At 34.5% G+C, this 72,089-nt stretch overlaps 2 protein-coding genes across 2 annotated transcripts; one reads left to right on the top strand and one right to left on the bottom strand.

Annotated features, from left to right (window-relative positions):
- The first annotated feature begins 25,595 nt into the window (after positions 1 to 25,595).
- LOC136206257 (uncharacterized) lies at positions 25,596 to 30,489 on the top strand. Its single transcript, XM_065997238.1, has 3 exons — positions 25,596 to 26,109; positions 27,025 to 27,378; positions 29,927 to 30,489. The coding sequence occupies exons 1-3, from the start codon at positions 25,726 to 25,728 to the stop codon at positions 30,413 to 30,415; spliced, it is 1,227 nt and encodes a 408-aa protein (XP_065853310.1). The 5' UTR covers positions 25,596 to 25,725; the 3' UTR covers positions 30,416 to 30,489.
- Positions 30,490 to 52,728: 22,239 nt separating this feature from the next.
- LOC136206060 (myb family transcription factor IPN2) lies at positions 52,729 to 55,481 on the bottom strand. Its single transcript, XM_065996972.1, has 6 exons — positions 55,153 to 55,481; positions 54,988 to 55,064; positions 54,829 to 54,886; positions 54,663 to 54,729; positions 54,389 to 54,431; positions 52,729 to 53,629 (listed from the first exon to the last, which is right to left on the bottom strand). Exons 1-6 carry the CDS (start codon positions 55,319 to 55,321, stop codon positions 52,958 to 52,960), a joined length of 1,086 nt encoding a protein of 361 aa, XP_065853044.1. The 5' UTR covers positions 55,322 to 55,481; the 3' UTR covers positions 52,729 to 52,957.
- Between the last annotated feature and the right edge of the window lie 16,608 nt (positions 55,482 to 72,089).

The following is a 72,089-nucleotide window of genomic DNA, read 5'->3' on the forward strand; positions in this document are numbered from 1 at the left end:
CATAATTAAAAACATGCATATTTATATATTCCACGTATTTATATTAGTTGATACGAGAGATTTTATGTGGTAATATTCTGATAACTGAAGGAATTTTCTGGTGGTTCCGACAAGACAAAAAGATGGTTAGGGCAGACCATTAACAGATGACTCCACTCTAATACCTTAGTTAGTATTGTACTGAATGGAGTATTAAGCATTCAGAGTAATTGCAGAGAATATATATATTTACTTTAATCATGTGATTTCTAGGTGCATTTATAAGGAATTGTTGTCCTTAGATCATTCGGAAGGCAACTGGACGAAATTTAGATAAGTCACATCCTACTGATTTTGGAATTTCTTGATTTTAGGTGAATCTGGTGGAATATAGTCCCAGTCGGACTTAGAGACTCTCCTACTGGTCAACGTATCAAAGGAAAGACGGTATTTCTGTTTAGTTGAATTTGACGGCTCCCGGTGATTCAGGTGATGGGACATGTGTCTTGATATTTTTTAATACAACGGAGGGCTAAGAAGCCACAAAACAGAATCACGACAACCGAAAAAAAAACTAGACACAGTTGACAACTCTAGGCCACAATATATCCATGGCATCCTGCCAAAACTCGAGGCTCGCCCAAGAAAGATAGTTAGGAAGCAAGTGAAGGCCTTTGGGCTCCAAAAGGGTCTTATTAGTAAACTTGTCAGTAGTCATGTTCGCTTCTCTATAGACGTGGGTAAACCGAACTTCCCACTCTTTGTTGATGAGTGCAAGCCCCAAAAAAATTAGAGCACAAACCATTATTAGTAGTCACTCTCAACAATTAAATGTTTAATCCCCATACTCGACACCTTTAAGGATAGCCCCTATCTCAAACTGGATAGCCCACATGTGTCTTGATATTGATTTGCATGTTAGTTATATATGTATATTGAATTTATTTAAATTATATATTTTGAAATATATGCATCCATATTATATTTAACTCCAATCACAAATGATATCTTGATTGATCTAAGCCCATTATCATAAAGACCATTTGGAACAATCACAAAATCCATAAGGATCCAAGACAGAAATAGTGACCTAGGCCCAATGACCAATAAGCCCATTACACTCGCGCAAATGTGGGCCATTATTTGAGCTCGGAGGAAGATCCAAGACTTTTTGGCCCAAGACTTTTTGGCCACAAGACCTCAATGAAAATGTAAAGTGAAATTTACACATTACTTACTAATAAGGATAAAATTTTAACGGAACTAATAAGGACTAAGTTTTAACGGAACGGGCAATAGAAACTCAAACCTTACAATAACACTAATTTTGTTGCAACTAACATTAACATTAACTATATAAATAGATATATTTAATTAAAAATAAAAATTAATTTTTTTTCTTTCATGTTGCAATAATATTTTAGTAAAAGAATGGGGAAAAAATGCTGAAATTAAAATGACATCAAATGAAAATTACTTGTCAACAATTTACCAGAAACAGAAATAGAAAAAATAGAAAAATAGAAGTAGATTGGAAGTAGTCCATCTGCCACGTCAGAATGATGCCGACTCATCACCATTTAGAAACCTGCCATCTGTTTCAAATTAGGGTTCAAAAACCGGCCCACCTCTCTCATAAATATAATATAAAGTAGTAAAAGTAATTTATTTATGTGCTTTAACATTAAATTATTAAAGCACAAACACAAACTTTGTCCTTGGAAATATACTACACATACATTCATATGCATATGTTATGTGGACCACTTACCAATTTGTTTTTGTTTTTGTATTTTAGTTTAGTTTATACACAAATAAATGTTACTCCACTTTACCAATCTATCCATAAATGAATTGGAAAAAGATTTTTTTTCTTTAAAAAATAAAAACTTTATATTTTTAAGATTAAGGGGGAAAGTGAAAAAAATATGATTTATATGTTAAATCTGTGTATAGATTAGCGTCATGCCATAGGGTCTGTGGTTGATTTTGATTTTAGCATGGTTTGGACACGAATTTGCTACTTCATTTGGCTAGTTGTGCAAGATAAGATGATGTTTAATGCGAATCGAGTTAAATGACATATTGGTGTCTCGGATTCTTGCCCTTGATGCTCCCTACTAAAACTACTGTTCATGTTTTGCGCGACTGTGTCATGGCTTGAAGAATCTAGACTCTGTTCGTCGGACTATGGTGGTAGGAGCAGTTGTTTCATGATGACTTTGTGTGTTTGGATGAATTAGAATCTGTCAAGGTGACACATTAAGGGTCATGTCGGCTGGCTAATGCTTTTCTTGATGTTCTGCTTATGGGTTTGGCGTTGGCGGAATGACAAAATCTTCGGCAGCGAGGAGTTGACCGGGGTTCAGAAATTCAATTTCCTAATCTCCCAAACTTCCGAATATGCTAAAATTTCCTCTGTTCATGGTCGGAAGGAGCAAAATTCAACTGCGAAAGTTTTAATTGGATGGAAACCTCTTGATGTGGGGTGGGTGAAAGTGAATTAAGATGATGCTAGTAAAGGGAATCCTGGTTACACTACAATATGGGACCTGGTGTGGGATCATACGGTAAAATGGCTTGCTGGATTTGCTTGTAACCTTAGGATTTGTAGCGCGCAGCTTGCTGAATGGTGGGGTTTATATCATGGTTTGTGTTTAGCTTGGAAAACTGAATATTGCAAAGTGCTTATTGAGTTTGATTCTCTTAAGGTTGTGTGTCTAGTCAGGATCCCTTATGTTTGCTGCATCATTACTAGTGGACTATTGAGAGATGTCAAAATCTTATTAGGCCAAATTGGGATGTCAAAATGTTTCCTTCATTCCATGAATGTCGAATTTCGTAGGAACATGTTCCTTTGGTCATGGATGGTTAATCCACGATAGCATGGATGGTTAATCCATAAAAATATCTCAAATGTAAGTAACTTAAAAAGTTGTCAAAACTTAACACATCATTCAAGAAATTAATATTTTATTTTCTCTCTCATTCACATCAGTTTTTTAAGCAACTTTTTTTTTTTAAATGTTCCAAGCAATTGTAAAAGTTGCCACCATGGTCTTACAAAGTTTATAATTTATTTCAATCATAAATATTATCATAAAATTGCATCATTTTTTTATATTAAAAGAAAAAAAAAGTAAGGGTACCAAATAAGTGCCAAAAATTGACAATATTACCATAAAAAGTTAAGCAGATTTTGTTATCTAATGCAAGTCCTCTTTTAACCACCCTCTACCCCATGAAACACCCTTCTAATTAGGTCTATTTGAAAATGCTCTAAGTATTTAGAAATCTATAAGTGGCACACCACATTATAACACATTTTTTTTTGGTAGGAACATTATAACGCATTTATAATTACTCAAGAAAAGTGTTAAATTATCAATTACACTTAACAATCTAATTGGTGAGAATAATAAAATTAATCAATTATTGTTATCTAAAGACTTTACTCTTTTTGAATTCAAATCTTAATATGTATATATATATTGTAAATTTTAATTTAATGAGGACCATCAAGATTAACAGTGTCCAGCCACAACCTCGAATCCACTAATTGGACTTAATTAACAAAAACGAATAAACAATAACAATAAAATTAGCAGATGATGTAAGAAATATAGAGTTAAAAAATGATATTTCAAATTCATAGGCATGTAGCGCAAATCTAATTTCAGATATTTGGATTAATTTATGAAATAGTATCAAATGTATCACATTCAATTAAATTGATTCCACGTGTTAACTTTATGCGTTAATTATAAAACTAATCCAATTAAGAGACATGTTTATATATTTAGACCATTACAAACCACATATCAAACTAAACACTTTCATGCTTAACTTTTCTATATATTATTAGCATATATATTAGCATATAACACCAACTCAATGTATAATGTGGAATGAGTTTTCATGCGAAGCAACCGCAAAGCGATATTCATACAATTTTTGCTACGATTTTTTAATAATAAATTTGCGTGATTGAATGTTAAGTGATCATATATACGGTTGTCTCAGAAAAGTTAATTTTGAAAATGTCTAGCTTGCAGGGACGGCTCCAGTATTTTAGAGGTTCTAGGCAGCTTATATATTCTATTTGTTTTGTAAATTTAAATTTAATATATATAAAATATAATTTATTCTTGACTCAACAAGAAGAACCAATTGAAGATCTTTTTTTTTGTTGCAATTTGCAGAGAACGGAACAATTAATTGTTATATTATTGTTAGATTATATATAAATTTATCCGTACGGTTATTAGCTAAATATTGATTTAACCCTTATGTACAAAACAATCTAAGCCTCATTAATGAAATATGAGTTTTTGTTTCATATGCAATTTTATATTCTGGTTATCATTCAACCTCTAGCATTCCAACCATCCAATAAGGCTTTTTCGTCACAAAAAAAACTCATCTTTTGTTAATGATGTTGAAATAGTACGTCTCATAAATCTTAGGCTTAACATTGTACTATAACTAAATTTGTAACTCATCCATATTGTTGTTAAGAGAAAAGTTGGAAATAAAAGTTGAAGCCCCTTATTGTGTTATTGTTGTTAAAAGACGACGATTAACAAAAAAAAAAAAGAAGAGAAAATTTGTGTTATTGTTGTCGGTTTTCGATCTATTTAGTTGATTGTATTCTTTGTTTTTGTCATGGTACCGATTGAACTAAAAGCTCGAACTTATAGTCAAGGCCCAAGCATATATCTTATATTGATCTCTGACACACACCCGCGCGCAAATGCCTATTGGGCTTACAGCGTGCACAACACAGGCCCATTCCGCCATGCGTTTTTAATTCCACAAATTAATGAGGTTGCCAAAACTCGAACTCTCGACCGTTTGGTCCTAAAGGCTCTGATACCATGTCATGGAACCGATTGAACTAAAAGCTCGAATTTATAGTTAAGGTCCAATCATATATCTTATATTGATCTCTGACAGTTTTTCTATATATGATTATTATTAAATTCAGATATAATATAGTTATTTACATAGATCATTTTTCAACGATTGAAATCTCAATATTATTGTACTATAATTAAAATTAGTTTTAAATTTTATAAAAAAAAATTGAATTTCAGATCGAAGGCTCTCCTAAACAGGAGGCCCTAGGCGGCCTCCTATATGGTCTCTTTTTAGAGCCGTCTTTGCTAGCTTGGTAAGAGGTGTTGTAATGAGTCTAAATATGTAAATGAGTGTCTCAATTAGTGGCGAATCCATCGTTGATCCATTGAATGAGTCAATTTTACATATGCGTGATTAAAAAATTTGCTAAATCAAACTCACTCAATTTTTTCTCTCTCTATATATATATATATATATGTGTGTGTGTGTTATCATCTGAGTGAGCTAGAACTAATTTTTACATACCAATACAAAACTTTTCAAATTTAAGCTAGATTTAGAATGCAAACGTAAGATTATATCGTTTTGAGTTCATTTAGAGAAATTTATCGTCTATTAATATATTAATCAAGTTGAATTTTGTAATTAAATAGAAATTCATGAATTAATTAAGTGCTCCAAATCAATTAAAAATAGATGGTCAAACCTATCCATAATAAAAATAGTTCAACGGTCAGAGGGACTGGAAACCATCCATGATAGGGTGGAAACCATTAATTCGAGAGATAAGATTGAATTTTTCATCCTATTAAAATCGCAAGAGTTTATCTCACCTTCTTATACTATCCCCTCTTGGGTATAGGATTTGAGGGATAAAATGTTTATCCTTCGTCTGTCTCACTCTTCTATCTCCTAAACAAATACGTGATAACTTATATCGTGTTTTTTTATCGCTATCTCATCTTCTATATCCCTTCTAACAAACACTTGGTTATTATCTCCACCCTATGCCATTTTTGTAATTAATACTAGTTATAGAGGTCTTATTGACCATTAATTCGTGATTTAGAGTATCTTTGAATGGGTAAAGGGCGAAAAAGATCTAGTGTTGACGGCAGTAATTAATATACTTATAAAAAAGAAAAGAGAGGTGTCATTTTCCAAGAAAGATCTATGAAATTAGAGGGAACAAATGGAGAGCATATTAAGGGTCTACCAAATTAAAGTAAGTTCAACTAATTAAAGACAAAAAGCAAACCTCGTCATCTTCTCTACCTTACACCTAATCCCCAATTTCCATTAGGGTTTTCTAACATCAATGCATATATATATATATATATATATATATATATATATATATAAAAGGGTCACAATTAAAAAAAAATCAATTTTTTTTTCCCAATTAAAGGTCTTTACAACTAAAGACAATTTTTACATTTTTATTAGTATGTGTTTGGTTTTCTTTTTATAACCTATTTTTGTTATTTTACTTGTAAATTATTTAGTTAGAATTAAAAAATAACTACTTATAGTTTTCTTTAAATAAAAATAAATAAATCTACAAGTAAATAATTAATCTTTTTGTGAAAAGAGGGCTCAAGTCTGAAACCGTATTGAAATAAAATGTTTCGGATGCTTGTAGGAGGCATATACCACACTCGTAATGTCCCAGAGAAAGAGATCTTACATAATATTACCATATATTCAGCTGCATAGTCACCCTCATGATAAGAGTGAGTAAACTGAATTTCTCATTGCCTATCCTAAAGCTCATGGTGTGATTCCAGTAGTAGGTGTGATGACCTTTGATGCTACCAGTCAAGAAGCCCAAGACCGTCTTTGAGTCAAGTTCAATAATGATCTGCTTAAAACCCTTTTTCGAAGCTAGTTTGAGACCATAGAGAGCCCCCCTAGATCCACCAGGGTGATTGTAGAAATACCAATATTAAGTGTAAAACCCACAAGTCATTCCCCATTTGAACCTCTAATCACACTGCCAGACGATGCAAACTCTGGGCTGCCCTTGCATGACCCATACGTATTTATCTTCGTCCAGTCCAGCTCTAGAGGCAACCAACTTATCCAAACCAAACGTTTCTGTTGCTGATTTGTGAAAGCTGTCGACTCAAAGACTTGAGAAACCTCTTCTACACGACCTAAGAGAAACTGTCTCTCATCCCCCACGAACACCAATTGTTCAAAAACCTAGTTATTTCTCCATTTCCATATATTCTAGACACCAATAGCAAACAAAACCAGCCAGAGTATATTGTTCAAAGAGGAACTCGACGACAAGTTAAACCACAACCAATTAGTAAGCATGCAAGAGAAAAAATACATGCATAAACTTCTCAGGGATGAGGAGGTTCCAAATATCACGAACCTGCTGGAGTCGCGAACGAGGTGGAGGTCAGTCTCCTCACCACCATGAAAAAGGACATGCTAGAAAATATAAGAGCAGCCACAGAAACACTCGTATTCGTTTCGATATTTACAGCTCCAGATAAGAGACCATAATTTGTTAGTAGAGAAGACATTGCGTGGGCGCAAAAGTGAGTAGTCCGACGCCACTGAGTATCTCCATGACGCTGTCCTAGTCCAATACCAAGAGTCACCTTCCGCTTCCTCCGAGAAGACTATTATTGATGCAAGTTTGAAGATAATAGGTAGAAAAGGAGCGAACATGTCCTAGTTCCAACCTTCTTGGGGTAGCTAGTGCTTTGCCACAGACTTCTTTATAGCTTGAGGTAGGATTTCAGAGCTAGCCTTAGTCAAAAGAATCTCAGAGCAACACTAACCATCTTCCCAAAAATGTGTTGAGCGCCCATTATGCACCATTCTCCCTAATCCAAACTTCAGAAAGCTACCGATTTTCACAATACCCTTCTAGGTAGGTTAGGCATTACTTTGTCTCTCGAACATTTATACCCCTGATCTCATGTTTCCATACTTTGCCTTACAAAAATGAACCCAATACCGATCTTCCTAGTTGAGAGCCTTCCGTCCCAACTTTGTAAGAAATTCCAATTTAAAATCTCTCATCATTCTCACTCCTAAGCAACCATTTCCCATTGGCTGGCAGATTTGGTTCCATCTAACATTGTGAACTTTCCGTTTCTCCTTCGAGGATCCCCACGGAAAGGCGCAGTTAATGGAATCAATTTTTCAACAATAATAATTAAACTAAATAGATCTTAGTATGTATATATGTATTCGACTAATTAAAATTGACTTTAAAGGTAAAGAAGTGATGAGGTTAAGTCTTCAAGATAAAGATGAATTAGTTGAAAAGTAATGAGTTAGCAAATTTGTTACATGTTATTAGGATTGACACCAATACTATTAGTTACTTTGTTAGTCCATAATGTAGACTCCATATAAATACATGTGATCACAAACTAATGATTTCATAACAAAATGGAATAATACGTTGATTATGCATTCTCCATTGTTCTCCTCTTCTCTAGATCTATACAATTAATATGGTATGAGTGACATTGTAGGAAGAACATGGAGAAGACCACAATGTTGAAACACCTTTTCCACAAGATTTTGATTTGACAAAATCATCCATGATTAAGAGGCAATTAAATTTAGATGCTTTGATTTAATTGTACTAATATGTTTGTTCAATATTGAGTGCAAAAATATATATAAAGTTAAACAGGTTAAAAGTCAGCATAAGCCAAAGCTAAGTGGAACGAAACTCAGCATAAGAGAACAAACGAAGCTGAGTGGAGTAGAACTCAGCATCAAGAGCTTCCTTCACAGCTGCCAGAACGAAGCTGACTAAATAAGTAGACTCCTTCAGAATTATACAAACAGAACAGAACTGACTAAGAAGGAACTCAGCATGAACGTTGAACATTCTAAGAGAACAAACGAAGCTGAGTGATAGTCACGACAGCATGAAGGATCCGTTCACTAAAGGACAAAGTCTGCCAATCTTCTGCACCAATAATTGGAACCTCGAAGATACACAAAAGACTAATTCCAAGAGACATGGGTCATTGGATTATTGGTAAAAAACAACTGGCACAAAAAGACAAGCCAGACGCAAGAAGACAAACCTGACGCCTGAAGAAAACAGAGAAAGGGAATGGAGGAACAGTCTGAAGCTGACCAGAAGATGTTCCCCAAAAGAGCCGTTTTGTTGTTAACGGTAACAACAATTCAAACGATCCAAATCTGCAATTTCCTTCTATAAAAGGACAATGAAGAACCTTGGATCATCAAAGAAGCATCAAGAGAAAAATACAAAGAGAGAAAATCTTGAAAGCACTCAAATACAAAAAGATCTTACACCAACTTTTCTATTCTCTGTGTAAATGCTAGATTGATTTGTAATCATCTAAAGTGTTCTTTAGTTCAAAAAGAACAAGTTTGTAATCAATAGGAATATTGAGAGTGTTAAGCTGAGTGCTTGGTTGTAAGCATTTCAGTGGTAGAGAAATCTAGGTGCTGGGTTGTAGCACTTAGTAGGAGTTGAGTAGACGAATAGAGGAAGGTACTCTTGCATATTCAACTGCCTTGTAATCGGTTTGTGCTCTACCTTTAAAGAGCTCAGTATTGGATTCAAAAAGCCCGGAGGACTCTGGGGACTGGACGTAGGCAGAGAGGCCGAACCAGGATAAGTGATACTGAGTAATCTCTGAACTCTCTCTTATATTGTATGTGTTGTTTTCTATATTTACTCAGCATATAAATTGCCTAAGCTGACCTTGAGTAAATAAGTGGTGCTGAGTTAGAAGCTGACCTCCAAGAGTGTCAATTCTTAACTCACAAGAAAACAACTTTAGTCAACATCTGACTAAAGCTGTCTTGAAATATATCTCACCAAGCTGACTAAAAGCTGAGTTAATAAACTCTCAAAATAACTTCCAGTCAGCTTAATTAAAACGCGAAAAAGTTATATTAGTTCCTAACCCCCCCTTGGAACTAATTACCAGGGACCAACAAGTGGTATCAGAGCCTAAGCTCACTACTCAAAGATTTGACAATCTTGAGCTGATCCCTAAAAATGGGTGAGAATAGCACTCGGTTCCTTCCAGGAAACCAAACAACACAGATACTCCCTGAGGGACTATCAATCACTAGACCTCCCCTATTCTTTGGGTCAAATTATACATTCTGGAAGAATAGGATGAAAAACTTTATTCAAGCCACAAACATGAGTGCATGGCTTGCAATTGTTCAAGGTCCACATGTGCCATACAAAACTGTTAACGATGAGAAAATTGTTAAAACTGAGGCTGAGTGGATAGAGGATGACCTCAGAAAATTACAAAATAATGCTTCGGCTATAAACATGCTTCACTGTGCGTTAGATGCTGCAGAATACAATAAGATTTCAGGTTGCGAGTCAGCACAGGAGATTTGGAAGAAGCTTGAAGTAACCTATGAAGGCACAAGCAAAGTTAAGGAGTCTAAAGTCAATCAACATATGAGACTCTACGAGCTGTTTGAGATGAATGAGAATGAAGACATCTCAGAAATGAACGCAAGGTTCACAAATATTATAAACGAGCTAAAAAGGCTTGGAAATAACTTCACTGAAGAGGAACAGGTGAAGAAAATTTTGAGAAGTCTGCCTAAGAGTTGGCAAGCAAAGAAAACAGCCGTAGAAGAAGCTCAAGACTTGACTACCTATAAATATGATGAGCTGATCGGATCCCTGCTGACCCATGAAATCTCTATGAAAAACTTTGAAGCTAAAGAGAAAGAAAAATCAGAAGATAAGAAACAAAAGTCACTTGTCATGAAAGCTGACTCGACTGAAGCTGAGTCAACTGATGATGAGGAAATAGCCATGTTCACCAGAAAGATGAAGAAGCTATTCAGAAGGAATGATAGAAATGGCAAAAGGTCATTTAGAAGAAATGACAAGTATAAAGCCGAGTCAAGTGACAAGTACAAGAAGGACAACTCGAGGTCTGTCACATGCTTTGAGTGTCATCAAACTGGGCACATCAAGTCAAGCTGTCCCAACCTCAAAAAGGAGAAGAAGGGAAGCAAAAAGGCTATGGTAGCCACATGGAGTGACAGTGATGTGTCAACATCATCTGAAGCTGAGCAAAATGAAACAGCCAACATATGTTTCATGGCAGATGATGGAGCTGACCAATCCCAATCTGAGCAAGCTGACCTCTCTGAAGATTCCGAGCAGGAGGAAAACAACAATGAGGTAACATCCTTACTTTTGCTTAGAAATGAAATGGTAAATGCCCTGAGTGACTTATATACACTAACTAAGAAGTGTAACAAAAAGATTAAGGCACTCAGCAGGCGCTGTGATGAGATTGAAGAGGTCAAACTGAGTGACCTCCGATATCTTCTCCAGGACAACCCTGACTTGCATACCAACATGCAAATCTTACATAAGTTTGTCACGGAGGTTCAATCTAAGTCAAAGAAACTTAGAAAGGATATCACAATGTTACAGAGTCAAGGGAAGGGCTTAAATAGAAATAAACCCCATGCTGAGTACGCAAATACTAGTCAGCATAAGCAATTTACTCAATGTGAGTGTTGTGGAAAAAGGGGACACACAAAGGATGTGTGTTGGCATAACAAGCGGATTGTCCAATGTGACTTCTGCGGAAGAAAAGGGCATACCACAAAAGTATGTTGGCATACCCAACACAATAATCCTGACCATACTCAGTTCAACCCACAAAGGGTACCTTTTTGTGATTTCTATGGTAAGCCAGGCCACACCATAAAAGTATGCCGTCACAAGTTAAAATATGATTTTGCTCCTGTTTATACTAACAAGAAAGGACCCAAAAGGAATTGGGTACCTAAAAATGAATAGTTTAAACTGCAGGTCAGCTTGACATGCATGGAGAAGTCAAAACTATGGTATATAGACAGCGCATGCTCAAGGCATATGACAGGTGATGAAACTCAGTTCATCACACTAGAGCTTAAACGAGGTGGAAGTGTAAGCTTTGGAGACAATAAGAAGGGTAAGATAGTCGGCTCAGGTACTATCGGAGGTAACCCAACTATTGAGTCTGTCTCCTTAGTTAAAGGTCTCAAATACAATCTGCTGAGTGTAGCTCAGCTTTGCAAGAGCGGCAGAAAGGTTGTATTTGATGATACTAAGTGTCAAATACTCGAGGGAAATACTAATGAATTGATTCTAACTGCCCCTCGTGTAGAAAATGTATACATGTTAAACCTAGAAAAACAGTTTTCTAAAAACATATGCTTGGTGTCTAAAGAGGACAACTCCTGGCTATGGCATAGAAGACTTGGACATGTCAGTATGGACCTTCTTGCCAAATTAGCTAGAAAGCAATTAGTTGAGGGATTACCCAAATTAAAGTTTGAAAAAGATCAACTGTGTAAAGCTTGTCAGCAAGGCAAACAAACTAAAAAGTCATTTCATAGCAAAAATATTGTCTCAACCAAAAGACCATTGGAATTACTACACTTGGATCTTTTCGGACCTATCCAGCCACTCAGCTTGGGAGGTAAGAAATTTTCCTTGGTTATTGTAGATGATTTCTCTCGGTACACTTGGATCATCTTACTGAGCAGCAAGGATGAAACTTTTGAGATGTTTACCACATTGATTAAAAAGCTTGAAAATGACAAAGACCTAAGAGTAGCTCACATTAGAAGCGACAATGGTGGAGAATTCAAAAACCAACAGTTTGATGAATTCTGTGAAACCAGTGGTATTGACCACAACTTCTCTGCTCCTAGAACACCTCAACAAAATGGGGTCGTTGAAAGGAAAAATAGAACTATTGTCGAAATAGCTAGGACAATGCTGAGTGAAAATAGGCTTCCAAAGTACTTCTAGGGTGAAGCTGTTCACACGGCATGTTACATACTGAATAGGGCTCTAGTTAGACCTATACTTAAGAAAACCCCATATGAGCTTTGGAAAGGACGAAAGCCCAACATTGGATACTTTCGTGCCTTTGGGTGTAAATGCTTCATACTCAACACAAAAGACAACCTTGCTAAATTTGATGCTAAAGCTGATGAGGCGATCTTTTTAGGGTACTCAACAAACAATAAAGCATATAGAGTATTTAATAAAAGAACTCAGGTTGTAGAAGAATCTGTACATGTAGAGTTCGATGAAACTGACCCTACAGGTAAGTCAGCTCAGCATGAAGAAGATGAACCAAGCTCAGCTTCCGCTGATCAACCTGAAGCCTCTGTGTCATCTATACAGGAGCTGACCCAAGGTAAGCAAGAAATTGAAATATCATTTGCTGACCAATCTATTCCTGTAGAGATTGTAGAAACACCTCCTCCAAATGACTCAACACTGCCCAAGGAAATAAAGATCCCAAGAGGACATACAGAATAGGCCATTCTTGATGCCGCCAACAACAAATTAATGACTAGAGATCAGCTTAGAAAATACCTCAGCAATGTTGCATTCGTCTCAATATATGAGCCAAAGAACTTTACCGATGCTGAGCAAGACGAGTATTGGATCAATGCTATGCAAGAGGAACTTGACCAATTCACTAGAAATGAGGTATGGGATTTAGTACCTAAACCTAGGAATCAAAAGCCCATAGGAACCAAGTGGGTCTTTAGAAATAAGCTAGATGAGCATGGAAATGTGATTAGAAACAAAGCTCGACTTGTAGCCCAAGGCTATAGTCAGCAAGAGGGTATAGACTATGGAGAAACATTTGCTCCTGTTGCTAGATTAGAAGCTATACGTATATTGTGTGCCTATGCCAGTTACATGAATTTTAAACTATACCAAATGGATGTAAAAAGTGCGTTTCTTAATGGCTTTATAAACGAAGAGGTATATGTTAATCAACCTCCTGGGTTTGAAGAACCAAAGTTTTCAAACCACGTTTATAAACTCAAAAAGGCCCTGTACGGCCTAAAGCAAGCTCCAAGAGCTTGGTATGAGAGGTTGACCAACTTCCTGCTGACCAGGAACTATGTCAGGGGAAAAGCTGACACAACCTTATTTATTAAGAAAAAGGGTAAACATACCCTACTTGCACAGATATATGTAGATGATATAATATTTGGTGCTACTGACGAATCTTTGTGCAAAGAATTTAGCCAACAGATGCAAACTGGGTTCGAAATGTCCATGATGGGTGAACTCAACTTTTTCCTTGGACTTCAATTCAGACAAGGTAAGAATGGCATCTTTATAAGTCAGTCTAAGTATACTAGGGAAATGTTAAAGAAATTCAACATGGTAGATTGTAAGCGAATATCAACCCCCATGGGTACTGATACTGTCCTATGCAAGGATGAGAAGAGTAAGTCAGTTGATAGTAAACTCTATCGAGGTATGATAGGTTCTTTACTCTATCTCACTGCTAGTAGACCTGATATTCAGTACTCAGTATGCTATTGTGCTAGATATCAAGCTGACCCCAGGGAATCTCATCTAACTGCTGTAAAAAGAATTTTTAGATACTTGCAAAGCTCAGTTGATGCAGGTCTATGGTATCCAACTTCAAATGACTTCACACTCATTGGATACACTGATGCTGACTATGGACGAGATAAGCTAGAACGGAAGAGTACTTCGGGAGGATGTCATTTTCTCGGAAGCTGTCTAGTATCTTGGTTCAGCAAGAAGCAATCATCCGTAGCCCTATCTACAACTGAAGCTGAGTACGTGGCTGCTAGAAGCTGTGTTGCTCAAGTCCTATGGATAAAGCAACAGCTTGAGGATTATGGAGTCAAAACAAAGACAATAGAGATCAAATGTGACAACAAAAGTGCCATTGATCTATCAAAGAACCCAGTCCAACATAGCAGGATGAAGCATGTTAGCATAAGGCATCACTTCATCAGAGATCATGTACTAAAAGATGAGATCAAGCTGACCTATGTGCCAACAAATGATCAGCTTGCAGATATCTTCACAAAGCCCTTGGCACGAGAACAATTCAACACACTAAGGGAAGCAATTGGTATGTCAAATCCACTCTAACTAAATCTTTATTGAGTAATTGCCATGTGAGTGGAAATTTCAATGATTGTGCAAATGCCATGTTGAGTAAAATATCTACTCCTTACTAAGTTTGAAAATGGAAAAGCCACCCTATGCTGAATTGACATATATATTGAGTGATGTTACTGAGTAGGCATAAAAGCTGAGTAAACATTCTATGCTGAGTAGATAAACGTATTGAGTAATCACTCTATGCTGAGTACATATACATGCTGAGTGAGTAACGTATGTTGAGTTAATTAGAGATAGAAAAAATTATCTTCACAAAAGTTAGGCACTCAATATCGTGAATGCTTCGAATTCTAGCAAAACCAAGTAAAAACCCACTCGCATAAAATAAATGCCTACACGTGTAAACTCTGGCACCTTGGAAAGACGCACATTTATGACAAATCCCATGCGCCGAAGATGTCATAAATAACAGAATACTTGTCGGTTGAACGTCCCTAGGCAAAACGGCTAGTTAATTGAATAGGGCCGCCGAAAATAGGTATAAAAAGTGGAAGAATCCCCACTCACGAATCCTTATGCCTACGATTCTCTGAAATCAAATCCTTCTCTCTCCCTAAAAACCTCAAACCTTCATCTGTAACAGTGGCTTCCGGAAAGAATCAAATCCCTAACCCCACACAAACCTCTGGCACACCCAATCAAGCTGACCTCGTCGGCTCCTCACAACCAGTGAAAAGAACCATGATCAAAGTTCACAAAAAGGTCAACAATCTGGAGGTTCTGAAATGCCGATGGTTTTCTCCAAGCTTTGTCTTGTCTGAGAAACCATTCTGTGAATGGATCGAAAAGAACAAGTGGAAAGGTCTCTTCTCCCTTTCAGGAACGACCTATCCTAGGTTAGTACGAGAATTCTACTCGAATCTACATGTTGATGCAGATGACTCTGACTATTTGGAGACCTCAGTTAAAGGTCAGAAAATCATCGTAACCCCTGCCTATCTAGCCACCTTACTAGATTTACCAAACGAAGGAATTCAGTTCAGAACGACAAAGGAGAAAGTGCCAAAAGACACAACTGAGAAGATCAAAGGGTTCTGTAAACCTAAGGATCATAAGGGTGAGATACCCAGCACCTGTATGGGAAAAGAACAGAAGATGGTCCATTACATGCTGACCAACTTCATCTTCCCCAAACTCAACTCAGCTTCATCCGCATCAAACTTCGAACAGTGCTTCATCTGGCACATGTTGACCTACACTTCGCTCAATCTTCCTGTCTTCCTAGTTGGAGCTTTTCAACGAAGTGGTAAGAAACTCCGCTTGGGCTCTCTCATTACAAAAATTATTAAGGACAAGCAAATAGAGATGGTGAATGAAACAAGTACATTGGGGAGTGAAATCACTGCAGTTCTACTGAATGGAATGTTGTACAATCAACCCTTAAAGGGATATGAAGGAGCTGGAGATGCTGAAGAAGATGAAGAAGCTAAGCAACCAGAAATTGAGCTCGAAACTGAGCCTGCAAGAGATGTTGAGGCTCATGCTGAGTCACCTAAGACAGCTCAGCCTGAGAGGAAGAAGAAGAGGAAGGCTATAGAAACCTGCTCAAAAGACATTCATGCAGTCCCAAAGAAAGTAAGGCTATTATCAAAAGAAAAAGCTAAAGCTGACAAGGCTAAGGAGCAAGCTGAGTTAGCTGAGAAAAGAAAAAGGCAAGAAGAGCCTGAGGATGAGGAAGAAGAAACTCCAGAATCCCCTTTAAAGAAAAAGAAAAAGGGTAACTCCTTAAAGATAGTGGAAGCTTTCCCACTAGACTGTACTCAACCTGAAGGTCATGGAACTGACCAAGAAAAGGAAGCTGTAGAAGAAACAGAGCTACATGTTGAGCACCAAGAAGCTAATACTGAGCAGGAAGAACATCCCAATGTTGAGAAATCTCAGGATGATGCTGAGCAAGGAGAAAGAGAAAGTAATGTTGTTGAGGGTCATGTTGAGCAACTTGTAGAAGAGACAGTTGCTACTGAGTCTTGTGAAGGTATTCGAATGGACCTTTCACCGCCAAGAGCTGAGACACGGCGAAGACTCAAAAAGAAAGCGCAAAAGCAAATTGATCTCATGGACGACTTTCCTATTGATGAGCTTGAAACTGACCTCTCTACAATCCAGTTCCAGTACTTCTCTAATGAGACTGAGTCACCACCAGAAAATCCTGTAGAAAAACAAGCCTCTGTTACTCAGGATGAGGAACAAGCCAAAAACCCTGCAGATCCAATCCAAACTGCTCAAGTTGAGCCAACTCCTGCCTCAACTCCACCTTCAACTCAACATGTTAATGACTCAGCTCATCCAATCAATCAAAGTCCAGGTACCAATCAAGGTACACAATCTGGCAGAGAGCCAACTCCTCCACCACCATCAAACTCAGTACCAGCCTCTGAGTCTAACACTGCTAGATTTGCATACTTGAATGCTACTGAGTCTAGCCGACGTGTCATTGCTTCTGCTCAGTCCTTGCTTCAAGATTTCAATACTACTCAAGCTGATGGTCACCAATCTACTCAAGCTGAGTCCTCCCACCTGTCAGGTATTACTCAGCTTCTGAATGAACTTCGAGGACTAAAGGATCTGGTTAGCGTTATCACTACGGTTCAAACTCAGCAACCGAATCAAGGGCAAATAGCAAAACTGACTGCACTGATGCTTACAATGGCAACCCATATGAATTCACTTGAAGGGCAAGTTCAAAAATTGTCGGCAGTCAATCCAGGGTATGCAACTTCAACTGAACTGCATGAATATTTTGTTAAGTTAAATATGGAACTGACCAAATCTAGTGCCACTACCCATACTGAGTATGCTACCTCTGCTGAGTTGCATGATTGCTTTACTAAGCTGAATGCTGAGCTGACCAAATCAAGTCCACCCGGCAATGCTGAGTTTGCCACCTCTACCGAACTTCAACAATGCTTCACCAAGCTTCATACTGAGCTGACCAGTACACGTGACTTAGTATCCTCCTCTTCTCAGTGCACTATTGACCAATTAAGTGAAGCAGTCAGACTACTCAACATCGACAGAGCCTAGATGGATGTTGATCCAATCTCCAACAGTGAACTCATGAGCTTTTCACAAGCTATCATGAAGGCCATGTGCATCAACAATGCCCAGCGCATGTTTTATGATTCTGCTCTGCTTAAACTGTACCATCAATCTTTTGGTCAGATCACAAGCTCACTCACCTGCCTGAGCAAATCCCATGAATGCCTCCTCAGCATGATCAGCAGCTCCCTTCGGGTTCCTAGGCATATCCAGGACGATAGTGTACCAGTCATTGATGGCTTGGGTGAAAGCACCAAAAGGCTTCAGCGCTACTCCCATTATCTCTCCTCTGTAGCAAGAAATGAAACCTTCCTCTACAGACCCGATGATGGCAAAACGGGGGAGACAAGTCAAGGAGGAACTCAGCCTCAGCATGCAGGTAATGATCTGGAAGTAAAGAGAAAGAGAAAGGCAAAGGAATTGCTCATACTGATCACTCGGCTCAGAAAAAGAAGAAGTAGAACTAGCTTAGTCAATATCTAGGACTTAGCTTTATATCCTGTCTGTCTTTGAATGTATGTGTTTTTTTTTTTTAAAAAGGTCAATATATAACAAGTATTAGTTTTCTTCCTGACCTGACTAATAAAATTTGAACAAACAAATCACAAAGTTAAACACACTCAGTATACATTAACATCAAAACAACTTATGCAATAAACTGAGAGACAACATACTTCCAATAATATTAAAACTGACTTAAATCCAAACAAGCTCAAAACTCAAACTAAGTCAGTATACACAAATGTCTTAAGTCTAATTCAATTAGATCTTGGAAGGCTTAGAATTAAGTTAAGACAATATGTGCAACCCTTACGGGGGAGTCATTTCAAAAATATCAATCATGGGGTAACTTATAACTGAGTTCCATAATTATGTATTTTGCCAACATCAAAATGGGGGAGTTTGTTGAAACACCTTTTCCACAAGATTTTGATTTGACAAAATCATCCATGATTAAGAGGAAATTAAATTTAGATGCTTTGATTTAATTGTACTAATATGTTTGTTCAATATTGAGTGCAAAAATATATATAAGGTTAAACAGGTTAAAAGTCAGCATAAGCCAAAGCTAAGTGGAACGAAACTCAGCATAAGAGAACAAACGAAGCTGAGTGGAGTAGAACTCAGCATCAAGAGCTTCTTTCACAGCTGCCAGAACGAAGCTGACTAAATAAGTAGACTCCTTCAGAATTATACAAACAGAACAGAACTGACTAAGAAGGAACTCAGCATGAACGTTGAACATTCTAAGAGAACAAACGAAGCTGAGTGACAGTCAGGACAGCATGAAGGATCCGTTCACTAAAGGACAAAGTCTGCCAATCTTCTGCACCAATAATTGGAACCTCGAAGATACACAAAAGACTAATTCCAAGAGACATGGGTCATTGGATTATTGGTAAAAAACAACTGGTACAAAAAGACAAGTCAGACGCAAGAAGACAAACCTGACGCCTGAAGAAAACTGAGAAAGGGAATGGAGGAACAGTCTGAAGCTGACCAGAAGATGTTCCCCAAAAGAGCCGTTTTGGTGTTAACGGTAACAACAATTCAAACGATCCAAATCTGCAATTTCCTTCTATAAAAGGACAATGAAGAACCTTGGATCATCAAAGAAGCATCAAGAGAAAAATACAAAGAGAGAAAATCTTGAAAGCACTCAAATACAAAAAGATCTTACACCAACTTTTCTATTCTCTGTGTAAATGCTAGATTGATTTGTAATCATCTAAAGTGTTCTTTAGTTCAAAAAGAACAAGTTTGTGATCAATAGGAATATTGAGAGTGTTAAGCTGAGTGCTTGGTTGTAAGCATTTCAGTGGTAGAGAAATCTAGGTGCTGGGTTGTAGCACTTAGTAGGAGTTGAGTAGACGAATAGAGGAAGGTACTCTTGCATATTCAACTGCCTTGTAATCGGTTTGTGCTCTACCTTTAAAGAGCTCAGTATTGGATTCAAAAAGCCCGGAGGACTCTGGGGACTGGACGTAGGCAGAGAGGCCGAACCAGGATAAATGATACTGAGTAATCTCTGAACTCTCTCTTATATTGTATGTGTTGTTTGCTATATTTACTCAGCATATAAATTGCCTAAGCTGACCTTGAGTAAATAAGTGGTGCTGAGTTAGAAGCTGACCTCCAAGAGTGTCAATTCTTAACTCACAAGAAAACAACTTTAGTCAACATCTGACTAAAGCTGTCTTGAAATATATCTCACCAAGCTGACCAAAAGCTGAGTTAATAAACTCTCAAAATAACTTCCAGTCAGCTTAATTAAAACGCGAAAAAGTTATATTAGTTCCTAACCCCCCCCCTGGAACTAATTACCAGGGACCAACACACAACTCGTGATCGAGGGAGTAGAAGAATTCATATCTACAAATCTAGATCTTGAAGAAGAAGGGTCATTTTTTGAAATTGAAGAACCGATGATCGTGAACCATCAAAATCAAAATTGTTTTATCACGAGATGCAACTCGCAACAATCAATCGCAAAACTCAAATATTCCTCAAATTTCTTTATGTTCTGACCATGATAATCCTGGATTTACATTAGTGGCCATATTGATAACTAGAAGTGACTACTTCACTTGGAGCCATGATATACATGCTTTTAAAGTAAAAAAAATAGAGTTCATATAATTTGATGTTGATCCACCACCAGCAAAATGCACACCTGCCTATGCAGAATGGAAGGAGGTCGAATGTGTAGTGATTTTTTGGATACTGAATTCGATCTATGAGGGCTTTTTATGAGAAAGATTTTGAGTTATATCTCGAGATGGCTCAACTAAGGGACATGAAACTTTTGGGCAAGTCTTATTAAGGTTAATGAAATCAACACATTAATTGACAATTTCCATTGGTTTTTTTTTTTACTAAAACTACCTTTTCCAGCCAATGGGCATAATGTACTTCTTCGATGTGGCTGCAACTTATTAGTTTGTCAATTTCCACTTTGATGATTTTTTTCCTTTTGGGTCCATGATTTTATTTATTTTGCCTTAATAGCTCCGCATCTGGGTATACATCAAGATGTATAAGTCATTACCTCTTGGGAGATTCCAGTGACATCCTTCGGACACCACACAAAGGCTTTGATGCTTCTTTCCAAAGTTTCTTCAACTTATATTTTCACAGTTGGTGGGAATTGTGATGTGAACTTGATCAACTTCCCTCGACTAACCACACCATCTTGATTTCTCCTATAAGCTATATGTGTTCCCTTTCTTATTTACGTATTTGAGGTTGGTAGGCTTCATTTTAAGTGAGTTTGTATAGGTTTCTTTGGCAATTATTTGATTTCCTTGGGGAGATTCCGGTGACATCCTACATGCATCCTCATGTGCCTGTTTAAGTGCATTTTTCAAGCTACCAAATGAGAACTCTGAAATAGACTCCTGAAGCCTCTGCTGTCCTTATACACCATTTTTCTCTTTACTGGCTGATCTTCTTAGGGTCCTCCATTAATTACATTAACGACCCTTTAAGGACCGTGTTCCATAGCTTGTGATTTATTTTCTTTATGGCTGGAACTTTTGATGGCTTTTTTAGAAAATTATCCAATACTCCCCTTTCTGTCATTTTGTCCAACTTTATCGTGAATTTCCTCCAATCCCTGGTGCCATTGCCTTAACTCTTATAGAACTCACAGTACATTTTATAATTCCAACTTCTTGATCGGTTGAGCTTCATGGATATTCGATACGATGTTTATTAATTTTTTACCAGGTACAACACTTCTTTTCTTGGGGAATTAAATGGCATGAAGCTAAAGTTTCTCCTTTTTCCTCTTTCAATCTCTATCCATGTGTCCCCTATGATGCTACCTTGAACTGTTATCCAGACCCATGCGGTCCTTTGAGTTGGAGCTTTTTAGCAAGGGTTGAGCTTGTGGTTGTTCCATTTGATGAAATCCTTAGCCTGTCACGTGAGTTCAGGGAAAATTTTAAACTGTCGTGTTGTTAGCTGTAGGGATAAGGCCTTGCTCTAGAAATATTTCCTCATGACATATACTGCAACATCTACACTAAGGTGCCATATCTTGTTTGTAATTTTTTTGGAAACAATCTACCCAATCCCAAAGGTTTTCTCCAAGTTCTTGAACCGGGTATAGTTGAGATCTTGGATCATTTTTCTTTCGAGTATTAAAGTGATAAAGTGTTGAGCAAACTCATTTTCCATCAGGTTGAAATTTTGGATTGATCCCGAAAGGAAATTTCTGGTACTAATAAGATGCTACATCCTTCAAGGTGATGGGGGGAAAAGATGGCATATAATGGCATCTATGACCATAGAAGTTTCTAGCTCTTTTATGAATTTCTTCATGTGTACCATTGGGTCTCCCATCCCATTGTAGATTGTAATTTTTTTGGAAACAATCTACCCAATCCCAAAGGTTTTCTCCAAGTTCTTGAACCAGGTATAGTTGAGATCTTGGATCATTTTTCTTTCGAGTATTAAAGTGATAAAGTGCTGAGCAAACTCATTTTCCATCAGGTTGAAATTTTGGATTGATCCGAAAGGAAATTTCTGGTACTAATAAGATGCTACATCCTTCAAGGTGATGGGGGGAAAAGATGGCACATAATGGCATCTATGACCATATAAGTTTCTAGCTCTTTTATGAATTTCTTCATGTGTACCATTGGGTCTCCCATCCCATTGTACATTTTCATAGAATAGAAGGATATGTGAAACCTTAAGAAATTGGCTCACATATTCAAATGCACAGAGTAAGTGGAAAAAACTCAACGTCGACAGCTTCATATGCAATGTTGACGCAGGCATTGATAGCCAAAATAATTTTTGTTCATATGATTTTCTTCTACGAGATCACCAAGGGAGATGTTTTGCGGCTCGTATGGGCTATCTTACAGATACAGTTAATCCTCCCTTGGCAGAGGCTATGGCGATCCGTGAAGCTTTATCATGGGTCAAGGATTTCAATCTAGGACACGTTGAATTTCAATCTGATTGTTTGGCGGTGGTTCGGGATATTCAACATCAAAACATTCGATTATCATATTTGGCTGATGTTATTTGTGAGTGTTGTGATTTATTACGAGATTTGAACACTTGTTCTATCTCTTTTGTGAAACGATCAGCGAATTTAGCAGCCCATAGTCTTGCTAAGGCTGTTACTTCTAGTTCTGTTCATGGTGAGTGGGCTTGTCCACCATCGTTTATACTTGATGTTCTATCTTCTGATTTAAGATAATAATAAGTTATGTTTTTATTCAAAAAAAAAAAAAGAAATTGGCTCACATAGGATGCATGCACATAATAGGGAGCTAGTGTCCATTACCATATCACTCCTCAACTCCCTTCAGATGATCTTAAACAGAGTCTTGTTTTCCAAATGCCTCTCATTCTCTTCACTATCAAAGGATGCTCTTTGGTGAGTTATCCATCGATCTTTAGAAGATCTTGGCACAATTGTTCTTCTTTCCCACTGATGCCTTTCTCGAGATCTGATCCCATAAAGCTCTTTTATGCCTTAATCTTTCCTTGTGGAGACTCTGATTCATTAGAATATCTCATGGCTTTACGCTTATGTGTTGGAATCCCCCGATCTGGCATCCCTCGATCTAGCATATGATAGACCGAAGAGAATTCAAATTCTCTTCCATGCCTTCTTTGGTACGATGGGGTTTTAGATTTGGTTGTGCCCCTCCAAGGAACATGTGGGGGAGTAGTCTTCCTCATGGAATCCTTCCAACTACTCTCATTATAGGATGATGAGAGTGACCGAGAGTGGTTTCTTTGATGCATGCAAGGAATTCATTGTTTCTCTTTAGATCTCCTCTTTGGCGATGTGTCCCTCTTACGAGGACAACTTCAGATGATATGATGTTCGGAAGATGATGTGATAAAATCTTGCCATTTTTCTAGTTTGATGGCTTGCTCTTTGACATCCAACTTCTCTTGCAATTGTTACATTGTAGTTGCATTTATGTTAATAACCTCTTATATAGTGCTGACATTGTAGAGGAGTTGTTTGGTTATGCAGGTCATAAATTCCCTATTTGAAGGATCAAACAAACCCATACATTGCTCGATACATCTATAGAGCTTAATAGTAATTTTAAGGAGCCTTAGTACGTTGATACTAGCATCTAAAGGTGTTATGGGCTCCTAGATTTATCGAGAGGACGATGGATTCATTGTATTTTCAAGACGATCATGGATGTGTATTTGTTGGATTCACGATCATCGCACCAATTTGATACGATTGTATCTGAATGATAGTGCTCTGATGATGGTAGAAATCCTTTTTACACTTGAGGTAAGACAAAAACATGATTAAGACGCGACAAATGACTGACGACCCCACTCTGATGGTTAAGTTAGTAGAGTTTATAATGGTGAACATTAAGCAATTGAATATGAATTGAAATAGATGTGAGTATGTATATTGGCTCTGACATTGCATTCTATTTATAGGATGTCAAGGACAATTTTGGTAGTCAGTTCAAAATGTGCACCCTAGCCTTTTTTAGGACAAATATTGACTTCTGGATGATAAATGTAATTTAGATAGTTTGTAATGTGTCCAAACTGTAATCCCTAAATTTTCAGAGTATATCAAGGAACATTGTTCTAGTGTTGATTTCAAATAACTCTCATTGATCTATGTGTCTTGACGGTTACATATCCTAGCCTGGTTTGATCCAGCGACTCTTCTTGTTCCACACGTCCCTATGCTTTTCCAATCATGACACGTGCACATATCCTTATATTCGCATGTTATCATTTGTTAAAGTAGGAATTCATCTTATGTAGAGTTTTCCTATTTATATATTTCCTAGTTAGTTAGGATTCTTATTTATAGAAATACTTGTACCTTATTAATAATGAAATACATGAATTTGGTTTGATCTTGTAAGTTTGATCCATCTGATTTTTTTTATATGTAATTTTGTAATCCCTATCGTTAAATTACTTTTCTAGAAAGGCTTTTTTTATCATAAATTTAAAATGATTTGCTAATTTTTTATACGATAAATCAATTTACAAAAATAACTCATTTTTATTACATTTATATTATATATAATAAATCATATAATAATCTATCTTCACACCAAATTAAACTTTATCCAAAAATTAATTATTAGTAGACCAATAATTTTATTTTAATAAGACTTGTAGTCACATAGAGCCTCATATGAAAAGACAAAAGACAAGAGTCATTGAAATATCTAATTAGTATTCTTTTGCTACCTTTCATTGAAAAATTCTACTATAATCGTGGTTCATTAGACCTTATCAATAGAAACATAACATTATGCACTTTTTTTTCTTACATCAATCATTTCTAAAAAATTTACAATGGTCCCGGTCCATCAGACATTACTATAGAAACATGATAATTGTACACTTTTTTTCTTTACATCAATCATCTCACAATGAGTGGCACACTTCTCTCTTTTCATTGGTTAGGTCCATTGCACACAGTTGATGCGTAGAAGTTCTCCATCTATTTAGAAAAAGCACAAGATTTACAATATGATAATCTATCTTCACACTCATAATTTGAACTTTATCCAAAAATTATTAGTAGATCAATATTTGTTTTTATATATTTTTTAAATAAAACTTGTAGTCACTTAGATCCACACATGAAAAGACAAAAGACAAGAGTCCTAGTCTAAAAAGACATAAAAAGAAGAATAAAGCTTAACAACAACAATCCAATATTCTCTTATCTTATATATTAATATACCCACCACCACCACCACCACCCTCTTTGCCGTTGAGACAGATAAGCTGTCTCTTTTCCTTTCCCTCCATTCTAACTTCACCCACACACACCCAAAAATACCATAAAAATCAAAACTTTTCATCATTATAATTTGAACCCACAAATCATGACCAATAGATCAGAAATGGGTTCAAGAAATAATAATGGAGGGAATAGTAGATCATCAATAAGGTCCAATAAGCAAAGATGGTGTACACAAACTACTTTAACCCCATTGATGGAAGGTCCAGACCCGGATATGCAAGAAGAGTGTATTAAAAAGGAAAGTTCGTGGGAGATTATTCGAGAATGGTTTCGCTTACAAAAGGGTTTTCCATCGAATTATTCTTCGTCGGCCGTTACGCCTTATGGTGCTAATATTTCACCAAATAAAGATCATGATTTGAGACTTTTGCTTGGTGTTCTTGGTTGTCCATTGGCTCCTATTCCTCTTTTGATTAATGATGATCATGTTCTTCAAGTTAATCTTCATATCAAAGACATTCCTATGGTAAGTAATTATTTATTTATCTATATACTAGTGAAAATGTATCATAATATTTTTATACTTATTTTTGAGAAATTTTATGCAAAATTTGTGGATTGTTATTAGTAATTTATGAGGGTATTTGAAAAAAATGAGGTTGGGAAAATTTGGTTTGGATGAAATTTGAAAAAAAAAAAACAAAACTTTGAGAGCTAATTTTGAATTTTCAAAAAATGCAAGGTTTGATTGTGCCTTAAACCTCATTTATTTCCATTCTATTTTAATTTTCTTCTCTCATTTTCTTTTAAATTTTGACATTGAATTTGTGAAAATAGAAAAAAAATATTTTTGAAAACTTATTAAAAGTATATACTCATTCATTAGTTTAGGGGGTTTTGAGGATATTTTTTTTATATTAGCATATATATATTACAATATGATGAAAATAAATGTTTTTCAAAGTAAAAAATTGACTAATGTACTGAGATAACTGATTTTTACGTTTTCTCGTTAACCAGTCTTTAATAATAAAAAAAATTGACTAATGTAAACATAAAAATCATATAAAAAAATTAGAATGGTAGTAGGATCAAATTTTCCATAGACTATTCGGTTGATGATATGTAAATTTAATTATTAACGTGTTATTATTTGAGTGATTCTGGATTAGTCGGTTCTCTGCGGAAAATAGAATTTCTACTATCTAAATGTTTTATCTTAAAATTCAATTAATATGGTTCGACATACTCCGGTCAGGTTATTTCGAACAAAAAAAACACCTAGAATCACCTCTTAGAGTGATTTCTAGTGGTCGGGGTTTTGCGCCCTTATCTCCACCTCTCGACTCGTATTTTTTTTTACTTGCAAATTTAGTAATTATTTACCCTAATTATTATTTTTATAAACTTAACCAAACACTAAATTATTTTTATTACGTAGGAAAATTGCATAGCGCATTACATTATACAACAGTATTTGGCGGCCACCGGGTGTTTGAAGGCGGCCGGAGAGAAGAAGAACAAGAACATGTATGCAACCGGGAGCGTGAAAATGATCCGATGTGAGACAGAGATATCGACAGGTAAGAATGTGAAGAGTTTAGGAACAAGAAGTGGAGAAAATGGGTGTTTTGTTGTGTGGCAAATGTTGCCCGGAATGTGGTCTCTTGAACTCGTCGTCGGCGGTAATAAAGTCATCGCCGGTAGTGATGGGAAGACCGTGTGGCGGCATACACCTTGGCTTGGTACCCATGCTGCTAAAGGACCGCAACGCCCTCTTCGTCGCTTAATCCAGGTTAGAGGTTAATTAATTAATTAATTACTGTTTTACTCAGTAATTTTTATGTTTTAGAAAAAACATTTTAAAAAATAGAAAACAATAATTGAAATAAAGATTTCTTAATTGTTTATTGCGTTAAGGTGCAAAAATACCCATAATGTTTTGGTTCCGAAGTAATTTTACTTTTAACATCTAAAATGGTGCAATTTTACTCCTAGAGTTGAAAGCCAAGTGCAGTTTTACCCATAGCGTTGATAAATTGGGCAAATTTCAGACACTATTATAAAACACATACTCCCTCCATTTCTTTATATGTCATTCTAGGGTATTTCACACAAATTAAGAAATATATTGGTTAACTAAAAAAATCATTCTCATTTCACTATTGGAGAATACGCATTGGAATATTAAAAAACACATGTACTAATATAACAAAATTAATATTTAGACTAAAAAAACTAAACTAAAAGTTCTTGGAATCCTAGAATGACTTATATTTGGGAAAAAACTAATTTATTATAGTGACCTATATAAGAGAATGAAATGAGTATATTTTTGTTTTTTATTCCGTACAAATTGCATAACATTGTCGTTGTAAAAAAATAATTTCATATTTTTTATAATTTAATAATAGAATTGCAGATTAATATTTATAAATTCGATGAATTTTTTGAAATTTTTTTGTTTAGTTCGTATAAAATGGCAGTATATGTTTTTTCATATCCAAATATATGTTTGTGATTTGTCAATGATAAAATTACGCACCTATAAAATACTGATGATAAAATTAATGATCGAAAAGACAGTTTAATAAATTATTTTTCAAATTAACCCAATTTATTAATGTGAAGAATAAAATTACTCTTGGTTTCTAACATTAGGACTAAAATTGCTCCCGTCTAAAACCCATGTGTATTTTTCAAAATATTAGTATTATTTTGGTAAAACTTAGGCAATTAGTTAAAGATAAAGATGGATGATAATCCCAAGAAATGTAGAGAGCATTGCTGACATTGATGGAGAAACTGTCTCATGCTTTGGCAGACAAACTTCTCTTTCTTTCATGAAATACAAATAAATAAGCGGTCATGATTGGGTTGAGGATGGCACGTGATATTCTTTTTGACGTCATGTGCTATGATTTTGTTCAAATTGCCTATTGGGATTGCCACTTGCATATATATGCCTTTGCTTTAACTTTTCTTTTTCATGCTTTACCAATTAATTCTTCCTTTCATTCAATTACTGTTCCTAACTTTTGTTTTTCTTAAGGAAAATATCATTTGGAGAAAAAATTATTGATTAAGTTTTTAATTTTACAATTTTACATATTAAACTTTCAATCAATATTAAGTTTTTAGTAATTAAAAAATCATGAATATAAAACTCGATTAACACTACATTATTCGTTTTATCTGTATTTAAAATTAATATTTTTCAAACTATAAGATGCAAATTAAATGAGTAATAACTAAATTAAATATTTACATTTTTTATTTTTTTTTTTAATTTCACCATAATTTCTATACATGAACTTACGGTACTAAATTGTCAGAGTTACCAATATTATAATTCATAAATTTTATTTTTTAATATAAAAATATTTAAACTTGTATTATTGTAATATTAAAATCCGAATCAACAAAAATCCGTAAAATATTAATGCAATGATAATCTAGATAAATTTGACTACATATCGGCTTTTCTTATTCGTGTCACAAAAAGAATATAAATATCTATTTTATCTTCATCATTGTGTTAATTTTTAACAATTTTTTATTTGAAGTTTAATTAATATTATAGTAGTATAAGTTTCATCAATTTTTTATATCAACGAATGAAGTTTAAAAGTCTTAATATTAGTGGTGTTATAGTTGAATGACTAATAATATAATTTATGCAAAATTAATATATATTTAAGTACCTCAATTTAAATGATTTTTAGAATAAATAAATTCTTAACCTACTTTATAGTTTTGGGACAGCGTCTCTGCATATAAAATAATACAATTTTAAACCTAATAATTACTATATATATAGTGCAGTTTCAAATTTTATTAATAGAATGATGTTTTTTTATATACAATTTTATACTTTAGTCATATTCTAATTTCAAGTGTTCTACCCTTCAATAAAGCTCGAACTTGCACAATTTCTATTACCGAAAAAATTATTTTTTTATTAACGAGTCTTGAAATTCTATAAATGTTAAGTTTAAAATTACACTATTTTATATATAGAAACTAAATCCGCTTTCCCACACTAATCAAAATCTAAATTTATATTTTTTTTATTATAATAAAAAATGAACAGCACATACAAATTAACTGAACGAGGGACGTATCCAAGGGCTAGGAGATTTGAACATACACTAATTATTGGAAAACTTCGAAAATTTTATAGAAACCGTATGCACGATGCTTTAACTTTTATATAAAAAACAATTTAGCAGTCATAAATCACGAGAGTATAAAAAAAAAACACACGTATCAGTTAATTCTAGATCCGTCATTTCGTGTTTGGTAATTTTCTCTAACATTTATTTTTTATACATTGATTTCAGGGCTTAGATCCAAAGAGTACAGCAAGTCTATTCAGCAAAGCACAATGTTTAGGCGAAAAGACCATCGGAGAAGACGATTGCTTTGTCCTAAAAGTATCAGCAGACAAAGAAGCCGTAATGGAAAGAAGTGAAGGAGCAGCAGAAGTACTCCGCCATGTTCTCTACGGTTACTTTTGTCAGAAAAGCGGTCTTCTTATCTACTTAGAAGATTCACATTTAACCAGAGTTCAAACACCGGAAAATGACACGATTTACTGGGAAACGACGATCGGAAGTAGCATCGGAGATTACAGAGATGTTGACGGAATCTTAATTGCTCATCAAGGAAGATCGATTGCGACGGTATTCCGATTTGAAGAAGAATCGGTTCAGCATAGTAGAACTAGAATGGAAGAGATATGGAGGATTGATGATGTTGTGTTTAATGTTCCTGGTCTTTCTTTTGATTCTTTTATTCCTCCGGCTGATATTTTTGATGTTTCTCCTTAATTAATTGGATATTAACTTGTTTTTAATTAACTTCTAATCACACTTTATTGGGATGGATTTTTTATATATAGATATTCTATGTTGGATGTAATTTGCTGTAATTATAGTTTCAAGCTATGATTCACGGAAACGGGAAACGAAACGGAAACCCAAACGGTAATGGAAACAGAAAAGAAACGGAAACGGATACGAAACGCTAATGAAAAAGAGTTTTTGTACAACATAGGTTTCAAGTGAGAAATTTTATGGTACTTCGACAGTAAATTACGTATTTTAGGAGTAATAAGCTCGACAAATGACAATCGTTTATATACTACTCACTCCGTAGAAGATTATTAGGGTAAAGAAAAAAGTTTATATATGTGATACTAATTAATTCGCCAGGTGTATTATTTTCGGAGTATCCTAAAAATTATCGTTTCAAGTAGGTATTGATTTGGAACTAACAACGAATGAGCATACAAACAATATTGTTTGTGATAGAAGTGTGGGCCATATGTTATTTTTAAAATGTTTTGTAGGGTCACACAAGCAGAATCCATGAATAATATATTTTCGTTCTTTTTTTTTTTATAAAAATGTCATATTTTATTTCATCAAATTAAAATGTATAAATACAGCACGAAAATAAAGAGGAATAAAACATTTCACCCATACATGTAACAACCAGTATGAGATCCATAAAGGGAAAAAAATAGAATACAAAGAGCAATAAAAAGACTACAAAGAACAATAAAAACCATAAAAGGTACAAATACATCAAATATAGAAATCATATTATTCGAGTAAGTCAACCGTTGAAAAACCGTTGTAATCCATGCTTCATCATTTAGGCTCTTCCGGATATTCAGATCTGAGTCATTTCTGTTATTGCAACCACACAAATCTATAGATCTACAGACAACATGAACCTTTTCCGCTCTTGCTAAGACCGAAAAAGGAATAAAAGAAAGAAGTATAGTGAACAGTTGTAGATCTGATGAAAAAAGAAGTTCAAGAAGGTATATAGACTTCAAACTAACAAGAAAAAGTAAATCTGAAGCTAAAAACGGAGATTAAAACATAAATGGGTAGAGAAAGAAAGAAGACATAACTAACTATACTTGTTTAGAAAGCTAGAAGTAAGAAAGTGACGGTGGCAATGGTGGCAATGGCGGAACAAAGAAGAAAAGGGAAAATGAGAAGAAAAGTAGAGGGAAGGAGGAGCCTCTCTACCCTTCTCTGGTTTTTCTGTATTAAAATGCGTGTCAATTCATATTTTCATTAGTTGTTAGTTCAAGTAGAATGCATATTTGAAACTCTTGTAACATAAGAGTTTATGCATTGATGGTCACTAAAGTAGTTTTGACCCAATAAAATCATTAAAGTAGTAAATTTTGTATCAATAAGGTTAATATAGCTGGATTATTTGGACCACCAAAAAGTTGACGTAGTTACTAAGATGACAACCCTTACAATATATGTTTGATAGGCAGTGGCTAAAATCAGACTGCTCTATTGGATTTGGAAGGTACTTTTACACATGCCTATAGAGTTTTTTTTAGAACGATATAAAATCTAACTAAACCTTTTTTATGCCAAAAAAGAATTTCAATTCCATTTTACACATTTTTGTACTAATTTTTTCTCATCATAGAGATTTGGGGGTTATTTCGCACCTCCAAACTCCAATTTGTAGACAAAAGACAAAAGACGTTATAAAAGTGGTTCCGGAGATCGGAGGCAAGACTCCCCTTACCCTCTTCTTTCGCATATGACAATTAAAAAAACAAAATTTCTCAATATTCTAACTAGGATTTGCATCCCAAATTGATCTAAGTTTTTTTAATTTTTTTTTATCATGTGACAATATGTGTTGGATATTTTGAGATATTATTGACGTGGCAAAATCATCGAATTTAACTACATTAACTTTATTAACACAAATTTACTAAGTTAATTACTTTATTTGAAAATAATTTAGAATCTGTTTGATTTATCTGTTATTTTCTATTCTCATTTGCTATTTGTTATTTATTGTTGAAAAAACAGAGATTTCATGATGTTAAAAAATACTATTTTTTAAGTACAAAACAAATAATAGTCTCTAACCAAATTTCTAAAAACTCTTATTTTTAAACACCCCTCTAATAACTATAGCTACACAAAGCAACTAGGGATGGCAACGGGTAGTATACCCGCGGGTACCCGGCACTATCCGACCCTAATAGAACTACCCGTACCCTGTATAAAAGGGTATGAGATCAAAATCATTACCCGTTAGGGTAATGGGACGGGTATGAGAATACCCCCTAGGGTACCAGGTACCCGTCATAAAAAAAATTTATATTAATAAATATCATTGTTTTTTAGATGTAAGACATGGAATTTAAACCTCAACCATTTATTTTTCAATAATTGACTGACAGTAAAACCTCTATATAGGAATACACTTGGGACCGGACCAGTGGCGGAACTAGGACCCCGGATGACCCGGGGCTCAAACATATCCATAAAATAAATTTCAAAACGTAAAAATAAAAAAATCGAAATTAACTGTGCAGTTGACGGTAAATTTTCAAAGTCCAGCCCGTTAGGGCTCGGCAAAATTTTTTTAGCCTCCAATGCATTAAAACTCTAAAAATGTTATCATTTTTTTTAGAAACTAGCATTGAACTAATAGAAAATTAAACATGTTTACTAAAATGAATATTAAATATGTTTATTTTTTTTATTATTGGTAAAGACATATGAAAAATGAATTCAAAAGTGTTATGAAAATAAAAATAAAAATAAAGAGTGAATTTAAATTAATTAATAATGGTAACATGTTTTCATAATTATAAAAAAATAAAATTAAAATAAATAAAAACTTTTTAAAAAAATGAGATTGAAGGGAATTGAACACATAACCTCTCAAATAAAAGCAAGCATGCTTAACCATCTCATCTATCTTTATATATTCAAATAATACTACATAGAGTCAATATATTTCTTTCCAAAATATTACGAGACACCATTACTATTTTTTTTTTCTCAATTCTCGGGCGGCCAGCCGGGGCTCGAGCCCCGGCCAACCCCCCCTTGGTTCCGCCCCTGGACCGGACTATTTGTATAACAATTGGGAGGTTATTCCTATATAGAGGTTGGTATAACAAAGACTCTCAGCACTTGGGACCAAACTTTTGTATAACAATTGGGAGGTTATTCTAATATAGAGTATTCCTATATAGAGGTTCTACTGTACCACTAAGCTACTTTATTCTTATTAATTAAGGTTCAATTTATTCAATTTTTAGATTTATGATATATTAAATTTATAATTTGTTAAATTTGTAATATTTTTTTTATTTATTGATTCTTAACGGGTAAGGGTACCCGCGGGTACCCGCGAATTAAATGGGAAGGGTATGAGATACAAAAAGTATACCTGTTAAGGTAATGGGACGGGTACGGGTAATTAAAAAATAAAAGGGTAAGGGTTTGGGAATGACATTACCCGTGGATACCCTACCCGTTGCTATCCCTAAACGCAACTACTTTAATTACAATATAATTCTTTTACCTCTATGATTTTGTACTTGTAAATTGTAATGCTTCAAACTTTAGAAGGCATCAATATTTGGGAAAATTACACACAAATTCATCTTCTAAAAACTTTTTACAACTATGTCAAGTCATAATTTTGGATTATGTCAAACTAGTAAAATCCGTACTTTTAATATATTTTAAGGATTAGAATTTATAAATTAGAAGTCTAGAATATATTTTCTACAGTTTATGATTTATGAATTGGAGTTTAGATTTTTTAAATTATGGTGTAAAATCATAATATATAGAGAATAATGATATATTAAGAATTAGGTTTGGTAATATGACTTAGTTGTAATTTTCTACTTAATCATGATATTCATATATTTGATCCTCAATATTTCAACATATATATTGATATGCATATCCAACTAAAAGCCCATCAGGCCCATATACCTAACACAATATACGTTCAATACATTCAGAAATCCATTAAAAAATAAAAAGCTTTTGACTTAATATATATGTATGGGTTTCGTACATAAATATCATAATTAAGTATAAAATTACAACTAAGTCATATTACCAAACTTAATTCTGAATATGTCATTATTTTCTATATAATATGATTTTACACCATAATTTAAAAAATCTAAACTTCAATTCATAAATTCTAAACCTTAGACAATACATTTTAGACCCCTAATTTATAAACTATAGTTCTTAAAATAAATTAAAAATACTGATTTTATTAGTTTGATATAATTTAATATTATGACTTGACATAGTTGTAAATAGTTTTTAAAAGGTGAATTTCTATATAATTTTCCCAACATGTTAGGAGTATCTCAACTTCCTCAAATTCACCCCTGAATTTATAAAGGCTTTTTATATGAAAATCACATTAGTTATAAAAATTACAATTACATAATATCACAAAACTTAATTCTAACTATGTCATTATTTTATAAAAAATCATAAAATAAGTATATTTTTATACCCCAATTTATAAATTTTAGAACCAAATTCATAAATTCTAACCCTAAAAAAATATATCATATGCTCATAAGTTATAAATCTTAATCCTTAAAATATATTAAAAATTGTAATTTTCTTTGTTTGACATAATTCAAATAATGATTTGATATAGTTGTAAATAATTTCTAAAAACTGTATTTCCATGTAAAATTTCCAATTTATAAAGTGTACTATTAGCACTTCAATTTAGACAAATTCAGAAAACACTCTGTAAATTCAAGGAGTCCATCAACTTTTTGGAGAACCCTAATATATTAAACCAAATGTTGTTGACTCATAATTTATAAAAGAAAGGGGATAAGGTGAAAAAAAATACCCTTAACGTTTACACTCAGGAGTAATTTTACATCTAACGCCTAAAATGATGCAATTTTACCCCTAATGTTAGCAAATTGGATCAATTTTAAACATTATTATAAAACGGCAATTGCATATCAGTTTATTTTAAAAAAATTATATTTTTTATGATTTAATAATAGAATTGGATTAATATTTATAAATTCGGTGAAATATTTTGATTTTTTATCCAAATCGTACTAATGAGTGATAAAATGACTCACATATGAAGTGTAGATCACATGACTCATGGCCGAGAAGACAATTTGATGTCTGAAATTGATCCAAATTGCCAATCTTTGGGGTAAAATTTCCCCTAGCTACCAACATTAGAGGGAAAATTACACTATTTTAGACGTTAGGGGTAAAACTACTCATAGCTTTAAACGTTAGGGTATTTTTGCACCTTATCCCGAAAAAAAGTGACCCTTATTTATTAAATTGTGGTATATTTGTAATATTTTAAAGTTAAAAGCATACAATTGTAATACATTTTTCTCCATATAAATTTGTAATTATTTTGACTTATTAACACAAATTCATTTGGGTTCTAAACTTTTTTCAAGTTGTAGGTCCATATGTAACTTTCAAAAAGGCCTATATCTATATTGGAGGGATTGGGCTGATTTTCTCTCATCAGAAATATCCCCCTAATTTGACACTCTTTTAGCCGGAGAAGATGTCTTCCCGGCGGTGGTGGCAAGCAACCCATCAACGTTATATAAAATGTATTGTTCGTTTCTTCCGGTGACAACATACCTCCCCTTTTATTTAAACAAAATTAATTAGATCTACTTGGAGGAGAGAATGAAATTCGTCATTTTCATCTTAGTTAGGGTTAATAATTTATTAGTCCTCTAGTTTTTACCTAACACACTATTTAGTCCTCCTATTTTGAAAAACACATTTTAAGGTCCCTATCTTTTGCCAATATTAACCTTGTGGTCCTTTTATCTATTTTTTTTAGATTTTTAATCAAACATATCTTAGCTTTTAGGACAATCGTAGTAAAATACAAGTTGACCATGTTACTCTGTTATTTTATATGTATCTGTTTATGCTAAAATATATCGATAACAAGTCTAAAACAACTAGACAAAGGGACCAAATGGTTAATATTGGCAAAAGCTAGAGACCTTATAATGTGTTTTTCAAAATAAGGGGACTAAACAGTGTGTTAGGTAAAAACTAGGAGACTAATACATTATTTACCCTGTTAGTTAAAATCCATATATCTCATCAATTTTTTTTCCATCTAATTGACATTTGTCAGCTATAACTCTTTTATTTATATTTTTCTGGTTTAGCAAGAGTAAAGTATACGTGGATCATTGGATCTGCGTTGTTACATCGGTAGAAATGACTCATCCAATTTTTTAAAAGAAACTAAATGATAAAAATTGGTTTGCAACTGTTTTGTTTTTTTTTTTTTTTTTTAACAAATTTGGATCTATGAGAAGTATAAGATTTATTGTCTTTTTAATTGAGTGTACCTTTCATTTTAAGGGTGTTGTTAAACCCAGCCCCAAATTCCCACCCCTAGCCCTGTGAAAGGACGAAAATACCCTTTCATGGGTTTTGGGGAGGAAAAGCTATTTTTTTGCTCTCTCGACACGCGGGCGTGTGACTATCACGCCTCACCGTGTGGTCGGGCGTGATAGCCCCACGCCTCACCGTGTGGTCGGGCGTGATCGCTACACGGCCGACCACACGGAGAGACGTGGGGCTATCACGCCCGACCACACGGTGAGGCGTGATAGTCACACGTCCGCGTGTCGGGAGAGCAAAAAAAATAGCTAGTCCGCTATTGAATGAAATCCGTAATACCTGTTACGTAAAAAAATTAGTCCGTTGTTGAATTAAACCCGTAAAAAAATTAGTCCGCTAGTCCATATCTAGACGACGGGACGGATTTTCCCGCGATAGTAGGCCGCTCCGTCTACAAAATTACACTAAATTAATCTAAAAATTTAACATATAAATTATAATCGAATTAATATCAAAATTTCATATATAAATTAAACCCCAAATTAATGTAAACATTTAACAATTTAATTAAAACGTAAATATAATTTTTTTTTTAAAAAAACATTTCAAAAACCCCTCGGGCGTATGAACATCACGCCCGAACCATAGGTCGGGCGTATGAACATCACGTCCGACCTATGGTGCGGGCGTATGAATATCACGCCCGACCTATGGTGCGGGCGTGATAGCCTCACGCCCGAACCACAGGTCGGGCGTGATATTCATACGCCGGAACCGTAGGTCGGACGCGATGTTCATACGCCCGACTGCGATTCCGGCGTTTTTAAAAAATCACCCACAGATTCAATTTTTAACTTAAATCAAAAAAACAAAAACGGTAAATCTTATTATTTTCGCTTTCCCTTTACGGTTGTTGTTACACTTCATGTTTTAGTTCACAAATTAGTCCGGATTTGATCAAAGAGTGTGTAAGGTATTTGAGAGGTTTTGTATTTTTTCAAATTTTGGGTAAAGGGTAGTTTAGTCTTTTTACGGGGCTAAGGGTGGGAATTCATGGCTGGGTTTAGTAATCCACCGTTTTAATTGTACCTTTTATAGATTATCACACTGTACGGTGTTTTTCTTTCATCGTAGCATGTATTTATGTGGAGTTAGTTTCATGTTTATGTTCTTACTATTATTTATATATATATATATATATATATATATATATATATATATATATATATAATGAAATGAGATATGATTTTCTAGAAAAAGAAATGATCCAATCTAAGACCACATAAGCCGGAACATAAATGGGAAATTTATATAGAAGTTCACTTTTGAAAAATTATTTACAACTATGTTAAGTCATAATTTTGAATTATATCAAATTAATAAAATCATTATTTTTAAAGATTAGAGTTTATAAATTAGAAGTCTAGAATATATTGTCAAGAGTTTGGGATTTATGAATTAGGTTTAAACTTTTTAAATTAAATGTAAAAGCATATTTTATTTGATATATATAGAAAAAAATGACATATTGAAAATTAAGTTTGATGATATGATTTAGTTGTAATTTTATAGTCAATTATGATAGAGGAAATTACAGCAAAAATCAGATTTTAATTTTCATTTACATTGATCAAAATCGTTTTTATGTATTTTAACATGATATAATTTTAAATCTTAAAATATCAGAATATCATAACTTTATTTTTGTTTTTTTCAAATTTTCAGTTAATCATTTATAGGAAGAAAAAACAGTTTTTGATAAACTCATCATATTTAACATTTAAATAAATTTGTTTAAGGATATGAGACACTTATAAATTACTTGTCAATCCTAACTATTGTATTATTTAGAGAAAATTACACAAAAATTCATATTTTAAAAACTATTTATAACTATGTCAAGTCATAATTTTGGATTATATTAAATTAGTAAAATAAGTACTTTTAATATATTTTAAAGATTAGAATTTATAAATTAGAAGTCTATAATATATTTTATAGGGTTTATGGTTTTATGAATTTGAGTCTAATTTTTTTAATTATAATGTAAAATCATAATATATAGAGAATAATGATATATTAAAAATTAAGTTTAGTGATATGACTTAGTTGTAATTTTCTAATGATATTCATGTAATTGACCTAAGCAAACTTGGAGGAGGGTGATCGAGAGTGATATGAGTTTATTGGGAATTGAGGAAAATATGGTAGTGGATAGGACGGAGTGGAGGGAGCGAATCTGTGTCGTTGACACGACTTGATTTTCACGGTTTTATATGATGGTTCATGTTAGCCGACCCCGAATCATTTCGGGACTAAGGCTTTGTTGTTGTTGTATTCATGTAATTGACCCTATTATTTACCTATTATATTCATGTGAAAAGCCCAATCATTGGGCTAAAATTTGTCTCAAAACTCAGATGCAGCCCAACCTCCCTCATATATTATATTATTTTATATTTTTATTTTAGAAATTTACATAAACATCTACTTTTAAAAAACTATTTACAATTATATTAAGTCGTAATTTTAAATTATGTTAAACTAATAAAATAATTATTTTTAATGTATTGTAAAAATAAGAGTTTATAAATTAGGGGTCTAGGATATATTATTTAGGGTTTAGGATTATGAATTGGGGTTTAGAATTTTTAAATTAAAATGTAAAAATATATTTTATTTGTTATATAAAAAAAATAATGACACATTCAAAATTAAATTTTGCAATATGATTTATTTGTAATTTTATAGTTATTTTTTTTTGAACCAGAATAATGAATATCATATAAATGTTGGACTTGCGTCCATCTCAATGGTGTTCCAAAGCCACTCTGGCACAACAGTTGAAAAGAAATCGCTAGCATTGGAACAGGCAAACCTAGCTACCAAATGAGCTGCACTGTTTGCTAAGCGATGAATAAAAGCTAATTTAAAAGGTGTAATTTTATATTTCATTATGATATTTACGCAGAAAGCTCTTATTTATTAAATTATTATTATTATTTGCAGTTATTAGTAACCGTAGAAATTAGCTATTTTTGTTTTAAATCCTAACTAAACATTTACATCTACTATATATTTAGTAAAATATAAAAGATTAACTATAAAAAAAATCACATATACAATTAAATATTTTCTAATGTAAGGTAAATTATTGTATCATTACAAAGTTTTTAGTAATTTCTAATGCAAGGTAAATTATTGTATCATTTCAAAGTTTTTCAATTTCAAATTTCTATATCCATTCAAATTAATTTCTTAGTTGATCTTCTATGTAAAGAAAAAAAGTTAAAGCCTAATTTGACTATCTTTTTTGTCAAGATGGGTCTCTTTTTAGTTTTGTATGAGGCGTATCTTATTGTAAATCCATATAATAATATTGAGAATAGTAATGTATCTTTTATCAAGCACTCTGCAATCAAAGTTGCCGATATGTAACCAAAGCGACTTATTCTATGTCAGATTGGTCTGCGAATCATGTTAAAAAAATTGGGGTTGTGCTTCGCAATAGTACAGGCCATTTTTGTGGTGCGTTTTCTAAGCTTCTCACAGTCAACTATCAAGTCAGAGATGGAGAAGCAGTGAGTATAAGAGAGTGCTGAGCTGGTTAAAAAATAAAAGTTTGAAAAGATGTGAGATTGAATTGGATGCTGCTACAGTAGTTAATCTTAGGGAATGATCTTTTAGGTCAGCTTATGGTTTATATTAGACGAGTGCAAATCTCTGTTAAGTTCTTTAAACAATGTTAGTGTCAATTTCGTTAGTCGTTCTGTGAATAGTGTAGCCCATGAATTTGATCGGGCTGCCTACTCTATGTCAGGACTGATAGAGTTGCCCTCATAACCTCCTTTTTTTTTTTATTCTATACTATATCATGACTTTGATTAATAAAATTTTCTTTTTGTTTCGAAAAAAAACAAATTTCTATTTATTATTTTTCTTAAATTTCTTTTATATAAAAAGGCTTTTCCTTCACTATATATTATTCTCTTATCTTTATATCCACCATTGCATCCATTCTTTCTTCTTCTTCCCAATTCTCTGAATTAATTTGTGTTTTCTTTAAAATGAGGACTTCTATGCCATTGTTTTCAACTCTTTTTTGTAGTTTTTCTGCTTTCTAGCACAGGTAATTTTATTTTATGTTTAATGTGACTACAAAAAAAAAAAAAAAACTTATTATATATATCTTAAATTGTTACGGTTCAAAATAAGGTTTAATATTTTTTAATTTAGCAAACAACAACTTATTGTATGTAATAATAGTCTGATTCAACGCTCAATATCTTAAATTGAAAAATTCAGACTCAATCAACAAAAGTAAAAAAAAAAAAAAAAATCAAGGATTTAAAGATGTTTTTTTTTCAGAAAAAATAAAATAAGAATTGGATTTCCCATCTTCAAATTAAATTCAGTAGGGAAAAATGTGAGACTTAAACCTGATTGTGAATATATTTATTTATTTATGGAAATTTTATTGAATGTGAATTTCTGTAATTAAATGATGTGGAGCTAGGTGAACTAATAGCTTGTATTATTTATATTAATTTTTTTTAATACACTCATATAAATCAAATTATCATATCTTCAAGATTTGATTATTAATGTTTAAGAAATTAAAGATTAACTCCGTAGATGTTCTTTAGAGTATTCGACACGAGTGGTTGCATTGTCTCATCATTTGCTTTAGGATGAACATTCTATTTTCACACATCTTTAGAAAAGGAAATATAGTTACTGATTCATTGATAAAGTGTCTTCCTCAGTGATCAATTGGTGACATTCAGCTCCTGCTTTTTGCCACAGGTTTATCAATGATAACATTTATAGTATTTCACACTTGCGTTTTTCTTGACTTTTCCTATCTTTTATCCCCCTCTTTCTTTTTGTTTGTTCTCATTCCTCTTCTCTTGTTCAAACACTCACTTTTTTCTTTCATTAATATATTGCGGGTTTGTCAGTTTTTAGGCTATGGATGCTCACCCTATCTAAATTCTGTCTCGTTCCGATTTCTATAAAAAAAAATTAAAGATTACCTAATCTTAGTATATAAATAAAGAAGAAACAAATTAAAAGTTAATAATGATGAATAGAAAAAGCTAAGAGCAGGTGGTTGGTGACTGACAAATTCTGTTAGTCCTGAGAGAGAAGAACAAAAGAAGCTTCTACTCTAATCTCTATGTACCTTTTTTTTTTTTTTATCAATATTCAAAAGACAAAGTACCTCAAAAAAGAAAGTAAAACCCCCCATCAACCAAAGTACAGAAATACAGAATCCAAAGTGCCTCAACTTAATTAGATTCAAAATTATAAATGGAAAAGTAATTTATATATATAAAAAAAAAAGAGGATCATTTGATAGAACCATTTGGAGCTGAATGAATATGTAACTTTTTGGTGTAAAAGACTATATATTTTACACCCGGTAATTAAAAAAAAATAGATGGTGTTTTACTGATCACATTGAGTACTAATGTGGTACATTGATTTGTATTTAATTAGGAAAAGATTCCGAAAATTTTGCGATCCCTAATTAGAGTGTTATTTACGTATCCTGATTAGTTTTTCTAAACTAAACAGATAAGAAGAGCAAAACCGACTATATAAGAATAGAAGTTTTCAGAAGATCGAACTTTGCATTCGGTTAACTGCATGGAAGGAGTTCATCCAAAGTAGAGGTGAATCCTTGAGATCCGGTTCATGAAAGAAGCTGAATAAGACTGTGTTCAGTGGTGGAGCCAGAGCTCAAAGTCCGGAGGGGCTCCATTGTATGAAGATTTTTTTTTTCTTAATAACGACCTAAGGCTTTGATTCATAGTAGTCAAATCAAAATTTTCAAATTTTTGATGATATAAGGATAAATTTGATCATAATTGGAAACATTAAGGTACAAAACAACTAAGATTCAATATAAAGTAAGGATAAAGTGCAAAAATACTCTAATGTTTATACCTAAGAACAATTTTACCCCTAACGTCTAAAATGGTGCAATTTTACCTTTAATGTTGGCAGCCAAGAGCAATTTTATCCCTAACGTTGACAAGTTTGGTCAATTGGAGAAATTATTCATCAAATAGTCTTCTCGGTCATGAATTTTGTAACTACAAAAATACAATTAAAAATAATAAAGGAAAATGAGGTTAATAATGATTAAAAATGATACTTAATATTGATATTTTTAAAGGAGAGTGAGGTTTTTTAAGGGAAAAAATTAAAATGAGATAAAAAGTGAAGAGAGAGATTCAAACATAGGACCAATTGGATGTAAAGATTACTTTAATTATCACTACAACCAACTATGCAAACTTAGTTTTATGTCATATACAGTAAAACCTCTGTTAATGCATATCGTCGGGACCGGAAAAAAATATTCATTAAACGAGATTATTTATTTATCGATAAATGAATAAATTATTCATTTATCGATAAATTAATAAATTATTCATTTATCGATAAATATTCATTAGATATGTAATTATCTTGTTTAGAAAATATATTATTTGATTGATTTATAATTATCACATTGGCATAATTACAAATCAATCAAATAATTATAGGCATAATTATAGGTCTTGTTTTTTGTAAACTCTTGTGTATTTATATTGATGAATATATATATTTTGTATGTAATTTAATAATTATTACTTTATATTTTCATTGGGTCCTTAAGGATTTAAATATTTTTTATTACTTAATGCATTTAGCGAGGTTATTACTTTAGTCCATTGGCCCAAGTCGGGACCGGAAGAATTTATTATATAATCGAGGTTATTACTTTATCGAATATTCATTTATCGAGGTTTAACTGTAATCACATTCTACATTATAAGTACTAATTTTAACTATTTTGGGGGGCTGCTCGGGACTGAACCACTGTTCGTCAAGGGTGTTCCGGAGGGTCGGAGGGTCGGGAGACCCTCCCCTACCCCCCTAGCTCCGCCCCTGACTGTGCTACTCCGAGTCCTTACTTGATGTTCAATGACTTTTTTACAGAAATCCTTAACCCCACACAAGTATTCAGGGGAGACTCGATTATTACTATACATGCAATGATGATCCATTTCAATAGAGAGGCAAATAAACTAAAGATACAAATTAGCTTAATAAATTAACTAAGAGTGCACACAAGTACAAACATGTTTCAACACAAGCGATCAAGAGAAGAATCAAGACAAAATATATAAGATCAGAGAAGAAACATTACATGTCATAAACTCATTTAGATTGTATCTCTAACAAATAACATGTCTTAGTGATGAAGGAATCAACACGAAGGAACGAGGGAAAGCTTGAAATAGAGCCCACACCATGTGCGGAGATAGCAAAACATCATGTGAGCAATCAAAGTATTCTGAAAACTGGGAAGAGGAGGCCACATGATGTGTGAGCTCACCCACACGTTGTGTGGGAATGCTAAAAAGTTTTTACTTCTTTTTGCATAATTCACACGATGTGTCACTACTGCGACATGTCATGTGAGTTATGATTATGCTAGCCCTAACTTAGCCCGAAGAAAATGCCACATTGCGAGTCCCTCACACCACGGCTCGTGTGGATCATTCAAGCTTATGCCACACGACATGTCACTCAGGCCACACACCGTGTAACCTTACTTCATGGCCAAGTTCTGCGATTCTGCCACATTTCTGCCAAGTGTTATTTACTATTTTACCATTCTGTAATTGTTGTTTTGTCATTGGACCCTATTTTCTTATTTTCCACTATCTTACATTCACCCATTTTGCCCTTATTGTTTGGATAATGTTAGTAATACATAAAGGGGTATTAAGTCTTTTATCACCTAGCGTTAGGGAAGTATATATGCTTAAATGTTTGTAAGGAAACATATATTTTTTTCATCAAACATATATTTCTCCATTGGAGCTAAAGTTTTCAGCTTGAATAGGATTGTTTCCTTTTAACTAGGCTAGTAAAGAGCATTTTCTTTATTAGTTTACAATAAAACCCATCATTATTATTACCAATCTGTACTAGTTGGTATCAGAGCGGATCATTTTCCTAACACGAGACTTCTTCGATAATGGTTCAACCGCGAGGTTAGCATAAGAAGCAATAGAAGCACACGACAAAAAGATAGATGACCTTAGAGTTGAAGTGAGGGAGCAACTCTAAGCATTTGGCGAGGAGATGAGAGAAAGCTTGGATAGGTTTCACATAGCTATCCAAAACTCTATTCAACAAACATGTGAGGGTCACCATAGAAGAAACGAGGAAATTCTGATTCCGCGACCCCAATAACCTCCACCATCATCGCCTCTATCATGGGGAAATTTAGTGCCACCAAACCCACATCAAAGAGGCCTAAGGGCACATGAGATAAGAATACCCAACTTTGTGTTAGTGCATGATAAGGATAGTGATAGTGATGGGTATGATGATGTTGGGAATGTTGAGCATGCTGATTATAATAATGATAAAATGTTGAGTTGGTTGGGAGATCCCTATGGTGTTGTTGATTGTATTAGGGATGCACATGCATGTAATTTTGATAGAGATGATGCTTTTAAATTGAAAGTACACTTGCTTTCATTTAGGGTGAGTTAGACATTGAGGGGTTTTTGGATAAGTTATCGGAGGTAGAATGGTTCTCTAAGTATGTAGGTATTCCGGAACAACAAAAATTTTGGTTAGTTGCTTATCAGTTGAAGGGAGGTGATTTAGTTTGGTGGGATCACTTGAGAGAAGAGCGAAGTTGGGGTGGTAGGGAACCGATTCGGTCTTGGCTTCGGATAAAGGCGATGTTATGAGGAGCAGTTTTTACCGTCGGATTATGAACAATATATCTATAGTTTATATTGGGGATGCTCTCATGGGAATATAAGTGTCCATGAGTATACTTTGAGGTTCTTCGGGCTTTAAGTAAGGGATAACTTGTCAAAAACTAAAAGCAAAAGACCTCGAGGTACTTGGAAGGCTTGAGGTACAATATCCAGGATCAAATAGGGACTCAGATGGTTATCCGGGTGCAAGATGCTCATAATTTGGCACTAAAGGCGGAGTCTCAATTGAGTTTGAGGAGTCAATATAGTTATTATCGGTTTGAGGGAGATAGTTCATCTTTATGACGGGAGGTACCAAAGCCGATGGATAAGGGAAGCAAGTTACGAGTTCAAGTGGGGTGAAGACTATGATTGCACATGGATGCATGTCATTTACTCTTGGGAATCAACATGTAGATTTTAATGAATCCTATATCATACATGTAGTGAGGAGATTGTTAGTATCCAATCGGGTTAAGGAGAACCAAATGCATCAATTATTCTAAGCCCATTGTTTGGTACAATGAGAGTGAGATGATTATTGATAATGGTAGTCAAGAGAATATCATTAGCAATGACACCGTTAAGAAATTTAGGTTTATTATGGAGGCCCATACAAGGCCATATAGTGTTATTATCACTTAAAACCATTTATACTGACTTCTTATCCTTTATCCAATCCAATTTCATTTTCAATTCCATACATCAATCCAAGATCCAAACTTTTAATGTAAGTATTTTGTTGATTTTACATACACAAATTCCTTTATACAGTTTAGTTATATGTACTTTAAGTTAGTTTGCACATTGAGAGATTGAAACTTTGAGGGTTTATCTAACACCATGGGTTCGTAGTTTGCGATATTACTTCGCAGAATTGTAAACTACGAAGCAAAAGACTCCATAGTGCGGAGGTTTTGGGTTTGTGAGAAAAGGGTTCATAGTTAATTTAACTGCAAAGCAAAAAAAATCCGCAGCTTTTTGAATTACGAAAATGATATGATACTTTTGTCCTCTTTTTCTTTAATTTGTTTTGATAATGTATTTGTTTCTCAACAGTATTTCAACATATCATATTTTGTGTGTGATCACTTGGAACGACAAATGGAAAATAGAAGGAAAAGTCATGACATACGTGAATAGTGAATTGAAGTTGCTTCGAATTTCAACAAAAATCAACTTTGACATTTTACAAGAGAGGGTCTACACTTCTACATGTATTTGATTCAATCTCATTTGACCTACATATAACTATGTAAACAACTTATGATCCAAATAAAGTTCTTGGCTTAATAGTACCTATTGTTGATTCTAGTGATATTCAGAACTTCATAGAGTATTGTCAAATGAATCCGAGCGATGTTATCCCACTATATATTACTTTTGAACCGTGAACAATAGATGCACAACTACCACGAGTTATGAAGTAGGAGAATGTCGGAACAAGAAACCTCTTAGAAGACATTACACGTCCAAGCCCTTATCGGTTCCATCAAGTTGTGATCCCACCGTCGAAGTTGACACTCACCGGCCAGGTAAAGAAAAGATCACGTACTTCTAACACAATTAATTATGCAAATACAATCCATATAAGTTTGCAATATATAAACATGCTAATACATATAACTCTAACTCTAATAAGACCTTAAATCATACGAAAAACTATACTCTAAACCCGTAATACCCTAACAAATCCCAAAAATCACATGATTCCATGCTATTAGATGCAAGGAGATTGAAACTTACCTTCTTTCCAACCCTTCCCATTGAATTTGAGGCAAAAATGTGTCGAAAGTCGCAGCCAAAATCACAGCAGTTGTTCGCAGCAAAAGTCACATTGCTTCACAGCTCTCTTGTACACAATCAGTAGGTGGTTTGAACAAAGTAGGGATACTTCGGGAAAGTAGACAATGAAAGTATCTAGTTTGGTAAGATGCAGACCTGTCCAGGGGCTCGGGTACCCATCTGGCCCGTCCAGCCCTGTGTCCCTTGGGTCAGGCTTGGACAGTATACATCAAGCTTAGGCCCAGTACGGTCCAGGCCCGCTAAAGCCCGCCTATTTTTTAGGGGGCTTGGGATTGATTAAAATAACACGGCACGGTCCAGTCCGGCCAGCCTATTAATATTAACTAATTATTTTATACATTTATATATTAAATATTTACTTTTAAATATAAATTTTATTTTTTATAATGTATATATATTTAGGTGGATTTATATGGGCTGGGCTTGAGGTTTGATTTTTAAATCCGAGCTCAGCCCGGCCCGAACCCACGTAAATTTATAGTGGGCTAGGCTGGGCTTGCGATTGATTAAAATAGCACGGTCCGGCCCAGCCCGGCCCGCCTATTAATATTAACTAATTAATTTATACGTTTATACAATAAATATTTACTTTTAAATATAAATTTTATTTTTTATAATTAAAAATTATTTATATATATTTAGGTGAGTTTATATGGCTGGGTTTGGGATTTGATTTTTAAGCCCGAGCCCAGCCCCGAGTCTGCCTAAATTTATAGCGGGCTGAGCTGGGCTTGGACTGATTACTTTTACATAAAAACCCGATAGGCACAACCCGGTCCATGGCCAGGTCTAGTAAAATATGTTGATGGATCTAAAACTGTAAACAAGCTTCTTAATTAGGCCAGTTTTATAATTAATATATATCAACAGCTTCCTTAACTTGGCCCAAAAAATCGATTGCCTCTCTGAACTTATTTAAAGTGACATGATTAACCACATATAGCAGATCAATAGATGATTTAGATAAATTAGAATGTATATCACTTTAAGCAAGTCCAAGTGGCTAAAGATCGTTACAAGCAAATTTATGGTGATAATGGGTCACTTTAAACAAATTCAGATAGCCAATAATTCACTTTTAAGTAAGTTTGGAAAAGCTAACAACACACTCTGTAAAATCACGAAGCCAATCACTTTTTTTTAACCAAATTCAAGAGCATTGGCGAATGCATAATAAAGTTATAGGGGTTGCTAACCAGACTTAGAGGGGGAAGAACTGGGGATTTTGCATAATAAAGTTATAGGGGTTGCTAACCAGACTTAGAGGGGGAAGAACTGGGGATTTTGATGGAAGTAAAATCCTTCGCACACCATACTAACATATATATTTTTAAGTTGGCTAGATTGGGGGTGGCTGGGGATTTTATGGAGCTAAAATCCTTCACACACCATACTAAAATGTATTTTTTAGTTGGCTGTATATATCATGAAACTATTTGAACTAAAAGCTTGAGCGAGCCGATAGTTAAAACTCAATCATAGATCTCATATTAATCTCTGATACATCTGCACATGCAAATATGTCTTGGCTGTCAGGATTCGACCCTCGACTGTTTGGTTCTAGATGCTCTGATACCATATCATAGAACCATTTGAACTAAAAACTCGAACTGATAGCAAGACTCAATCATAGATCTTATATTAATATCTGACAGGCTGGACCATAGTATCCTTCCACCCCTATTGAAGAGTCTTGATATATTAAGCTCATATTTAAATATTTACATCATCATTGTGTAGTCTTTTAAAAAGAAAAAAAAAGGGATGCATGATGCAAAAGCTTTGTGCAAGGCAATGTGTAATAGGTATAACTTTGAGGACATAAAGGGAGAAGCTTCCTCGAGATGTGTAGTGTAGACATATATATCGGTTGTATTCTTCATCTTCAATATATATCATCATATATATACTCCAAATGCTTTATTGCCTTTTCTTCTTTTTCTCTTTGTGTCTGTCTGTATAGGCAGATGGAGCTTTCTTGACAACTTGCACTAGTTTTCTCTGCATCCAATAAAGTTTTGTGGCACCACCACCACCACCTCCTCCACCACTATATCTTCTTCTATTTTCACATTTCTCGGATCTATTCAACATTTCTTTTTCTAAGATCTAATAACATTTTTTAATGAATTATTTAACTCGAAAGCTTAAATTGTAACGACTCGGTCTGGAGTGAGTGGCACTGGAATAGAAGTCCTGAGCAAGGAGCGGTTCTAAAGGATGGCAATGGAGGCAGAAATGAATTGAATTCCACATTGAAAATTGAGAGAGAGTGGCGAACTTATTATTAAGATAAGAATCCAATATATGCAGACACGTTTTAAAACCGTGAGGCCCAAAGTGTTGGATTTGGATCAAAACGGACAATATCTACATGATATTAGACCAGAATGTTCCTTAAATTGATATGCGTGAGAGTTCTCAATTTCTAATACAACAACACTTTATATATATGTATATATGGAAGTCATATAATATAATTATGACACGAGAATCCATTTTGACGCTTCTACCTACATGCGAATGCGTTTTAGGTGTATTACGAAAATGGTAGTTCTATCATGCGCCTTTATGATGCGTACGCATTGTTTGTTGTGAGATAATAATAGAAAACTTACTATTGGACCTTAACTATTAGTTTAAGTTTTTGGTTCACGTAGTTTCTTGACGTAGTATTAGAGTTTCAGAGACTGTGGTTGAGAGTTCGAATTCTTACAACTCCTATTTATTGAAAAGGAACTTCAACACATAACAAAATAAGTTCGTATTGTACACGTTTCAAACTCAAGGTTATCACATAGAAAAGTGCATAGAGGATTCATATAAAGTTTTAGAAGTTTCATAAGGAAAATTTTGAAGTTAAGGAACTAGAAATGATTTTGGTGATGGTGAACAAATTTCATTAATATTTAAGACAGGCTTAAAGGTTTGAAATTGTAAAATGAAACCCTAGATTTCTTGTCCTTATAGTAGTAAAAGAAGAAAAAGGTCAACCACCAAATTAAGATAGATACTCTTTGTCGGCTTCTATCATGGGACAAAAAAAAAAAAAAAAAAAAAAAACTCATTCTTAATTATAGATAATGAATTTCCGGTCCAAACCACAACTATTCTCGTTAAGATAATCATGTTCGGGACTTAGTCATAATTAAGGTTTTTTACTTTTCTCTACAAATGTATACGGGCAAATAAAGGAATACGCTATATGGACTAATTAGTATGTCCGGATCAAAGGAAATGATGGAAGATAATCGCTTGAGGCACGTGGACCCATAAGTAAGGTGCACCAATTTACTAAATGTCATTCTGAGATATACAACCTACAATTGGTATATGCTAAATCCTAATGGTTTATACTTCCCTTTACGTCCTTACACGAATCTGCAATGACGGATCCATGATTCACTGAGAGGGGGTGCTTATCGTGATTTATGGATGCTAATGATATATAATTTTTAGTGTTTTTACATTAAAAAAAATTAAAGTCTTGTCCACGGTTTCTAAGAATTTTTGGCATTTTCTGATGACTAATGGGTGTTCAAGCCCCCCCTCCCCCCCCCCCCCCCCCCCAAACCACATTGGATCCATCCCTTCGTATCTATGTCGTTAGTTAGGGCACATAGGCCAACTTCTCCCTAAACTGCTCCAGATGATTGCATATCTCAGCACTAAACTTTAGAATTATCTTATTCATCATTTTCCCGTTTTCCAACTCTGATAACTTGAGCATCGGAACAAGACGTCGATCCTTGGCCTTTCTTTTAACTTTTTCTATCTTATTGCAGGAGATTACAACCTCAAACCCTATCCATGAATTCCTAGTAGGCTTTTATTATTATCTACGACACAATCCTTAAGGGAATGTTTTATGATTTTAAAGCATTTACATCACAAACTCATTTTATCATGCGTTGAAATCTAATCAACAAAAGAAATTGTAAGAATTCGAACGTCGACTATAGAGCACGTTAAGAAACCAATTAAACTAAAAATTTAAATTTTTTTATTATTATTTATGACACACGGCTTCCTCGGCTGGTGCCTATGGTCACTAAATTAATTAAGATGACAAAAATAATAATTCAACAACAGCAAATGTAGGAAAACAAAACATGAAATTGATAAGTTATAAATTATTATATCAGTCTTGTTTCTGTTCCCCAAAACCCTAAAAATTGATAGTGATAGTGAGCTTTCTTTTCTTTTTGTTATCTTTCTTTTTCTTTATGATTTATTAATATTGATTTTCCCAATAATGGTTTTGTCTGCAATGATAGGAATAACTAACTTAAGAGCAACTAACTCAAAAGCAACCCTTAGAAAGTTTGTTCAGAATTAGTAATAACAACAACACTCACTTTGACTCATTCATCTTCTCCATTGCTATATATAAGCTTCACTACCATCCGGAACCGATTTAGAGGGGCTTAAGTATCCACTGATTGCTAGAAAACATTAAATATTCTGTAAAATTTTTTAATTTTTTTTATGTAAAAACATCTAAAATATCAATTTAATATTTATAAATCACGAGAGATATTAAATTCTGAATCCATCACTAACCACCGGTAATTTTATGGTATTTTATTTTTTATTTTTACTATAAGCACAAACTATGTGCATGCATGTGGTTTACAGATACGTTATTTGAATAAATTAATTTTTAAAAGAAAAAAAAAAGTAAAAGTTCATCAATTTCAGTGAAATAAATGGTTGAGATTTAATTTTATATTTGATTACTAAATATAGTTTAATCTCAATTAACCATTTATTTTATATTAAATGATTGAGAGATTTATCCAATATAATCTTTCAAGTTTATAGTGAATTTTGAGAGGATTAAAATTCATTTTTGATACAGGTTTTGCAGGAGAATATCCTTTAATCTGAAATGTAAATAAGAACAGATACAAATCTATTTTATACTAAAATTTTAATTAATAATTTTTTAAATGCATACGTCGTGAATTCATTGATCGGGAGTATTACTCTAGGAACCCTAAAATTTTCGGAAGAGATGGTGCAAAAATTATGAAAATCCATATCTCAAAATGATTTGGTCCTACTTCATCAAAATTCTTCATATAATTAGAGAAACAGAAATCATTTTGAATTTAAAAATAAGTTTTTGAAATGTTAAAAACTTGAAATATAATAATTAATAGAAGAAAATAAATTTATAATATTACCATTTCGATCAAACCAATAACAATAGAGTCGGTTTCGTTTATATATTGTTGCACTAAAAAAGATCTACTATAGACCGGGACTAGTAATGGTTCTTCCACTCGGATGATGTCACGTCAATCTGCTACCGATAAATAATTGAAGAAACAAATAATAATTTATAGGTGAAATACATAAGATTTGCCATTTATTCATGGCATTATATTAATATATAGAAGTTTATCATAATTAAAATAATTAAAAGACCAAAATAATGCAACAAATTGGCAGCATTTTTTATAGACCAAAAACCCTAATGGACCTCCCCCTACATACTTAAGAGGTTAATTTAATGTAATTAAACTCACTTACATATATATTAATTATCTAATTATCAATGAAAATAATTAAATTTTCATCACCCAAACGGTGAGTTTCGGTCCATAGCAGCAGTATTCATCATAGGACTCATCCTATCACCTGAAATTTGAGCTCTTCTCGGTGATGGCCTTTCAAGCTTTGATGCTTCATATTTTTTTTCACCCATTGGATCACCTTGTAGCATTGGCTTCGTCTCGTAAATGTCCGAAATCGAATCCAAATCAGTCTGATGATGCTGATGCTGATGCTGATGATGATCGCCTTTAAAAAGATCTTCGGGGGATCCAAGGCAATTAGGGTTTGGTCCTAAGTCTTGCAACCGGAGATCGTCCGACCAAATCAACGGGCTTTTTCCGGTACCCGAATAAGGGCTGGACCGTTTCTTTCCGAGACAAAGATTGTCGTGATTATTGTTGTTCGGGATGAAACCGGAATGATCAAGGGAAGATTGCCTATGATCTATGTTGTTGTTGTTTTGGTGTTGTTGAAGATGTTCAAGATGATCACCACCACCATAAATGTTAAGATCTTGAAATTGGGGGAAATTGAGAGAATTGAAATCTTTGATATGATCTGGAATTCCAATCCCTTTGTAGCTTCCTGAAGCAGCAGCCATGTTTTCACCTGCAAGTGTTTGATAAGCTTTTTCTAACATGCTTTGCATGTATTTTCCATGAGCTTCTATCCTCAATTGTAGATGCCTTTGTACCTACATTCATATTATCGGGTCACAATCGTGTTATGTGATCTATATATTTCACGTAATCATATATGCTATAGGGAAGTTTTTAGGGTACTCATGGAGTAATACTCCCAACCAATGAATTCACGACACATGTATATGTATTTTTTCTTTCCACCAATCATGTCCATATAGTGGTATTTAAAACGATTTTCATTGGTCGGGAGTATTACTTCCGGAGTGCTGTAAAATTTCTCATGATATAGATGACATAAAAATTATAATTGTGTTAAATGGACCGTGTCAAGAAGAATGCAACTAGTTCGGGTTGGCTATATGAATTAATTCTTCTTTTTCATTCGTTTTTATTTTCGTTTTAAAACCCGTTGAGAGATGTAAATGGAGCCGGAGGGACGACGGTGCATGGAGTCCGACTGCCGGAATCCATCCTAATTAAAGCCACATGAAAAGAGAGTCCCCGAGTGCTACAATTGCACCCGTATTTAAGAGTCGGGCTCCGCTACAATTATCATCATTCAAATTAATTTCGAATTTTCTTAGTATGTGTCAGAAACTAATATATAAAAGTTATTCTTAAACTTTACGCAATCAATTTAAAATTTTGTTTCACATATTTGTGATAAAAAAAAAAAATTACTGTACCAAAAGAGTCCGCTTGTAGATGTTTATTTCTTAAAACAATCATCTTCCATGAATTGATATTCATCCCTCTTTTAATTAGTCCGGATCTTTTTTTCATTTTAGTGAAGTGAAAAATAAAATTACCTCTAATTGTTCATGCAATCTTCTTTGCACCTCCATTTGCATCCTATAATAGCATAAATCATATTTATGAGTTACTGTTATATTACAAAAAAATAACCCAGAAAAATAACTTAATTGGGAATTTCTTGAAATTCAAGAAAACAAAGAAAGAAAGAAAAGAAAACATTTACCAAAATCTTAATTTTCTTGAAATTCAAGAAAAGAAAGAAAGAAAAGAAAACATTTATCAAAATCTGAATTTTCTTGAAATTATTTTCAGCAGAAAATTACGTACTCATTCATACTACGACCCATCATAGCAGAAGAAGAAGCTGCACTTCGTTGAAGATCTAATGTTGGACCTTCAAAAAAAATTAATTTAATTAATCAGAAAATCTAATTAAACAAAAATAAAATTATCCAAGAAAAATAAAATAAAATAAAAATTGTCTCTCTTATACCATCTTTCATTGAATGATCATTGAATTCCTTGTGAGGTTGCTTTCCAAGTCTGAACTTCTAAATTAAAATAAACAAAAGACAAACAATCAAAAAGAAAATTAAAGATCAAACCAAAAAAAAAAAGTTAGTAAAAAAAATTAAAGAAATTGTATTCAAACCTGAAGATGGCTTTTTAGGTGGTAAAGAGTAAGACCCTTCACACCCATAACTCTCATAATAGTTTTAGGTGTAGCCTCTACAAAATTAAATAAATTCATCAAAAAAAAAAATATATAATCGAACTAAAAGTTTAAGTTGATAGATAAGAAAAATGAATTAATTACTATCAGGGCCACCAAGTTGAGTAACAGCATCAACGAAGCGTTCATGGAGTTCGACGGTCCAACGAAGACGGGGCTTAGGGTCGGTAGTTAAGACGAGACCGGAATCGCCTTGAACACACATAGGTCTATCATGAGAATTCATAGTTGAAGGTTTTTTTGTATGGAACATTCTTTTTTTTTTTTTAATTAGAGAAAAGAGAGATTCAAGAAGAACAAATGCTTATGCAAATAGAGAAGAATAGGGTTCTTTTTTATGAAGAAGAAGAGGGGAAAGAGGAAGGAGGAGATGAGAAGAAGATTTGGATTTTTTTGGTGTTATTATTTCATTTGATCTTAATATAAAGTATATATTATAAAATATCATGACATAGAGGAGAGACAAAGCTAACTCTTAAAAATAAAAAAGAAAAAAAAAACTATATATTATATTAAAAGATTCTGAGTTTCTCTCTCTACCTACTTTCTCTCTCTACTTTCTTATAGTATATGACTGTAGCTAAGTATGTCTATATGTATTGATCATCATACACTTACTTTTAGAAAAATCTGTGTTATTTATATGTTAGAATCCATATGGATATCATATGATCTTTATAAACTTTTGAAGGTTAATACATGAGGCTTTTTTTCGAATTGTACAAATTATTTGATTGATTTTCTGTGTTTTTTTTGTTCTTATTTTCTTTTTAGTTGGTGCTCATATATTTTCTTAAATCTCTTTATCTGTTTGAATTGTATCTGTTCTGTATTATTCTTTTATTTATACAGTTTCTGGATTTAGCAAGAGTATAAACAATTTATTTTATCCGTAGATCAATAGATCTATGTGGTTGCAACAAAAGAAATGACTCACGTCCGAATGTTCGAAAGAATTTAAAGGATGAAGATTGGATTGCAGACGCTCGTTTGCTAATTTGGATTTCCAACAAGTATATGTTTTATTTTATTTTTTTTGTTATTTATACTTTTATAGTTTGTTTTGCTCATTATAGTCGTATTTATCCTTCGTGAGTTGTACTTTTTTCTTGTTGTACTTTTTTTCATCCAAGCATTTTCATAAAAAAAAACACTAAATACAAAATTGTATTTAGAACAATCTATTAAATATTCTCTTAATTTTATAAAATGATACTACATCCGTTTCATATTACATGTCTTTCTAGAGATTCTTTTTTGTTTCATATTACATATCGTTTTATATTATCAGTACACGTTAAGTCATCTTTTTCTCTGTTATAAAACGCGAATTTACGAAAATTAATTAGAATAATGGACTTATTATAAAATGAATAAATATTGGAATCAATAAATAAGGGACAACAATGTCTTTCTCGCAATATCCTTAATTTCTATACAATTCTCTAAAAAGTCATGTAATATGAAACGGAGGGAGTAATTTTTTTGAAATAAAAGTATTTCTCAAAACGACAATCTTTTAAAAAACGGATGAAGTATTTATTATATAATGAAGGTTTTCAACCATAAGATTATGTATATATAAATACTTTTGATATAGTATTTATTAGGTAAAAACTATATCTTCTTTTTTAATATATATTAAGCAATTGATTTTTATTTGAACACATTAAATCCCGGTTTTATTTTTTTCAGCCACATTAAGCCTTTTATGATTATAAAAATCAGTTTTAAACATAAAACTTGGTTAATATAGTGTTATTCATTTCATATACGTTCAGAAATTTTTATTTTTAACAACTCGAAAGCAGTTTTTGATATGTATATTGAAGGTATAGAGAAACCGTAAAAATCGTATTTCAAGCTATAAAAAAATATAATTTCAAATACAAATAAAATTAATAACGTTTTTCTAATTGAATTAGATTTTCATAACTAATTAATTTTGACAAGTAAGAACTTTAATGTTACCTAGAATAAAGTATTAGTGGTGAAGCTCTTAGCCTAGTGGTTGAGGTCATGAAGTCATGGGTTCGAATCACATCTGGGTGGGGTGGAGATTTTTCTTTCTTTTTTAATGTAAGCGCATTGTGCGCAATTTTTTTAAAAAATAATAATAAAAATAAAATTAAAAAAAGGGTTTAATACACTAAAAAATAAAATATCAGAGGACTCAGAATGTTGCTTGCTATTTACTATATAATAAAAGTTTCAGTCATCCGATTATATAAATGTTTTTGATATATGCATAAGATCAATGTAAAATCTCAATATGTTTATGTGCAATCCAGATAACTACAAATGTTGAAATATATATATTTTGTATATAAATTGGAGGATTATTACTTTTTGTTATGACTAAAAGAAGGTTACATCTTTTGCTATGCTTTTACCATGTGATACTATTTTGGCTATTAATCAATTACAAGTTTATTATTCAGAGATCTGTTTGGATTTTCTTTTTCTTGCTTTTTTTAGTACATATAGTAGTATATTTATTTAGAGGGCGAGCCTTGGCGCAACGGTAAACGTTGTTGTCGTGTGACCAAGAAGTCATGGGTTCGAGTCTTAGGAGCGGCCTCTTGCCAAATAAATTTGAAAGGGAAGGCTTGCCCCCAATACACTCTTGTAGTGGGACCCCTCCCCGGACCCTTGCTCAGCGGGGACGCGTAGTGCGACTGGGCCATTTAGTAATCAGAGTTTATACGAAAACTAATGATATACTTAGTTAGTATTAGGAAATAATTATAGATATTACGTAATAACTACTAGTTACAATATTAAAGAATATCATAGATTAATATAAGATTTATGATTGGACCTTAACTATTACCTCGAGTTTTTAGTTTAATCGGTTTCATGACATGGTATCAGAGCTCTAGGACCAAATAGTCGAGGATTTGAGTCCTGACAATCTCATTAATTTGTGGGATAAGTCTGTGTTGTACACACTGCAAGCCCATAGGGCATTTACGTGTGGTGTGTGTCATGATGTTTGTTTTAAATTTTCGGAGAAGCATTTAGCGTTTCACTCCAAACCGTAGAAAATATAACGTTTGGTTAGGTTTATGTAATAACCGAAATGTTTAGCATTTTCTTTGAAAACTGCAGCGTTTTGGAGGTTTTAAATGAACAGCTGTTTGTAGTTATTTATTATTGACAAAATTATACTTCTTATTTCTACAAAATATGTTTCTTCTTTAACATTATTTCTATTTCTATAACATAAGAGCATCTCCAACACTAACTAGCTATTTGGCTCTCTAAAATAATATAAAATATTAGTTTAATCAAATTTAGCTAGCCAAATTTATGTTTTGCTCCAACCATGCTAGCTATTTGACTCCCCATTTGATTATTTTATCATTAAAAGTGATTAAATTTAAAGAAAAAAAAGGTAGAAAAAAAGATACAAAGAGGAAAGAGAAATACTGATTAAAAAAATAGAAATAGCTAGCCAAAGAGACTAGCCAAATTTAACTAGTGAAAATGGTTAGCTATTTATTTTAGAGAGTCATGTCACCTTGTTGGAGTGGTCACTCTCTAAATGGCTAACTAAATTTGACAATTTAGAGAGCCATGTCACCCTATTGGAGATGCTCTAATTACCGAAAGAATAAAGTTTTGTTGCATTCAACAATTTTTTATTTTATTTTTTATTTAGATTATTTAGATTATTTTTATTAATTTATCTAATATATTTTTATTTTATAATTTTTTTATTGATTAATTTAAAACATGTCCATATTAGACATTTTAAATACTAACCGTAACAGTTCAATATAATTTTACCAAACACTAATAATTAAATAACTAATTATAAACAACTAACAGTAACAGCAAACAGTTTACTGCAACCTCAAACAACTAACAACAACTGCAACAGTTATTAGCTAACAATGAAACCAAATATGCCCTATATAAAAAATAATAATTAGTAAAATTCGAACCAAACAAATTTTATTTTGACGTACCCATACTAAAATGACGTGGTTTTGGTTTGCACTAGAAAAAAAAATTAAGGTTAACTCTTGTACCCAAACTTTGGATGACTAGTTTTACCACATTATAGCTACCGATATGGTTGAAATACTACCTAGTCCAAATTTTATTTCTTAAACCTCAAGAGTTTAAAATGTGTCTATTGTATATATATTGAAAACACATTCTTACTAGTATAAGGTCATATTCTTTGTTACTTAATTTTAGTATCAGTCATTTCAGTTCAGTTCAATTCAGTAGCATTCATTTCAGTAATTTATCATTATTTATTATAATTATTTATATATAATTTATAATTTAACATTATTTATATATAATTCATCATTATTTATTATAATTATTTATATATGATTATTATTTATATATAGTTTATATATTGTTTAATTTAATATTCTTTATATATAATTCATCATTATTTATTATAATTCGTCATTATTTATTATACTTATTTTTTTAACCCTTATTTATTATACTTATAATTATATATATATATATATATATATATATATAATTTATAATTTATTATATATAATTTATCATTATTTATTATAATTATAATTATTTATATATAATTTATTATTATTATATATATTTTATAATTTAGCATTATTTATATATAATTCATCATTATTTATATACTTATGATTATTTATATATAATTTATCATTATTTACCATAATTATAATTCTTTATATATAAATTTTATCATTTCAGTTCAGTAATTTTAGTTCAGTTCAGTTCAGTTTAATAGCATTCAGTTCAGTTTACTTAATTTCGATAAAAAAGAACAAAGCCTAACTCAGTCCATGTCTCTTTAGTTTTTTTTATGTGACATTTAGTTCATTTATGTTTCTGTTATCATCTTTTAGGGATCATTCCTTGCTTAAACTTTTTTATTCCAACGCCACCCTTCTCAAAACCCGGTCGGTATCAAGGGCGGCATTTAGCCTTGAAATGAGGGGCGCCAGCTAGGACCCCAAAAAAATTATATAAATATATATACATATATTAATACCTATTATTACTGTTTGAGAGAGAGGGGATGATGTTGTGATATGCGATTTTTAGGGAGGAGATAAGCGACTAGAGAGAGCTACTTTCTAGCTTTCAGTTTTTAAGGAAAAAAATTAGAATTTATGTATGAAAGGGTTCTAAATTTATTATCTCGCCTCAAATCTATAAAAGGTCAGGACCAACCCTGGTCGTTATATGGGTCCACTAGCTTATATCTGGTTCACCTTGAACCAACACATTATATTTGAAAAAACCTGATTCTAATACAATGATACAATTTAGTCCACTATTATGTAGATATCATTTGTTGTGGTCAAATCTTATTCTTTAGGCCTCGTTCACCTTCTCACCTTTTTCGATGTGAGATATTCAGTCCATTCCTATCACATATCATTTTTTAAATTGTTCATTGTTCGGACTGTCCATCCTAGCGCAACTCTCATATAAACGAATTATTAGAGTATATGTATAAATAATTTAAAATAAATATTAAATTCAGGGCACCAATCTACATTTTTGACGAGTTTTGGTGGAAATGATGTATTAAGCCATTTAAATAAGGTATAATATCCATTTGGCTCCCTAAACTAAGGCTTCAAAGTCAATTAGGACCTTAAACTATTAAAATCATCAATCAGGTCCCTGAACTAAACAAAAATCATCAATTGAGGCTTCATCGAAAATCATTCGATTGAACAGTTTCATACCTTCTTCCACAAATCCATTTTGAACCAACCCATAGATTATTACAGTCTATATCGAATAGTCACACTTTCTGATTTTAGGATAGGGTACAGACTCAAGTGATGATTTTTGCTTAGTTTAGGGACCTGATTGATGATTTTTGCTTAGTTTAAAGACCTGATTGATGATTTTGATAGTTTAAGGATTGAAGCTTTAGTTTGAGGATCCAAATGGATGCGATACCTTCAAAAAAAAAAAAAAAAAAAAATACTAAATTCTTGCATTACAAGGTTATGGCTAAAAATTATATGCATGTATAAAGTTGGACATTAATGAAATTATAATTATAATTATATATATGTTTAGTAATAGGATACTCATAATGAGCTTTTAGGTTATATTGTGTGAAGCACTAACCCCACATTGAATGATGTTACAACATAATTAAAGACATGCTTTAGCTAATTATGTCATTATACTTACTAACAGAAAGTGTTCCATCATACTCATATGATTAGGTGGGGTTTTATTTTATCTATTTTAAATATTTTCATTTTTATTTTTATTATTTGTATATTTATAGAGAGAGAGACAAAAACCTCAACATTCTTATATTTTCAATGTCTTCCGCTTTCAAAATATTATTCACACAAACGACAAAATTATCATTTATTAATATAAGCTTATAAAGAAAACATTCTTTAATATAAAAATTCTCTAGCTATACATATATCACATTATTAATTATTATTTATTTGTTTTTTTAGAGAATTAATATTTATTTCTCCATGTGATTTAGTGGCAAATCGGTAAATTATACCAAGTTGTGAAGTTTCGGTTTTTCACGATTTCAGACTTCATGTTGCATGGAAACGGACCTGGGAGAAAAATTAACCGCTTTGATGTGATGTTTGGCTTTTTAGCCAAATTCGTCCACTAAGGCCTTTGTTTTTGCAATTTCGTATTTTTAGATATTTTTAAGCTTTCCTTGTCTTTCAAAATTTGTCGCCAATTAAAATTTTCGTTACTGTTTCTATTTAGGATTTTTTATGTCTTTTAGATTTCTTTTACATATTTAAAAGCTTATTATTAATGAAATGGGTTTTTCGAATTATCAAAGTTCATAAGAATTTTGAAGGTTTCTAATAAGGTATTCATGCGTCGATTCAACTATTAGCTACAGATTTATTTTATTCGCTGTGTCAGTTGGTATCAGAGCCTAATCAACAAATTCACCATGCCACCACGAAGAGAACGACATGTGGATAATGTCTATGGCCATTAGGAGTTGCAATGTCTTGAGTAGGGGTCGAGCAATGGTTTGAACAGATGATAGGTTAACAAATCGGGAGAAAATGAAAAAAAAAAGTTGAGGGAGATGTTTCTGCCATTTAATGTATGCCAAGGAGATCGTTCGGTTGATTACAACTAAATTCTATTAACTGATTACTCGAAATGATGTACATTAACATAAGATCAGTTGGTGGCTAGATATATCGGGGTTTTACGAGAGCAGATTAAGAAGACGATTAACATATTTGACCTGATATCTGTTTTGGCGGCGCATCAACAGGATGTGCAGGTTGAGAAGCGACGCATTGGTGTTTTTTTTGTTAAACTTCTAGTTTTGGTCCATCGATCAGTGTTGGTAATAGTAGTCGTTTGTGCGATGCCTCAAAAATAACAGCCCCCACAGGAGTCACGTTGAATATTACCTGAAGGATCGGCAAAGGCAGTATGATTAAGTGTTTTGCATGTGGCGAAGTGGGACACATGTAGGCTGATTGCAAAAAAGTTGGAAAAAGAGCAATGTTTGTTGATGAAGATAAGGGTGAAGAAGTCGAAAGTGACACCTTTTGTACAAATGAACCAGTCGTTGATGATGATTTTGTGGAAGAAGAGGCAGTGATGGGAGATGTAGGAGCGACGTTGGCCATTCAGACGTCACGCCTAACACCAAAGGTTGTTGATGATGATTGGTTATGTAGCAACATATTGCAGTCAACCTGTAAGGTGTGCAAATTCTTGATTGATTTTGGTAATTGTGAGAATATTATTTCGGTAGAAGTAGTCCAAAAATTAGAATTGACAACTGAAAAACACCCAAAGCCTTATAAGTTAGCCTAGTTAAAGAAAGAGGGAGAAGTGAATATGGTGAAACGAGTTCTTGTTCCTCTTTCTATAGGAGCACATTATAAAGATGAAATTTGGTGTGATGTGGTACGTGATGCGTGTAAAGTCAAGGGGTAGAGTTTCTTACGACGACTAAATGTGTATTGCGGTGAATGTGATATGAATATGGATGTGATCTTTTTAAATGTTCTAACTCCACTAGACACTACGACTACTTAGGGGCAAGTGTACCCCGTCGTATCAAGTAATAATCCGGTTAAGACCGGGTATCGAATCCACTGGATTTATAATTACAAGTATTAGACGACTCGGTTTCGTATGTTATTTAAGCGGTGATTACTTTGGGGTAAAGTAAGACACAACTACACACTATTCCTAACTATTGGCGACGCAGATTCGTGTAGCTAAAACTCTATGAAGCGGGGTGTGTATGATAAGTTATAACCACGATGAATAACGACTCTAAATGTATACGGATAATGGTTTACTCTTGCAAAGACGACCAAGTGTAGTGAGACCGACCCGTGAAGCACTTAGACTACGTGATTCCTAGTCAAGGCGTGTCTAATGCGGGTGAGCTAGAAATTAGGGTCCGTAAGTTTCGTGGCTTGTCAATTCCTATGGTTTCCGGTTTGTCACTTCCGGTAAGGCAACACCTATATAATTCCCTAAAGATAGCCCGGATGGCGGCGGCAATCGCGTGCTCCTACACAATAATCAATTATCAATATCAAAACAAGCAATAAACATTAACACGTAAAGGAAAATAGAGATTATAAGCCGTAAATTATAAATATGGAAAGTGTTTAGATGAAATACAACCAAGCCTAGTACATAGGAAGAGTACAAGCTAATTAGCAAGTAAAAAGGGAGAATCCGCCCTTGGAACTAGCTAAACGGACTCAAAGCCGTCTCCTAGGTCGTGGAGGTGGAACTCTCAAGCTTGGTGACGAATGATGGAGCGGAACTTTGATGGAACGCCGGAACAACCGAACAAGCTCTCGAGGGGGAGAGTTTAACTACAAAATCTGAATCTAAATTACAAGGAAAGAAAAGAGTATAGTATAGCTCTCTAGTGTGTAATTGGTATCAAATGAAGTTCAAGAGCTATCTATTTATAGACATCAAGCAAGGGCAAGTTTGTAATTTCACAAAGCACAAGCATGGAGCAACATTATTTGGTGCAGAAATCCCATGATACGCCCCGCGTGTTTTGGTCTACGCCCCGCGTAAATGCCCATTCCGTCAGAAATCTTCTGCATGTGGACCAATTCGTTGTCTTGTTGACTCAAGTACGCCCTGCGTAGAGGATTATACGCCCCGCGTGTATGAGTCTCTGGAATTTTATTGCCTGAATTGGTGCCCTTACGCCGTGCGTAGCTGAAGTACGCCCCGCGTAAAAGAGTCTCTGATCTTTTATGTTGAAGAACTGCCTTTTTACGCCCCGCGTAAATAGTGGTACGCCCCGCGTAGGTATAGTTGACTCTGGAAGACAGTGCAGTCTGACTTTCAGGATTAGGTCAATTATTGCCGATATGTGTCATACGCCCCGCGTAGTGTGTCATACGCCCCGCGTATGCTGAGTCAGTTCCACATGGTGTCTGCGGATAAGGCAATTATTTCTGGCACTATGTTTCACGCCCCGCGTACAGGATAATACGCCCCGCGTATTGAGTGGATTTTTACTCCTTTCTCGTACCTGAAATACAAATCTTGAGAGCCGAGTTAGCTTGACGTTTTTATTTCCTAAACTAATCAAAAACGAGGAAAATAAACTAAAAGTACGAGATTTATTTTTATTTCTTTATTTTATCAAAAACACTTTATTTTTGTAATTAAACTTATTTATTTTACCCGAAATCGTCCCGTAAATCACGCTAAAAGATAAGGGTAAAATACCCCTATCAAACCTACTCGGACTTTAAAGTTTTACTTGTCCTCAAGTAAAAGAAATTGAAAGACAAGGGATTGAGAAAATTAAGAAACAAAGCACAGGTTGGTTTTGCCAAGTGCGTGATTTCAAAGTTATGGTTTTGTGCAAAGGTTTCGGTAAGTACCTACGCAAACAATTGAGTACGAAACTTGTTTGAAACCTCCATGATCAAGATTTAATAGGCAATATTAACGGGGGTTGATTATATTTTGAGAACCCGATAGTACCTCACCAAGGGATTTCGCTCTTACGCTCAATTTTAGGTGGGTCGGTGTTTTAGCGCTCTTCTTTGCACTTACTCGAGATCATGTTGAATTTGCATTTTCATCCGGGTTTTTCCTCCTAAAATATGGTTAGGCAATATTAAAAATGAACCCGGAGGGGGGGGTTGTAATGTGGGTGGCTTCTTTAGTGGTTAGTGTAAAGGAACTCGAGTTCAAAAATACAGTTTTGTGATTGCACCGTATCATTGCTTATTTTGGCCTTGGCGAATTTTACAAGACGTACTTCAAAATTGCTCGGGTGGAGCTTTGAGAATGCCTCATTATTTTTATTGTGTCCTTTGTTTTCATAGAGGCACAAAAACAATATTTTGGGAGCTTATGATGCACTTTTGCTAAGGTCGTGACTCATTTCGGGTAACTTGGATGCAACTTGGTTATGTCGGTATTTGAATAAGAGGAAAAAAGGTTAATTGGTAAAAGGGTATTAACAAAAGAAAAGTTGGTTAATAGGCTCGAGGGGGTTTCCTAATGTTTAATGAAAACGAGAAAAATAAATTAAGAAAAATTAGCTTAAGTGGGTTCGGTTTATCATCTATTGCCTTTTTACCAAAAATAAGTGTACTTAACCCGGTATTGGATGCAAATTCTATGAATCGAGTGAAGTCAAAACTCTCGAAAAATTGTGAAAGAATTAGAGTTCTCGTACGAACTCTTTTAGGCTCAAAAATACCTCATAAAGATTCGGGTTTAAATTGTGCACTATCAAGTCTTCGCTAAATTCTCAACTATCCTGTCTTTATTGCCTTTTCAAAGTTCATTATGGAGATAACATTTGGGTCAAGACTCAATGCCTTAGTTTAGTACTAACCTAAGCTTTGCACAAATTCCCTAATTTCAAAACCAAGACTAAAATTTCTTCATCGAATCATTCCTTTATGTTCCGACACTTTTATTTTTGATGGCAAATAACGTAACTTTAATTAATTTCCGAAGGGGGGATAGCATGTCGGGAAAATTTAAAAGAGTCAATAAATTAGTTTAATTATTTTGTAGTTTATTTTATTTTTATTTTTTTTGTTTTTGGTAGTGCAAAACAAGCGTTAAGTGCGGGGTTGCACGTCCCTCCGCGTTATTTAAAATGACGCCTATTCCAAGGGCGTCGCAAAAAGAAATGAAAACAAAAACAAAAACAAAAATAAAGTGAGAAAAGGAAAAGAAAAAGAAGACCCTTAGTGGTCAGGGGTTACGCGAGGCGTGCCCAGAGGGGCGCCCCGCGTAACCAGTACGTTTTGTGGTATTTTTGGGCAGAGACTCAACTACGCGGGGCGCAAGAAAGAGACGCCCCGCGTGTTTGAGTTTCTGAACCATTTTTAAACATAAAAACGAAGGGACGCGGGGCGTGCCATGGGGTACGCCCTGTGTGGCTTTACTACAAGCAGCAAAAATAAACGAAAAACAACACGAAACATAAACGGAAAGTACTAATATATTAAAAATTAAAAAAAGATAGTACATGAAACATCAAAACAGCAAAACAAAGGAAAATGAAAGCAAAAGAAAATGAAAACATAAAGAAAATGGAACTATGGTTGAGATGGGGGTGGAGTGCTATGGAGGTTGAAGTATGAGGCGAAGGAAGCGGTGAGAGCATCGAAACGAGTGTCGATATGGGCCCGGTCCTCCCGTTGTTGTGCTTCGAGGGAGTCGAAACGGGTGTTGAGGGTGGCGAATTGGGAGTCATAATGGACCCGGTCCCGGCGTTGGTTATCCTCCAAGATATCCAACCGAGCATAAATGGCATTAAAGTCATGGTTGGGTGGAGGACTGAAATTGAGACCCAAGCTTGAATCCGAATCCGGACCCCCTTCCTCGTTGGCATGAGCCGCCCCCAAAGTCTCTCCCGGGCCTGAAGTGGAATTGTTAAGGGACTTAAAAGCATTTTTATCCACGGGCCTTGGCAAAAGGCTGGGGAGGCGAGCAAGGGTAGCCTCGCCAAGAGCGGAAGTGGCGAAAAGAGTGACTAGATGGCCCAGCCCGATCTTACCCCGCTTCCGGGTGGAAATGTGGTGGAGTTGGACGGCCACAAGATAAGAGAGGTCATAGGCACAGTTGTTGACACAACAATATAGTGCTAGAAGCACGTCCTTGTTAACCTTTGTGGATTCCGTCTTTCCCGAAAAGTAGACGGAGATGAAGCGGTGGAGAAGTTGGAGGATTGGATCACGAATGAGAGAGGGGCGGAGGTTGGAGACGTCATAATCCTCGGACCCGGTGATGGAGGTCCAAAAATCACGAGCGGAAACCTCCTCGGGCCAATGGGAAATACCGTTTTCCGCTTGCTTGGTGAAGTGAGTGCGGAGCCACGGGGTATCAATAGTGAAGGGGTGGTTATGAAGGAGGAAATTGAAGAGGGCAGCACCGGGGACATTGTTAGAGGTGAGGGTGGTGTAGAACTCCAAAACTAAGGAGGGGTAAATGCGGTGTTGATAACTTGCTGGATCCGCTTTGATATTCTTTGCCGGAGTTACCTGCAAAACAAAACCGGAGACAGGATCTCCGGGAAAACTCTCCGATGATCAAGTCAGTTTTTGTAAAAATGAGTCTATAATTTAGCAATAGCTTTGTGGGAAAAAATGTGAACGTACCTCCCCCCTTATTCTTAAGGCCTTTTATAGGTGTTTTTTGGGTAACCGCCGAGGGCGGTTACTCCTTAGTGGGCCACGTTCTGAGGGCGGTTACCCCTTTTTAGGCCATGTCCCTTTCGTGGCTTTCATGGCAACGAACGTGGTTCTGAGTGGGAGTCTTGACGCTCCGTTTAGGAATTCGGGGCGGTTTACTCGCTGCGCCCGCTTCCTTCATTCGGGTCCCGTCCAATCTTAGCCCATGGGGCTATAATATGGGCTGGGCTTGCGAAATGAATATAACCCGTTTTGGGCTTCGCGGGTTATCACATGCCTCCCCCTTGGTCTAGCAAGAGCCCTTTTAGGGTGTTTTTATAGGGGACGCTTCGTCTTTGTCCGATTATTTCAAAGTTTTGAATTTGTGCATTTCCCCTCTTTCGTTTTCAAATATCTTGTGTTCATCGTAACCGCATATTTCTATTCGCCCATTTTTATTTGTGAGACGTGTTATATGCAGATTATCAATTTCGCTGAGGGCATTCTCCGAAGGGATGCAGAGCGAGCCAAGGAGTTGGAAAGTCTTGGTACGGAATTGGCGACTCAGAAGTCGCTTTATGATGATGTCCAAGGGAAGGTGAAGGTCCTAGAGGGCACCTGTCAGAAGGCCGTGGGCGAGAAGGAGGAGGCCCTTAAATCCCTTCAGGCCAAGTCCGATGAACTGCAAAAAGCCCTCGATGACCTAGCTGCTTTCAAGGAGGCCCAAAAGAAGAGGGTTGAGGAGATTTTGGCTGAAGATGGCGCCCGCATCTACTGGTATGGGGAGCGGATTCATGCGGCTTATGAGCACGGGCATCAGGGTCTAGTACTTAACCGCCCCAAAGTTCCCATCCCTGAAAAGGATTTAACTGGGGAGTGGGATAAGCTGGAAGCCGAGGATGCTGATATGGATGAGGTACTCTTCTTAGATTGGAAGAGTCTTCAGGATCCTCCGATTAGCTGCGAGATCCCTATTCAGCCCGCGGAAGGAGAGGCACCCCAAGCCGTTTCTCAACCTGTGCAAGAGGTACCTCTCACCGAAGAGGTTACTGAAGCGGTTACCGATTCAAGGGTTGAGGATTCGCTTGAAGTAGATCCTCCTACCGGAGGAGATGAGGGAGTCGCCGCAGTCCAGGAGGGCATTAGGGGCGAAGGAGAGGAAGATGTAGCATATCTTAACTTATATTTGGACTTTTGTATGTAACAAACCGCTCTGATATATATATTTTCTTTCGGTTGTTGCTTTTCATATGTGTGTGATTGTCACTTTTTTGCCCTTTATATGTGCCCTTTGTCCTTTTGCCGACTCCATATTTGTGTTTCTTCATAGCTAGGGTGGCCAGACCCTTTTTGCAATTTTGAGTACTCGTTTATTCGCTTAATTTTATGCCTTAACTTATAATTCTTCTTTCGAAAATAATCATAAGTTTTGATCATAAGGTTTTGCGAGTGATGCGTAATCATGCATCCGCCTTTCTTTAACAGGCAACATATTTATGTGTTTTTGATTTTAACCCTAAGGTTTTTTGCGAGTGATACGTAATCAAGCATCCGCCTTTCTTTAACAGGCAACACATTTATGTGTTTTTGATTTTAACCCTAAGGTTTTTTGCGAGTGATGCGTAATCATGCATCCGCCTTTCTTTAAGAGGAAACACATTTATGTGTTTTTGTAAAGAATCCGCATTTTGTTGTAACATACTGAGTGAATGTAATAACTTTTATTGATGACGAGAAAAAGTTTATTACATATGTACGCCAATTGTGCGGGATCGAAGCCTCATTAAAACCTTTTATCAGAAAACCCAGTGGGAAAAACTCATAAAAGGAAAAAGAGTACTCGTCATTTCCTCGAACTACTCGGCCTTTCTATATAGGCGTAGATTCTCTAGATTCCAGGTGCGCGGGAGCTTCTTTCCACTCATTTCTTCTATTTCGAAAGTGGTCGGTCCCATCTTCCTGGATACTTTGTATGGCCCGATCCAGTTGACGCCTAGCTTGCCTTTGCCATCTCTAGACTGTATTTTATCTGCTTTTTTCAAGACCAAGTCGTTTTCGTTGATCATTACTTTTCGCACTCTTCTGTCATGGTATTTCTTGATTCTATTGCGGTACATTGCCCTTCACATGTAAGCTTTTTCTCTTCGTTCCTCGACAGAATCCAAAGCATCTCTGATGTTGATAGGATTTTGTGTGTCGCAATAATAAATTGTCCGATCTGTGAGCGACTTGATTTCAACAGGTAGGACTGCTTCGGCTCCATAAACTAGCGAGAAAGGTGTTTCGCCTGTTGCTGCCTTTACAGAGGTTCTGTATGCCCACAACATATGGGGTATCTCATCCGCCCAACTTGTTTTTTTTGTCACCTAGCCGCTTCTTGATGCCTTGAACCATGGCCCTGTTGGTAACCTCCGTCATACCATTTGATTGGGGATGGTTTACAGAAGAAAAATGATTCTTGATTCCCATGCTTTCGCAGTATGTTTTGAACTTGGCACAGTTGAACTGGGTGCCATTGCCGGTTATAAGCTTCTGCGGGATCCCAAATCGCATGATAATGTTCTCTCATAAGAACTCGATCATTCGCTCAGGTGTTTGTGCGGTTACTGCCTCCGCTTCTACCCATTTGCTGAAGTGGTCCACTGCGACTATCAAATACTTCCTTTTCTTTATTGTTTCTGGGAATGGACCCACTATATCAATTCTCCATGTTGTGAATGGCCACGCCGTCATTATAGTGATTTGTTCAGCTCCGGGAACATGCTTTTCATTCGCATGGATTTGACAGTTGTGACATTCCGCAACCATCTTCTGGGAATCTTCCACCACCTTGGGCCAGTAGTATCCCATCAGTTTGACCTTTCTTGCCAATGCCGCTGAAGCTTCGTGCGCGCCACAAATTCCTTCGTGTAGTTCTCGCAGCACATAGTCTCCTTCATTGCGACTAACGCATATCCCGCATTGAATATCGTGCCGACTGCCCAATTATTTTTCTGGCTAAGCTCTTATCAACCGGCAAATCTCCCTGCTCCAGATATTGACGGATTGGCATCCGCCAATCTTCATCGTCTTCCAGTTCCTCGATGATCATAATCTGATCAACCTCGAATGCTGGTGCCGATTTTATTTCCAAGCTGCATGCTTTTTTACTCCACGGTTCTCTACTTGCCGCTGCTTTTGCCAATTCGTCAGCTTTTGCATTTTGGCCTCGTGGAACATGCACCATCTCCCAAACGACTCCCTTGTGCGTTAACTCTTGTGTCAATCGGCTGACCACCTGATGGTATTTTACTAGCTCCTCCTGTTTCACCAGATAATTTTTTGTGATCTGGTTTATCATGAGTTTGGAATCGCTGTAGATTACCACTCTTTCTGGGGTGAGTTCATTGAGCAACCTCAATCCACATATCATAGCCTCGTATTCTGCGGCATTATTGGTGGTTTCGAAAGTTAATTTTGCTGCATAGTACAGGCGGATAACCTCCGGACCTTTGATGAGGATTCCTAGCCCAGCTCCATCTGCAGATAAGGCCCCATCTGTGTACATGCTCCACTCTTCTTTTTGTGCCTTTGGACATTCATCATCATCCCAGGTGAATTCGTTCACGAAGTCGGTGAGCACTTGGCTCTTTAGCGCTGGTCTTCCTTCATAGCGGATATCGTATTCGCCCAGGCGAATTGACCATTCCATCAACCGGCCGGATGCGTCAGGTTTCTGCAATACCTTTCGCATTGGGATGCCAGTTCTCACAATGACAGTATGCGCCTGAAAATATGGTTTCAATCTAGTCGCCGTGGTTATCACCGCGAGGGCCATTTTGTCCAACTTCGAATACCGGAGTTCTGCGTCCTTCAAGACTTTGCTCACGTAGTATACTGGATATTGTTGCCCTTTTTCTTCTCGCACCATCACAGTGCATATCGCCATGCTGGTGACGGATACATAAAGAAACAAATCTTCTCCGTCTTCCGGCCTGCTCATTAAGGGCGGATAACATAGTAATCGCTTTATCCCCTCAAATGCTTCTTGACAATCCGGCGTCCATTCAAAGGACTTGGATTTTTTGATGGCATTGTAGAAAGGTAGACATCGCCTAGCTGAGCATGATATGAATCGCCCTAATGCCACCAACCGCCCCTTCAGTCTCTGTACTTCCCTTATGTTCCTTGGCGTCTTCATCTCCATTACTGCTTTAACCTTCTCAGGATTCGCCTCAACCCCTTTGCCGCTAACAATGAAACCCAGGAACTTTCCCGCTCTTGCTCCGAATGTGCATTTCTCTAGGTTCAATTTGAGGCCATATTTGATCAACACTTCTAGGATTTCTTTGATATCCCGCGGGTGGTCTTGCATTTTCTTGCTTTTGATGATCA

The sequence above is a fragment of the Euphorbia lathyris genome, chromosome 9 (genome assembly GCF_963576675.1).
Source record: "Euphorbia lathyris chromosome 9, ddEupLath1.1, whole genome shotgun sequence".
NCBI classification, from domain to species: Eukaryota; Viridiplantae; Streptophyta; class Magnoliopsida; order Malpighiales; family Euphorbiaceae; genus Euphorbia; species Euphorbia lathyris.

Coding starts and splice junctions, on each gene's coding strand:
- LOC136206257 (XM_065997238.1), top strand. CDS start 25,726: ATGACCAATAGATCAGAAATGGGTTCAAGAAATAATAATGGAGGGAAT. Junction 26,110..27,024: donor ATATCAAAGACATTCCTATG/GTAAGTAATTAT, acceptor TTTATTACGTAG/GAAAATTGCATAGCGCATTA. Junction 27,379..29,926: donor CTCTTCGTCGCTTAATCCAG/GTTAGAGGTTAA, acceptor CATTGATTTCAG/GGCTTAGATCCAAAGAGTAC.
- LOC136206060 (XM_065996972.1), bottom strand. CDS start 55,321: ATGTTCCATACAAAAAAACCTTCAACTATGAATTCTCATGATAGACCT. Junction 54,432..54,662: donor ATGGGTCGTAGTATGAATGA/GTACGTAATTTT, acceptor ATGCTATTATAG/GATGCAAATGGAGGTGCAAA. Junction 53,630..54,388: donor GATTGCATGAACAATTAGAG/GTAATTTTATTT, acceptor ATATGAATGTAG/GTACAAAGGCATCTACAATT.